This window comes from Mercenaria mercenaria, chromosome 16, assembly GCF_021730395.1.
Source record: "Mercenaria mercenaria strain notata chromosome 16, MADL_Memer_1, whole genome shotgun sequence".
Taxonomy (NCBI): domain Eukaryota; kingdom Metazoa; phylum Mollusca; class Bivalvia; order Venerida; family Veneridae; genus Mercenaria; species Mercenaria mercenaria.
In genome coordinates, this window is record NC_069376.1 from 34,098,694 (window position 1) to 34,170,782 (window position 72,089).

General features: G+C 34.0%; 3 protein-coding genes across 8 annotated transcripts; 2 read left to right on the plus strand and 1 right to left on the minus strand.

Moving 5' to 3' along the window:
• The first annotated feature begins 2,608 nt into the window (after window positions 1-2,608).
• On the plus strand, window positions 2,609-24,495 carry LOC123540178 (extracellular serine/threonine protein kinase FAM20C-like). Of its 5 annotated transcripts, none has more exons than XM_045324985.2 (10): window positions 2,609-2,631; window positions 13,136-13,663; window positions 13,933-14,063; window positions 14,519-14,597; window positions 15,494-15,586; window positions 17,874-17,986; window positions 18,429-18,591; window positions 20,868-20,995; window positions 21,543-21,624; window positions 22,518-24,495. In XM_045324985.2, exons 1-10 carry the CDS (start codon window positions 2,624-2,626, stop codon window positions 22,798-22,800), a joined length of 1,608 nt encoding a protein of 535 aa, XP_045180920.2. In that variant the 5' UTR covers window positions 2,609-2,623; the 3' UTR covers window positions 22,801-24,495. The 5 variants fall into 5 exon arrangements, with proteins under 5 accessions (XP_045180920.2, XP_045180921.2, XP_045180919.2 ...); XM_045324986.2 differs by lacking the exon at window positions 2,609-2,631 and adding an exon at window positions 4,424-4,711; XM_045324984.2 differs by lacking the exon at window positions 2,609-2,631 and adding an exon at window positions 6,298-6,426.
• Window positions 24,496-26,809: 2,314 nt separating this feature from the next.
• On the minus strand, window positions 26,810-43,277 carry LOC123540180 (extracellular serine/threonine protein CG31145-like). Its single transcript, XM_053525861.1, has 9 exons — window positions 42,598-43,277; window positions 42,175-42,305; window positions 37,902-37,980; window positions 37,380-37,472; window positions 34,736-34,848; window positions 32,384-32,546; window positions 32,044-32,171; window positions 30,472-30,553; window positions 26,810-28,517 (listed from the first exon to the last, which is right to left on the minus strand). Exons 1-9 carry the CDS (start codon window positions 43,104-43,106, stop codon window positions 28,235-28,237), a joined length of 1,581 nt encoding a protein of 526 aa, XP_053381836.1. The 5' UTR covers window positions 43,107-43,277; the 3' UTR covers window positions 26,810-28,234.
• Window positions 43,278-48,339: 5,062 nt separating this feature from the next.
• Window positions 48,340-65,282, plus strand: LOC123540002 (extracellular serine/threonine protein CG31145-like). 2 transcript variants are annotated; one of them, XM_053526674.1, is made up of 10 exons: window positions 48,340-48,389; window positions 53,290-53,820; window positions 54,094-54,224; window positions 54,686-54,764; window positions 55,076-55,168; window positions 59,142-59,254; window positions 59,698-59,860; window positions 62,182-62,309; window positions 62,826-62,907; window positions 63,760-65,282. In XM_053526674.1, exons 1-10 carry the CDS (start codon window positions 48,382-48,384, stop codon window positions 64,040-64,042), a joined length of 1,611 nt encoding a protein of 536 aa, XP_053382649.1. In that variant the 5' UTR covers window positions 48,340-48,381; the 3' UTR covers window positions 64,043-65,282. The 2 variants fall into 2 exon arrangements, with proteins under 2 accessions (XP_053382649.1, XP_053382650.1); XM_053526675.1 differs by having other exon boundaries at window positions 48,383-48,495.
• Window positions 65,283-72,089: the final 6,807 nt, after the last annotated feature.

The following is a 72,089-nucleotide window of genomic DNA, read 5'->3' on the forward strand; positions in this document are numbered from 1 at the left end:
CTACTACTACTACTACTTCTTCTACTACTACTTCTACAACTGCTACTACTGATACTACTATACCTGCTTCCACTAATACGTCTTGTACATCTACCTCTCCTGCTCCTGTTGTTGCTGTCACTTATTCCTCTGCTGCTGCTGCTGCTGCTGCTGCTGCTACTGTAACTGCCACTACCACTGCCACTACTACTTCTACTGCTACTACTACTACTACTTTCTATTGTTGCCGCTACCGTACTTTACTGCCACTGCTTAAGTATTGCAACTTCTTTTAATACTAAGTTCTATGCTAGCAGTTTCTTGTATAGTTTTCTTCTGAAGAATTACTTCATACCGAAGTTTGCAGGGATTATTGACACTGGTGTGTTTTGTGAACGAATTGTGAATTGTTATTTTCCTGAAAAAAATTTATACACCAAGATACAGCGTCTAGAAATAGAATCCCTTTTCCCGTTGCGAAATGCTCTGATTTCTGTGTCAAGTGATGGTATCCGGGGCTAATGGTCAAACGGAAGGACGGACGGACGGACATGGGCAAATCTATATGCCCCCCTCCCCCGAGTGGGGGCATAAAATGCAGCAATTAGGCCTTAGATACATGAGTTATCACTAAATTTGACCAAATGACCGGGGTCGTTTTTTTTATGGGAGTCAACATTCTTCGTGAGGTTCAGTTTACTTCACGTGGGGGAGTCATAGTACTATGATCTGGAGGTCATAATACTATGACCGGGGTGTCACTTTTCCCATAGAATAATGACCGGGGGGTCATTATTCAATGGGAGTAGAAATACTTCATTACACCGGATCGACTTGGGCATAGGCGATAAAGTGCCTTACCAAAAGACAATCAAAAGTGGCTCCAGCAGGTATAGAATCTAAGATATTTTAATATGAATGCAGGCAACATAACCAATGGGCCCACAGCACTTCCAGGCTTCGACAAACACCATTCAAGTATATTTATAGGATCCTTTAAATAATAAATACGTCATTTCAATACCTCATACTGAAGGACAATTTTGAAGGTTTTCTAGAGAAAGACTCCTAGTACAACTGAAAAAGTTTTCGCGGTAAATTGTCAAAATTGAGGCGGGAAAAGTATCGAGTAAACTGGGAAGTTTTAACATTAAATTATAATGGTTTAAACCTTTATGTTTCTACTTTTACACGCAAAGCTACTAGAAACAAAAAAAATAGATATTTGACCGCAGCATAATCTTAACTCTAAATTTCATCAGAATAGGTATCTGCTGACTCTGGATTTTGAAATTATTTTGTAGACGTATTCTTTGATGTATCCTCTTGTTTACCTTTTCTAAGTTGCAGAAATACAGATCTACACAACAGTTCTTACAGACACAATCAAAGTCTTTGTATGTCATGGTTTTAAACATTTTTTCAAACTTAATTATCTTTTTAGGATTGTAGTTAAAACAAATAAAATGTCACGAAAGAAGGAAAAAGTATGGTCGCGAAAATACATGACATTCGACTATAACATTATTGGAATTTATTATCAACATGGTTTTGGTACTTTATTCATCCATGTTAATGTATCTGTGTGTTTAAAGGGTTTGTACTGTCAGAAACATACAATATACCAGCAAAATAATTATCGTTTTATTCCGAGGTGCAATTATTACTATAAATAGTGACGATTTTGTTTTTCTGAGAATTCGTTTTCCAGGATTTTGGATTTCCTTTACAATATTTTAAGTTATAGATTACCCTACCCTATAATATACATATTTACCATGATCTGGAATGTGGTCACTAGAGTGCAAATATATATTAACAATTTAAGGTTGATTAACTATCCGGATTTGTTCGGCGATCCGTATGTTCATTATACCAAACCCCATGGCGACATATTGAATCAATGTAGAAAACAATACTATTAGATGTGCTTGACTCGCAAAGGAAAGTTAAAATCAGACTGGCAGGCATATATCATCTAGCAGGTACACGTTTTATTTATAATGTCCTGAAACTTTGCAGTGTGACTAGGATCAGGAGTAAGGGCCTGTGCGTTTAAATTCTCCAAGTGAGGTTTATCTACTGACCGTTCCAAGGTATTACCAGCTATTTTACTTTAAATGTTTTGTTCTTGTGTCTGTTTATTTTATTTTGTTCATGTATTTTTGTGCAAATGTCTTTCGTCTACTCAATTATTCATATACTTCTGTTGGTTTTGGCATAAATGGTTGGGTTCGTAAAAGAAGTGTTGTGGTTTTGTTACATACCTATTCCTACCCGATCTTTGTGCTTGGTTGTAAGATGTCATTTTTTCACTTTCAATGTTCAGTTTGTGTAAGCAAAAACGGAAAGAAACTTATAAGTTAGATTTTACATTATTAGATTTACGAGTGAAGATTTGGAGACATGTGATGTGATTGTCAGTGGATATAGACAGTCAAAAAGCTACTGAAGGGCGACACATGGTGCCTTAGTAATATAAGAAATTAAACTGATTACACGTGTATAGGGCTAGAAGGTTTCTTTCAAATTGTTAACAAAACAGTTAACCGTGTTTTTTTTTAATAATTATATGGCGTGCTCTGTAAATTACAGGTTCCAGGTACATTGCGAATGCTCAAAGCTAAAGAAGCACAACAAAAGAATGTTCTGGTGAGTTGTGGTTGTATACAAACTGTTCTGCTTTAATAAACATAAATGACAATAACAGAAAGTCACATCTAACTTCTGTCATGTAGGGATACTCTGGAAACCAGAAAATAGAATCATAATATCCCATTGACACATTTATTATGCAAAAGGCTACTCTAATAAAATCTGTTGCAAAAAAACCTTTGTAAGCATAGAGCGCAGTCAGCCAAGCAAATTGAAAAGATAATTTGTTTTATTATATACCTATATAAATTTTGTAAAATATCGGCTTGCATTTCACAATTAAATATGAACAGAGAAACAAAAATTCCGTATTGTACCTTTTAAATTCCGTATTGTACCCTCCGTATTGTATGCTGCCGGACTATTTTCATTAATATGCATGATCCAACACATTACTATAAATAGCGCACATAAAAACTTCACTAAGTTCCATTTAATATCGATAAACATTGAAGATTTCGTTCAAGAACAAAACAAGAATTAAAATGTTAAAGGTATATACTAAAAGGGTCATTATAACAGTAGCTAGATCTGGGACTTTGTATTCGGCTCTCGTGGATTTTGCAAGGTCGGATCACACTCGGCGCTTGCGCGCCTCGTGAGATCCGATCTGGCAAAATCCACTCGAGCCGAATACTGCATCCCAGATCAAGCTACTGTTACAATAACCCTATTATATTGACTTGTTTTTGAGAGGTAATGAGCACTTAGCACTGGCTACATACACTGGTACATTATATAGACTGTATGATCCTAAGGACCAAACCCTTAAAAAGATGGACAAGAATCCAGCAGGAAATAGCCCCTTTCCCAGATTCCTTTGAGTGGAAAAATCCTATGAAACTTAAGCACCAAAACATTTACTCATGGAAAATATTGGACTAACCTTGTTGCCATTTGACTTCATTTCTTTTTCAAATCCAGTATGTTTTTTTTTTCATATTCCTAACGATGTGGAGTTATACAACGGGTATACATTTGACACTTGCGTTTTTAATTTCTATGAACAGGGCATAATAAACCATGTCATTAAGATGAAATGAAAGCATTAAGAAAAGGCAAATACTGCCTAGTCGGGCAGAAATGAAATAACAATTGTCAATTCAAAATAAGAACCTCGGGCTCACTTCACTCATTCAAATGGAAGATTTGTTGTGTTTGTTTGTTTGTTTTCGGTTTAACGCCATTTTTCAACAGTATTTAAGTCATGTAACGGCGGGCAGTTAACCTAACCGGTGTTCCTGGATTCTGTACCAGTACAAACCTGTCCTCCGCAAGTAGCTGCCAACTTCCCCACATGAATTACCAGAGGTGGAGGAACATTTGTTGTGATATCACTTATACGCTAAATGTAGACCACATACAAAAGAGAGAAAAATGCCTTTTGAATAATTGCAACCAGATGGAAATATCAGGTTATTATCAAAATCTTCAGTTTCAAAAATGCATTTAAGTATTTCATCCCTTTTTGTATAGACAGGATGTGTGAATTCGAGCTCGCTTTTCCGTTTGAATTATTTGCATTAATGACTTACTTCAGGTTTAAAAACTTTTTATTCTTATGACGAATGTTTAAAAAAAAAAAGAATTATTAATAGTGTAAAACTACACGATAGTATAATGTTTCTTTTTCCAAATTACCACCCTTATTCATATTACCACCCTTGGTAAACCAACGGTGTTTAAATATTTATATTGTAGTATTAAATTTTCATCGACTTTAGGTGTACCCAGTACACATGATTTACATTTGCTTTTCAAAGTTTGATTTTGTTATTATTTGTATATGATTTGCCTCGTTGGCTATATATCGCATATCGGCAAATAAATGTACTTGTAGGATAGCTATTGAAAAAGCACAGATGAATAACTTAAAGCTAACGTTGTCAGTCAGTTTATATTTAAACGGGTTATTTAATGTGAGAAATACATTTTATACATGAGTGTGATACAATATTAGTGAATATTTTTATAGAGTTGTATGATAAGCTCGAACTCAAGGTTCGACCATTCGTGCATGTGGGGATTAGTGATTTGTTACACAGTCTGCCGGCTATGGTTTAGGTTTAAAAACAAGGTCAGTGTATTTTTAGACGTTAAATAAGACGTTCATTTGGTCTTTTTTTTATAATTATTATTTTGTTTCTGTAATCAGTTTGATTAGATGTTAATATAAAGATATTAAATGAACCTCTCTATAATAATAAGACATTCGCTCAATGTTGAGACGTTCTTATATTCTTTTCTCCTTTGAGTTATTTTGAATGAAAAATGCAAGTTTGCACTGGATATACTAAATGTTTTGAATCGGTATTTTTGTTCCATTTTTTTTTTCATGATTGCAGGTCTAGCATTTCCGAACTGTAAAAGGAATATAGTAGTCGCAACTTGACCGCGATGGTTGACCTTAGGCTGATTATTCATATCGATTATTTCATTATTGAAATCAAGGGTGCTTAGGGTAGCCGTGTATATTTATATGTAATTAATTTTTATAAAATCAGTATCAAAGTATGTATATTTACATTTGATCAGTTAAAACCTTCCAATACACTTATTCATATTCACACAAATTTATATTTCCTCTTTCTCGTGCAGCTCGTGTTTTCGTACACTCCTTTTCAATAATAGGTTGTGCCTCATTATGTATTATAATGCAAAGGTCAACCATCGGGGTCAAGTTTCGTCCATTATACCTATGTAATTAAGATAAACTATAACTACAAAAATGTGTATAACATGAATTAAAAAGTTCATATTCTGTATAATTCATTTTTCTGTGCATAATGCTCTTCTACTGTACACTTACTTCCAAAAGAAAATGTGCACTTAGTTTTCTGTTATTTTTTCTTGGTTATTTTCATGAAAACTTATAATATTTGGTACCAAAATTTAAATCAGTTCGTAAACAAATTGGTGTGCATTTTAGATTTTGAGTTAAACCTGAGAGTTAGTGTATGAAGAAAATGAAACGAAAACGTCGGGAAATTTTTTGAAATATTTAAACTTAAAAAGTGCACACTTTCTTTTGGAACTGAGTATATAAGGAGTTTTCGAATTTTTTCTTTGCTTCTAAATGGTTCTACTTCCGCAACGATTCTGGATGCTTTCTTGGTTTCTCCGTTACTGCATTCATGTCAGCACGTTAAATACCGGTTATTGTTCAATATTCTCTAGACTTGCTCTTTTTTCTCTGACTGATTGATACCTGTCACATACTTGAATTTGAACAGTCATTTTGAATGAGAACCATTATAGGACAGGAAACCATATGCGAAATCATCTATGACAAAGTTGTATATTGGGACTGGACTCCAAATTATGCCCGCCAAAGCATTTTGAGTTTTACGTGTTGCTGGCAAAAACAGACCTGTGCCAGTTCTAGTACTATAATGGTCTACCATTTAAGAGGAAATATAAACTTTAGTTTCTAAACTCAAGATGTAAGTTACATCTGTTGCGTTAAAACATAGGCCATTTTGTATCAAAATTCAACAGTAAGACATGTATCTTTTGTATCAAACTATATTTACACTTGATTTTAAACATGTTGCGACGTCAATGAACAGCTTGGAATTGATCTTGTAAATTAGTCACAACAAAAGCTGTATTTTCTAATACAACATTCTGATACATGTTTAGGGCTTTCAATATGTTTAATATGCTTAACAGGCAATTAACGATCTATTAAAGGAAAGTGAGTTATATATTTTGTAACACATGCAAACATTATAGAAACATTATAAAAGTGGGTACATGACGAAGGATATGCCCTCACGTGATTATGAAATTGTAAGTAAGAAAATACTGTATTTTTTTTAACCTAGCATTAATTCGGTTGGTCAAAATATGATCTGAAGTTAATTAAAACTACAACTGTAGAAGTATATTGTATAATAACCATATTAAAAGCCTCTTTGACACTTGTTTGAATAAGATAATTAACAGTCACTTCTATCATTAACCTTTAGTCTGCTAGCGGCAAGTGATTCTGCCTTTGCGACCAGTGCAGACCATGATCAGCCTGCACATCGCTATTCAGTCAGTAAATTTTCAGTGAACACCCCTTCGAATAATAAATGGTATTGCCCAAATGAAATGATGGACCAGTCCATTTCAGAAATTTAGCAGGGTAAGGGTTGAGTTAATACACTTGAAAATGCCGCTAACCATTAGGAGAAAAAAACAACAAAGCAAACTGCATGATATCCAGATGAATATCATGTATCATTAAAAGCTTCACAATATGCAAATGAGAACGTTTTTCACTCTCTATCGCTTTCAACATCTCACCTTAAATAGTAGTTTTATGCTAACGGCTCACAAAATGAAGTTACATCTCTAACTGATAAACTTCATGTTAAGGTGTGGGTAAATTGCAAACCTTCGTTAGAAAAACAGTAACAAATTTAGGGCATCCAAATTGCTTATAAGTAAGGGCTTATGTAAGATTGTAAGACGGGAGTTTCAGGAAATTAGAAAAATATATATTTTATTCTAACATGACTCGGTTTGATTTCTAGTTAAACAAAAAAGGAAATTAAGCTCTGTATATTCTGCGATAAACAACGGTCGACGCGCGGACCGGTAAGAGAGCATTATGACGTCAGTTATGACGTCAAATTGCAGCATGACGTCCGTTACATTACTCTCGGGCGAATGAAGACAGCATGTTATAAATTTCAATGAGCTGTCAGAATGAAACAATCAAGGCCTTACTGGATTCGCTATTACCACGGTTCATCGTCAGATGCTTCATATTAACCATCGGCTAACGCCTCGTGGTCAATTCTTACGCATCTAAACTCTGAACCGTGGTAAATTAGACGATAAACCACTCGAAGGCCTTGATTATTTGTTAATTCAAGTGTAATTGTTTTCGTACGTGTTTTCCTCAGGAATACAAGATACTTCATATGATAAATTATTATTGTTTTTTTTTAATTTTACACATAAATTTGACATCTAAAATATCATTGTTTTCCTTAGTAAGCACAGATATTGTACATATGAAATATTAAATAAGCACAGATATTTCACATATAAAATATAATTGTTTTCTGTAGGGGACACAAATTGTTTCATATCAAAAACATTATTTATGTCTATCTGGGAAGAGCTGACCCTTTAACAGGACAGACTCAGTTGTAAGGAAAAATATAACTTTTGCTTGCGGGTTTTTATTTTGATTTCGTTTGTACCTTTTCATAATTGTTCCGATATCGAAGGTAATTTTAAGCGTTTTATCAACTGATAAATTTATATGCATTTTTTTTTTTTGCGTTATTGGTAACGTTCAGGCAGGAGTTCGTAACTCTGCTATACATCGACTTAATCAAGATAGCATAATATATAATTTATAGGATTAATAGATGGAAGCAGTCTTACACGCTACAGCTTCCTTTAATTAATGTTAGGAAAATGACAGAATCTGCGGAATCGTGAGTGTAATACTTCTTTTTATCTTTTTGAAACACGCCTTTTTATTACGAAAAGTTCGCTAGTATTTTCCGATTGGCCTTTTTAAAAACTTTATTATGACATTCAGAACGAAAACATTATGGTGGCTAATTGTCGGATGTTTTTATTTGCGTGCTGTGTAAACATATGTTCTGTACTTTTCCGTTTTGTGGAAAAGAAGTTGTTAGTTTGTATGTTTTTATCTTTACCACATTTGCTGGTCAAAGAGGTTGTTCTACGAAGACTTAATTTTAAAAATTGGGGCCTATGATACAAATTCGAGTCCTTAAGTGTTATGTAAATATATTTATCGTCTGTTTAATCACCAAATATTTATTCTTTTGTTTGTGTTTGACTTGTCTTGTTTTTTGTTATTGTGTTCAGGGTGATACTGTCACGGTTTTGATCAAATGGCAACTGTTCTAAGATTCATCCGGCCGCTTGTGGCGTTTTCAAATGTGTGCGGGAATCTTGTGTAGAACCACAGACTTTCCGGAAGCCAGATGCATGGCCTTCTTACATGAAGAATGTTACACCCAATGCCAGATTTCAAATTGACATCGGTGAAGGGCAGATGATTCATAGCCAGCGGCCTTAACCACCCGGCCACAGAGGTCCCCTTTAACCAATAGTAGAATTGCAAACATCCTGTTAACACTGAGTGAAAAAATACCCAACAAACGTAAACTTCGAAATAAGTTTAACAGATAACAAACTTGAGATATTATTTGTTTTTATTATTTATCTTCCCACATTCATAGTTTCTGCGGCGCCGCATAGCAGTAACAAATAAACTTACTTTGTAGCCTACAGAGAATAAATTTATATGCTCATTCAAAAATAATATTTACTCTGCTCTCATGTTCATTCCTCCCACGTATCTGTAATTAATTATTTAAAAAAAAGTCATGAATGCGCATAAAGATCTCCTGTTTATCCAAGTTTATATATCCACGTTTTAACTTCGGCCCAATTTTCTGCACGTTTTCTTTTTATTTGTTATTTTTTTGTCGATATGACAAGTGGTATTATTCGCCCTAAGTTCTTGAATGTAATGTATAATCAAATAATTCGCGAGGCTAAAAGTTCGCATTATTTAAAATTGGAATAGGTTTAAGAGGATAAATATTTGCGATATACTATCTTGTAAAAGATTTATAAAGCCGTTTATATAAGATAAAAAAGATAAAATCTCTTTTGCGACTTGTTATTTTCGTAAACACTGACAGCGAACAAAAGGAAAGAAAATAAATCCTTCTGCGAAAATATCTGATTTTACGGAAGTCAATGTAGATTAAGTAGAATTGATTTATATCTTAAGATTTCATATATCACTGAAGAACGTTCCATCTGATAGCCTTTTGCCATTTTTGCTTGTATAATGTGTGGGAATATTAACAATAAACAGTTAACAAGATGTAGTGATTTTAGTTGTTGAACAGACCATGGCAATGCAATCTTTGAGGACATGATGTTACATTGTATACTATACAACTGCATATTGATTTAGTGGTAACAGATTTCGCTCCAATTATGTATGAATGGTGAATTGTCTGTAATCTGAATGCGTTTTTTTTATTTACCTAGTTGAATCAGTCTATGAAATGTAAAACGGCACAAAAGGTATTTAATTAGATTATGCAAATATGGTAGGGACAACATGTGTTTTGCCCAAGATTTAGAATCAATTGGGACCTATCTCTGATTATGTAAGCAGATACTAAAACATTACACCCACGTCCGTCTTTAATGAAAAAGGTTTAAAATGTTATTGTCCCTAATATAATTTGAAACACGCACACACGCACACACACACATTCAAGCGAAAAAACTGGTTTCGACAATTGATAACTATAAAATATTCTGCAGGTTTTTCACCATGTCGAAATACATTTATTTAACATAATTATTATTAACTACTGTCAAAAAAGAAATTTCTTTCATTGATAAGAATTTCCACTTTTTGTCTAGACGTATGTGCAATGATATATTTTAAGTTAAAGCCATTTCAGGAAAATCAGGCATTCCCTTTGATATTATAAAAATTACTTATGTGTTACCGAAATAAAAAAAAAGTCTTCTTTGATGATACACTGCGGTTATATGATATATCAAGCTATTCACAGACAGTATTTAACTTTTACTCTGCTAAATTTCTAAAATGGACTGGTCCATCATTCAGTTTCGGCAGTACCACTTATTATTATTAAAAGGGGTGCTCACTGAAAATTTTACTGCCTGAATAGTGAACAGTGCAGAGGCTGATCTTGGTCTGCACTGGTCGCAAAGGCAAAATCACTTGCCAACAGCAGCAGGCTAAAGGTTAACTGCATTTCGTATGTTTTAAAAGTGGTCTATATTAACATATCTTTAAAATGAATGTAGAGTGCCAAAGGGTCCGGCTGGCACAAATGCTTCGTTGAAAATGGGAAAGTGAACCCGAAGATTTTGTTGGGAATAAAAAAGTCTACCTTTGTTTCCATCATTTTTTTTCACGTTGTTGTTTCTCTCTAACAAGGTGATTAGAACTCCCTATTGAAAGAAATATATAAAATGTAGCAAGAGGTTTGGAATGTAATTTAATTCTAAAAGAATAGGCCAACAACAACTTTAAACAAATGTTAACCCACCAACTTCTATTTAACAATCATTTTGACAGTTTTCTTCAGTCATAAGGGTAATGTTTAATAACAATCCCTATTAGCTATGCTTTTTAACTTTTGAGTACATTTAATATGTTCACAGGAGAAAAATGCAGCCACATCATTATCTTATTTAAAGTTGTATTCAAGCGCATGAAAGAACATGACTGTAATGAACTCGTATTCATGCGCATGTAAATACGAAACATTGAATTTATACCTTTATCGAATTAAGCAATGTGCAAACAAGCAAAACTTTTTATAAACCTATCCTGTTTGAGGGTTTAATTCATAATCATTACAGTACTTAACTTAATTTACATTGTATGTAATGTCTGGAAGAGGAACTGTAACAGTTCAATTCCTAATATGTGAAATAAAATTTCTGTTCTGTTCTGTTCTTAATTGTGAAAATTTCAAATAAAATTTTGTATTTTAGTAGATTTTAATGGTTTAGAAATACCATTCAACTAAGGTTTTACGAGCTAGTCCTTTTAGACGAGAAATATATAAATGGTTATTCATACGCCCAGATTTTTGTAAGGTATCAAAATATTTAAATAATTAAATCTACAGTGTATTGAAAGTCATGAATGGATACTACCTTAATTGACGTTTTGGTGTTACCTGCATAAGACATTTAAACACTGGTACATATCTCTAATACCTTTATCATTATATATGTTTGCTGTTTTCTCTTAACTTTGTAGTTTTAATCCTGAGACTTCTGGAAAATTTGAGAATTTGAAATTTACGGTTTGTAGGGTTCTGAGCTTTTTACTTGTATCCTTCTATTCTCATCTTTCTTATTTGTTGATTAAAACATTGACTATTCGTACTTGTATCCTTCTATTCTCATCTTTCTTATTTGTTGATTAAAACATTGACTATTCGTATATTGGCATGCAATAGAATGTACATATTTTGAATACAGGCAGTATATTTTTATCGTTTTTCATCTAGTTATTAAAAGGAGATAGAATTGTTGATGCACATTTTCATGTTTGTATCAATGTTACTCTGACAGACTGTAGGTCATATAGCTTTTGATAGTGGAGAATGACACCAGAAGCCCATCCAGGCATTATTTCAGGCGTCGATTGACACCTGTATTGAACCACCGACAATCTGTAAGCCAGCTGGTTAGCTCTCAAATAAGGATTAGTTCTACAATCAAGCAAGGTTTCGAACTCACGTTTGTTAGGCGAAAGTGATCCGAAGTCAGCAACCATTCAATCACGGAAGCCTCTATGCATATTTATTATGAATAAATTATAATTTTAGACAATTGTAGAATATGTATTCTGTTAAACCTAAAGATCATGGATAAAACACGACTGTTTTAAAAGTCGAGGAATTCCGACATCGGATACGGAAAATAAGAAACCAAACGGAAATTTCGAATTGTCCTTCATGATGGATGCATTTTCTCAAAACTGAAATCCCTTTTTATAAGTATTGAGAATGTCTCTTAAAAGACAAAACGAAAACGCTAGCAAATATATTCAGTAAATTATTATGTTTCTAAGATCTTTTGAAGACTATTTCAATTTAAGACTTCAAAACTTTACATTTTATAACATTTATTACAATTGATTATCCTGTTTCTTTATATTAGGTAGAAAGGAGTCATTATAATTATTTAGTTTTTCAATAACGTTGCATTTACAATCACAATAAAGGTTACCAGTGTCCCGAGCATCCACTTGAATATTGGAGTAATTCATTTGCTTAAGAAAACTTACTGTTAAGTGTCAAAATATGTTTATATTGTCAAAAGTTTAATCAAACTAAAAGAAAAATATTTTCAGTAACTATTTATTTTACATTTTAAAAGCTGACTCGCTAGCCATTCAATTAGTGTTTAATTGCATGACGTCAGAAATATTTTTTCTTCAGGATTTGATTAGCACAATTTAGTGTTAAAATATAGACTAGTCAGTATTTAAGCTACGGACCGGCAATGTAAGTAAGGAGACATGCAATAATGCTTATATTATAACATATTTACATATATTTTATTCCCATTAAATGTAGCGCCATCTGGTCAGTTTTTATTTGGGACCTTAATGACCGAATGGTTTAAGTGGCGGACTTCAAACCAATTTTCTGTCACCCCTGTGGGCTTGAAAACCTTGTTTTGATGTGGAATTATTTCATGTGTGGTCCAAACCATCCAGCTGGCTTACAGAAGGTCAGCGGTTCTACCCATGTGCCAGCTCGTGTGTGAAATAATACCCAGAAGTGGCGTGCCTGGGGGCTTCCTCCATCATAAAAGGCGGGAAAGTCAACATATGACCTACTCCTATAATTGTGTCGGCATGACATTGAATCCATAAAAATGGTATATTTTCCTGTTTTACACTTTGTACAATGAATTTTTATATATTTGTATTTAGTAAAGAAGAAATGCCGATAAGTATGAAGCGGGTACAAAGGATAGGACGGACAATTGTCCTTGTTGCACTCCCAATGGTTGTGATATTCACATTGATAAATATGTATCTTCTAACTTTCGTTCATCGAGGAAGTTCTGAAACAACATTTATTCTGAACGAAAGAGTTTATAATAAAAATAGTGATTCTAGTTCAAAGAAATTACCAGAACTTCGCAAAAAGGACAGCAGGGATGACAATGCAATGAATCTGAGACAGTTTGATGACGCAGAGAAAGAACTAAATAAAAAGTCTGGAGACGGTGATGAAGTATCCCCCGAAGTTAAAGACGTAAAATCTGCAAAAGACGCCTTAGTTGTAATGAAAGACGAAGCAGTTGATAGAATGGTTGAGAAGTTAAAGATGGCAAACAACTATTCGTTCTTTCCCAGTTATTTTTGGAACAGTAGTCTACATGATCTTACAAGACGGTTAGGCGCCACTGCCAAACATAAAGCAAGGACTCTACCCGGATATGCTCAAATTAAACGGTAGATACTTTAAAATGCAAAAGTGTAATATAATGTACGACAAAATTTTCTAATATCAATATATTGTAATGAATTATCACTTTTAATGTTTGTTGAAAAGTTTGCAACACCGTCTTATATGAATGAAAGCTATTTATTTATTGTCAATAATGTCAACTAATACAAGCATTAGCTTATCTGATTGTATTTTTCTTTAGACCGCTCCTAGACATAGGACATTTAAGAAAGGTAAATTGCAAATAGATTACTATGCGTTTATGTGTTCACAGTTTTAGTGGTAAAATGCCAGCATGGAAGTTATTTCACAGAAACATTCGTCAGTTTTCTTTGTACGACCCAGACGATCCAAACTTGTATGGAATGCTTATAGACATGGCAACACTACCTATGATAGAAGGAGGTATGGAAATGTAGTTAACGGATTTATTTCAAATAATTCAAGTAATATTCAATGGTCAATTTTGCTGTTTTGGTCGACGTGAACTTCTGCCAAATCATAGAAGCTTCAATAAACAGTGGCGCCATATTTTGATAGACATTGTGACCTATTTAAGGACAGGTGCCTACCGATATTTGTGTTTTAACAGAAAAAGTGACCCCATCCAGTTGACTGTACGGAAGGCCGATAGTTCAATCCTGGTACCAGCCCGTAGCTATAAATGCTACCCAGATAGGAAAATAGGTTTTCTATAATTGATATAAGCTGTAAATACATAATTTGACCTAATATTTGTCGTCTGGGAGAGGAAAAATCAGGTAAAGGGATGCAAATAGGATAAATCTTGGTTTTAGAAAAAAGCTGTTTTAGCAGAGAAGTTTGCTAAAGTGATTTTTCTTTCAAACACATATTTTCAGAGGAAAATGATGGCGGTACTCAGCTAAAAATCAATGTAAGATTTAGCAATGAGGGCAGAGCAGTTATCAAGTTTATGAGGTTTGTAAACTGATATATTCCATTTTTCTTGCAGAGTTTTATGAACGTCTGAATAAAAAATCATTTTATTATTTTTATGCCCCCGAAGGGAGGCATATAGTTTTTGAACCGTCTGTCGGTCTGTCAGTCGGTCTGTCAGTCTGTCCGCAATTTTCGTGTCCGGTCCATATCTTTGTCATCGATGGATGGATTTTCAAATAACTTGGCATGAATGTGTACCACAGTAAGACGACGTGTCGCGCGCAAGATCCAGGTCCGTAGCTCAAAGGTCAAGGTCACACTTAGACGTTAAAGGATAGTGCATTGATGGGCGTGTCCGGTCCATATCTTTGTCATCCATGGATGGATTTTCAAATAACTTGGCATGAATGTGTACCACAGTAAGACGACGTGTCGCGCGCAAGACCCAGGTCCGTAGCTCAAAGGTCAAGTTCACACTTAGGTCATTTTTCATGATGGGCATGTCCGGTCCATATCTTTGTCATTCATGCATGGATTTTAAAATAACTACGCATGAATGTGTGGCACAGTAAGACGACGTGTCGCGCGCAAGACCCAGCTCCGTAGGTCAAAGGTCCTAAACTCTAACATCGGCCATAACTATTCATTCAAAGTGCCATCAGGGGCATGTGTCATCCTATGGAGACTGCTCTTGTTGTTTATAAGTATCATTTTGATGACTTATTCATAGTGAGGGAATTTTGGCATATAAAAAATTAAGGTTTGGTTCTTATCATACACATTTTTGATATTTCTGATATTATTGAAAAAGCTTCCCTATTGTGTATCCATTCTCCGTGAATGAAACTTAACATTATTTATCGTTGCAGTAGGTTTGGCAGATTGTGTTCAATTATTTAATGCTATTAATGAACAGAACACGTTTATCATTTCAGATACCCCAGAGAGGTAGAAGCAGATGAGAATCGATATATTTTTGATGATCTAGAAAGGCACATTGCTGAAATAGCTGCATTTCAACTTGACAAGTACGTTATTTATTTGCTTCTTTTTTTATCTTAGTATTGTCATTTATTTATCATATTTTCTTATCATATATATACTTGTAATAATTACAAATATTTATCATTTGTATTGCTTTTTTCATTAACAATTCCATTTTTATTTGAAAATTGATATGTAAATGATCAGCAACTATTCACCCGCCATAATTCTACATGACGTCAACGTCAGAACGCGCTGGCAGCCATCGTGATTATGGCGCGTCAGTCATATTGCGCTATTATTGATCCGTTAATAACTGTTTAAACGGCTTTTTTGATATTTGTTACTGTTTGGTTATAGTAAGACATATAATAATGTATAATAACATATATTAATTAATTAATTTATAATTCGTTCCGTAACTTACTATTTATCATTCTAAGGGTCACTGTCTGTGTGTAGAAAGATTCACAAAACGTAGTCGACTTTATTGTAGTTCTGCACATTCGGATCGTTCAATTTTCTACACTGGAAAATCTTATTAACCTGATTTCTCAAACCTTCAGTATTTACTTGGAAAATTCGGTATATAAAATGATAAGATCGTGGGCTAGATTGTTTGCTAGACTGATTGTCCAAGGGAAAATTACAGTTTTGATCAGAATTTTTTCTACTATGTTTATTCTAATTCTAACTTCCTACATTTATAAATAAACATGTGGTTTATAATGTTGTAAAGTGAACTGTGTAAGTCCATAAGCTTGTTGTTTTAGATATTTGTACAAGGTTAAAGAAATACACACATTTCAAGCAGCAGATTTTAAGAGAACAATTATGTAAACCTTATGTCGAGCAGGATATGCGTACTTGCGCAGTATAGGTCACGTCCGACTGTACCTTTCAACCATGAATTTTCACCTTGTTACCTAAAGGCTATGCTACTTCTGTAACACGCTGTTCGAAAATATTCCGAACACTGAATTCAAATCACTTGCCACTCACCTATGTTGACTCGAACTTGGCTTCCGTCGTAGACTTCTTTATGTTAGGAAGCCATGCTGCTGGCTTACGGAAGGTGGTAGTTCTACACAGGTGCTTGTCTGTGATGAAATAATGCCAGGAGTGGCACCTTGGGCCTTCTTCCACTCTACGAAAAGCTTGAATGTCGCCATATGACCTATACTTCCCCCACCCGAAAAAAAAGAACAGAAAAAAATATCCACAACACCATCTTGACCAAACTGTAAGATGCCCAGAACACGACAGCTCATATTATCACTAGGGCCTGATATTCATATTATCCTGAAACTAAAGGAGATTTTTTGGCTACCCGAGAAATGAGCATTTTTGTCCACATATACAAGGCTCTGCATGAATATTCTCTAGCATCTAAAGTTAGTGACATGATAGTATTGTACAGGTCAAATACGAACCAAAAATCAAAAAACATTAATTTCTCCAAAGATACGGCAGCCGGAGCTTTGAATACATTGCTCCTAAACTCTCTACGTATCAAAATTAGACACGCCAATACACTAACTAGTTAAGAAAAACATTTCTTGTCACACCACTTTGCAAATGAACCTAGTAATTTATTGTTTTTACACACTTGAATTAGAAACTTTTTAAGGTTCATATTGAAAATTTGTAATGAATTATTTATCATGATTTCAACACAGTCGCGTTACGCATTTGCATGTTTAGGTGTATATTAATATCTCAATGTATTAATAAATAAATAACATTCATTATAGTAGCTCGCTCACAGTTAATGGATAATTGAAGTAATTTAAAATCTTTGTTGAAAGTGTTATTAGGAAAATTATTCTCCCGTGATTTCCTGACATTTTACACTATTGCGCTTGAAATATTTCGAAGAGAGACATAAGAACGTTTTGAAAAGATGAAAAATGACCATTTGCATGTTTGACAAGTAATAACTGTAAGATTTTAGTTTTTATGTTATTTTCAATGCAAGTGATTCATTCTACATGTGTTGCTTTTTCAAACCACAACCAAAATTACATAAATTGAGTGTTATTAAATGTCTGAAGTTCTACTTCCTACTACAATCTAGATACGTACTTGTTTTGCTTTATATCACTTTTTTGATATGTATCTTTAGTATCGTTGATCTTAATAGTAATGATAATAATAATAATAATAATAATAATAATTTAGAAATGACGATAATAATTTTCGATGGAATTTGTTTATGGTTTTAAGTTATTGTTCATTCGTTTCTTCGTATCCCGTTGTTAAACTTGTATTTTTTTCTGTTGCTCAAAAATGCAATACCATGTACTATTACCTATTTGTGTTTTGTTTTAGAACACTTGGGTTTTATCGAGTACCTCCAACGATTGGAAGACGGGTAAACATTACGTCTGAGCTAGAACCAATCATGCCAAAGTCCATTAAAGATACTCTTTTTAAATCACCAGGTATTGACGTTAATGTCACCTCTAAGACTACAGTTACGCAAAAGTGTACTTCGTGGACAGCTCCTATATCGCCTTTTACTAACGAGGCTATTACTACTTTTGTATTTAATGGTTTTAGCAAGACGTTTTCTTAAATGAAATGACTAACACTTTGTTTTTGGACTGTTTGTAGATTTTTAGATTTAGTTGGGGAGGTAAACATGTGAGTGTGGATTCTGATACTTATTAATTTCGCAACACATCGTCCTAGAGCATCTTTGTGTGTTTATGTCAACGTAAGTCACATTACGGTATTACAGTCACTCCTGTCATTTTATTTTCATATATTTAAAACTTTTTTTTAAATTATTGTGGACACTATCACGTTAAGTTGTTTATAAGAAGTAGCAAATTTTAATATTTCGAATAAACAGCTTTAGAATTGTATACTTTACATTTTAAGCCGGAAATTTGTGTTTCTATGGTGAATGCGATTACTACTGTGACAGTGCGCATGCATTCTGCGGACATCCCGATACCATTGAAATTTCTGTACAGAGTTACCTACCGTCCAGAAACATTGCTAAAAGGAAGTCTTGGTATCAGCCATGGAGGCGTTCATACAGGTGTGACCTTTTTCATCAATAAATTGATTATAGTATTTCCATTAAAAATTGCAATAGGTAAAAACTTTGCAAACTGAATAAAGCATCCAAAGATGGAAAAGGCCTCGATATTATCTGTGCTGTACTTAAAAGGGACACAGACATTATTGATTTATGAACATTTCCCCAAGTCATAGAAAATTCAAATCTTTGAATATAAGATTTTAAAAGCTATTTTGAGGTTAGCAAAATTTCAGAAACAAATATAGTTTCATGAAAAATTCTTTCAATATCAAACTCCAAATATAGCTACTCACTTATCAACCAATACCTAGACAAAAGAAAGTCTGCAATTATCTGTAATAATTCAATCGACAACTGAAAATTTTATATGTAAATAACGTTTTACGTGTTTATCTTTTTCTCTAAAGAATACATTCATACATAGTAATTGTAAATTACACTTCAACTTTGTGAATCATCGGATAGTTTGATCATCATATATGTAAACACATGAACATATCTTAAGATCATCCCATAACCATCTTTACGCAATGAAGGACCTTCATTAATGTTGGTAAAACTTGTGGTCCGACCCATTTGCTTTAAAAAATACATGTTCCTGTTTCCATATTTATTCTATTGTGTACTATTTATGTTACATGTTTTAAAAAGCAATAAAATATGATTAAATTAATTTACGCAATGAAAACAACCTGTCTATGGCGTGTAATTGTTGAGTGAACACCGTTTGGCAATCCTAATCCTATCCATGTTAATTTATTGTAATGGAAAAGTCGTCTTTCTATGTTGAACATGCATTCAACAGGCCTCAAATTGTTTTCTTCGATTTTCTCACGGTTCTCAGTATTTGTCTCATACTTTGGCACATTTATATAGGTAACAGAGATTGTTCTCTTTCAATCAGTAGCTTTGTCACCCATATCTAACCTCGTGAAATACTTTGTTTCTGAGTTTGTTTTTTCCTGGTCCTCGGGACATTTCATGACCTTATCTTAGGGCATCCGTGGCCGTGTGGTTAAGGTCACTTGACCCTCACCGATGTGGCGATGAATAATTAATATGAGGAAGTTCTAAGCTGATTTTCTGAAAATCGTAGGTTCTACCCAGGTGCCTGCCCCTGATGAAATAATGCGAGGAGGGGCAACTGAGGTCTTCCTCCATCATCAAAGGTGGATAGTCGCACTATGACCTAAAATGTGTCGATGCGACGTTAAAATCCAACCATAAAAAATCTGATGTCCTCATAATTTCTTTTCAAATCACCGACCAGTGACAAATGTAAGCCTTTCCTCAAATCTGCCTGCAGTAATTATGTAAGCTATTTCAATATGAAGTAATAAGTGCATTGTTTGTAGGAGATGAAAAGGACATTGTCGCCTTAGCCTACAATTTAGTTTTGTTGTCTCCATTTTTTCCAAATATTTTTCCAAGATCAAGATGTGGCTCAATATTTTTTTTTTCAGATAATAATCCTTTAATTTTGTTTTGTCACTTAAGTACATATATCTTAAATAAGTAGAGCCTAGTGTTTCATTTCCACTGCCTTCATTTTTCTGAGTCATATTCATTTTCAAAATATATATTTCTCGTACAACATTTAGGCCTAACTATAGTAAATGAACAAACATTGGAGCCATCTCGCGTATTGGCGGACAGGTTTCTGAACACTAATTTTCACTTGGTATAACCACAGAGGTCTAAATTAAAGCTGCTTTCTCTTTAAATTTCATTGTGGATGTATTTTTAACATTTTGGTAGGAAAGGAGGTTGTATTTGGTGAAATGAAACTCAATTTTAATATGAGCAGTACTTCCAGGTCACAGCAGTGTGATTTTGATGTGATTTTACAGTAAGCAAATATGACAAGAGAAATCTCTCTTAGAAGATACATGACCCCTACTTTTCTCTTCTTTTTTATCAATTTTATCATAACTTTTTAAAATGAGGTAAGGATTTGTTCGTTCTTTGAAATGGGTCTAGCCATGTTTGGTAGCTCTTTTAAGAAAGTCAGTTTAATATTGAATATTGAAGGGATACTATTTACTGGTGTGTGACCTTTAAACACGATATTTACTTCTGAAGGGAAAACAAAAATATTGTCTTTTTTCTATGTACTTATTTTCTCTTTCGTACTAGTATATCTTGATAGTGAAAACAATGTTTTGTGCAACACTGCTTGGAAGTGGCAAGCAAAGTCTGCTTTCTGATAAAAAAGAAAAGCCTAACTGTACTTGTATTGATCCCAATTTACATTGAGATAGTTCCCCTTGCAGCAAATACCGCAAGGCATATTGGGAGAAGAATGATGATCTGTGTGACACTATACGAAACGAATCACCATACAACAACGGCAAACTTCTTTTGGATATGATAGATGCACATACATTTGACTTTTTATCAGGTACACGATGATAAATTTATAAGAACAGAAATACTGTGTTAAGCGGTATTCATAAACAAATAGGGAATATTGACAAAATAAACACAAATAAACACAGGCAACGCATTGAAATGCAACTAAGGGAGCGGCGGTCTAGTGGTTATGGTATCGGTCGCTAAACACGCGGGTCGTGGGTTCGAGCCCCACTGGGGTAACAACCACGTCCTTTAATATGGCACCAGTACTGGCCTAATCAGGAAACGGACTTGAGAAGTGGTTCAAGTAAGCTTTTAAGCTTGCCTCACATTCGAGCTAAGAATAAAAGTATAAACTAAACTAATTCGTATTTTCGTGAGATGAGTATATTTCTAATGTCTCCTTAAAAGATTCTTGGCCAAATCCGTAGAAACGAAAGTCAAAAAAAGATATAAGAATATTCAGGCAATAAAGAAATATCATTTAAAATAATTGCGATCAGTTTTGTAATTAGGTATGTCATGAACGATATGGAAAATGTTTATTTTACTGACATTGCATATCAGGTATTTCAAAGTACAATGATTTTTAGGTAACAAGGACAGACATAGTTTTGCGACGTTCAAAGATTTTGGCAACTACACGTTTCCAATTATGTACGACAATGGAAGAGGGTATGTAACAGTGCTTTTACTTAATGAAACTCACCATTGTTAATTGATGTTGACGACACTTAAAGGTTCTACAAAGTGTATATCACGAATAGGAAGTGGACATAGATGATCATGTTGATGATGCGTTTGTACCTTAGATTTCAAAAAGTTTTGAAAATTAATTGCAGATGTGAGAAATATTTCGAAAAATTAGCTCGGTGGGATGTTTGTTTGTATGTAAGTTTATTTATAGTCGCCACCGCTGACTCATAAGGGTGACTCCTCTATAAGACTATTAGTAATGACAACTGGAGGATAGTGCAAGATACAGAAACTCCAAATCGGGAAGCCTCTATGTTTTTTATCGTGCCAGGTGTAAAGCAACCTATACATTGGACTCTTATCACAATGTTATTAATCTTGAGTTGGAGGAGCGGGAGCTCGAACCTATGACATTTGGTTTCATAGTCAGACAGTGTTACCACTGGACCAATACGTTCACTCTAAAACGACTCCATTTTCATAGGCAGACTCGATATTTTTGGGGTTGATAATAAGGGACAAAAATATATTGATTAGAATTATTGAGTACGGTTAGGTAAGGTAGACATATAATTTTGTCTGCTAACGTCGAGAAAACTCTTAAATATGAACAAACAGGAAAATAAAGCAAATCGAATATTTGATAAAACTTTTACATTTTTACATCTAATATTAAAGAGAAATTCGGAATAATCTGGCAAAAAGTACTTGTTGATGTTTGTAAACGGAAACATATTCCGAACGGTGACTGCGAAAGAGTCTAAGTGCTTCTTTATCTATATGTACTTTCATCTCTTTCGCATTCACCCCTCATTTTCTCCACAATGAACTGAATGAGGACCATGCATAATATTGACATTGTTTATTTACAGGTTCGGGCGACAGACGTATGACGCCATGTCCATTTTAGCACCTTTACGTCAGTGTTGTTTGATACGGAAATCGACGTTGCTGAAATACGTTAAATTATACGTTGGTCCTGAAAGACTTAGTGTTCTAATGGAAAAAGCTTTAGGGTCGGATCCTATAGCACCAGTGTTAATTAAACCACATTTGAATGCTTTAGACAGGCGGTTGTTGAAAATTTTACAGGCAGTTGCTGAGTGTATAGAAAAATTCCCAGTGAATAAAGTAGTGGTGTCTGATAGATTCTGAAAATATTTATTTATTATTGGTGATTGGTTTATATAAAAACATACACAATTGAAGGATGAGCATTTTGTTGTCCAAATGATGTGATAACGCTTGTAAGGGGCCACAACCAAACGGAAAAGGAGGGTCGTTTTATTCCTTATTTATATGCCTGTTTGCGAAAGAAAAAGCAACAACACTGCTAGATAACAATAAATGTAAAAGAATTACATCCTGTTACAGTTTTGAAAACTTGAAGTGCCTTTGATAGTTTCAATCAGTTTGAGTTGATAAAAGTTTAGCAAGAAACGTATGCTGTTTAGAATCCAAGAAATTGTGGGATTATTGTCCTTTGTATCTTATCATACTTGGAATAGGAAACTGAAGGAAATGATGTAAATGATAAAAAAAGACAAAAAAGTATGGAATTTTGTATATGGATACGGTTAATCATTACAATAATATTATATTAATGTTGATAACGAGAACAGTAATGACAACGAAGGCAAGAATGATAAAAGAAAAGATGTGATGCATGTATTACTATCACTTTAACGATAGCACGTCACTGAAGACAAAAAACAAAACAAAAAAAACATAAAGATAAATCAATGAAGTGCATTGTCAGATATGTAACCTTTATACTGGAGCACATGCGCATTAAATGTTTAGTATGAATGGTTCAGGTACATTTGTTCAGAGTCTAATTTGAACAGAGTGAATTAATTAATTTAAGAAGATAAAAGGTAATTAAGAAAACAAAACCTCCAATCCCCTCTATACGTAACCATTTGATTATGGTAAACGATGAACACTTATATATTGCTTATATATTAATTGCTTATATATAAAGTACCCGCTGAAATTCGAGGACGAATTTCAAAATGGTGGGGAAATATGTCACGGTATAGAACTTGAATATTAAAACGGGGAGAATATGTTTAGGCGGCCGGGTAGCTCAGTCGGTAGAGCATCGGAAAGGTATTCCGTGGCCCCGGGTTCGAGTCCCGGTCTGGCCGCACATTTTTCTCACCCTGTGACATTTGGCGCCCAACATGGGACCGTGACGGCATTACACTGGTTAGTCTCCGACGCCTGTAATTGCTTATATATAAAGTAACCGCTGAAATTCGAGGACGAATTTCAAAATGGTGGGGAAATATGTCACGGTATAGAACTTGAATATTAAAACGGGGAGAATATGTGTAGGCGGCCGGGTAGCTCAGTCGGTAGAGCATCGGAACGGTATTCCGTGGCCCCGGGTTCGAGTCCCGGTCTGACTGCACATTTTTCTCACCCTGTGACATATGTATGTAACATATGCCGATATCTTAACAGTATTAATGTACGTTTTCCTGTGCAAGAATTGTTATTACGGTGATAGTGTAATTCATACGTACACATGCACATACAAGTCAAACCGCCGCAACATTAAGCTCAACTTCTTAGTTTGTTGTCCTGTGACAGATGACAAGATTTACACCGGACGGAAAACACGCTTCAAGACAAGTTTGCTGATACTGAGTTGGCCCTGCATTCTACATTTTTGTTGTGCAATATATTTTGTTAAATATAAATAAAGTTTTAACATATGTTTTTGCTCTTTGGCAGACTTTACTTTCAGCATTTGCTTTTAATGTACTTAAGCATTTGCTTTTAATGTACCTGCAGCATTTGCATTTTTATCATTTACAAGGAATAAAGAGTTTTAGATTTGTAGTATAGTTTTCCTTCTTGAGCTCGAGTATACAAAGTATAAAGAGATCCTATTTACTCACCTTGACGTCGGCGTGTTTTATAACCTTCTTTTACAATCTTCTTTCATTTATACAACGGATATACATTGTACTTCTAATACCCCACATCATATATGATAAGAGTTTGGAAAAGCTGTCATCCGGTATCTAAGGAATTAATTCTCTTTCTGATGAGTATTACATATTAAAGAATCTGTAACTATCCAAACACAGTTGGAATTTGCCTTTGTATAAAGTTTAAAGATAAAACATCATCTTAATTGTGGAGACACTTCCTGTCAATTTCCTTCATTATGTCTCTAGTTACACAGCTTTCACTATGAGGAAGTTGCCATATGAAGTCCGAAAGACATTAATTGTTTAACATTAAAACTTACTGAAATCCATAAAAGGACACAGATCTAGGTAAATATTTTGCAACTTTTCTCTGCTATCTGGAGGAGAATGAGCGTCTAGGGTTATGTGGATCAAAAAGACAAAAAGTAACAGAAACCGGGGGCGAAGCTGGTGATTTTGACGTTGTAGGCCTGCTTAGAGGAACAGCATAGGCTCAGTTCGCTAGGGTGTCTTGGGGCATGCTCCCAATTAAATCTTTCTCGAAAGTGGATGTTTTAATGTTGCAATCTAGTTCATTCTCGAGAAGAGTTTTTATTAACAAGACAGAAGTCGTTATCAAATGTGGCAGGCATTGACAACGACGTATTCAGTATACTTTGTGTTTGGCTCATCTGGTAAAGTTGCATAACAACTAATATTTTCTAGGTAATCAAACGGGAACCTAAATATTTATATCTAATTAACATTATGCTACAACTTCTGAATCTGAATAAGGTGGTCCTGTAGCAGGCCCTGGTCCAAAAGTATAGCGCATAGGTACATCAAGGTGATGGTAGGTAAGGGAGGGCTCTGATAAAGTTTAGATTCCTTCAAGCAGAATGGTGGATTTTAGGCTATTTTGGCTGTTATATATTCAGCTAAAGTATGTGTGATTTATATGCAAATCTGGTGTGAAAGTACACCTTTTCTGCGAGATGTCGTGAAAATATAGTACTATTTGTGTTTTATCTTTATATCTGTCACAAGAAGATTTCAACGCGCGAAGGTGATTAGGAGCCCATCAAAAGATGCCTGAAGAAAAACAACGTTTAACTTAAACATATTCAAGTCAGGGTCAGTAAGCATGAAACACGTGATGGCACATGTGGCAGTTATATGTAATGGAGAGAGGGTTCGGGAAATTTGAAATTCTGCAAGTTTAATACGATGTATTTTAATCCAATTAAAATGTTATATTGAATTAGCAAGACTGCCAGTGATTTTGTTATTTGTGTGCACAGCAATCTCATCAGATTAGGAGAATTCGAAAATAGAACCCACAACCATGACATGTAAGTAAAGCTTCTTATGAAGTATGGCTAAATTCCAATTAGTGGTTGCTGATACCCCGGAAAAGAATTGTACTATAATATGCTATTTTGAATACTCAAAGGGCAATAACTGGGTGCAAAATCGTCCGACCAGAACACGAAGATAATATGCGCATTTCCTCTTGATTGTGAAGCTTCCTCTGAAGTTTCATTAAATGCCAACCAGTGGTTTCTAAGACATTCTACAGACAGGAACTGTACTATTGTTTACAATTGTTGAATAATCAAAGTGCAATAACTCTACGAAAAATCATTCGACTGAAACACGAAGATAATAAGTGCATTTCCTTTTACAATATATATTTTGAATAATCAAAGGGCAATAACTGGGTGCAAAATCGTCCGACCGGAACACGAAGATAATATGCGCATTTCCTCTTGATAGTAAAGCGTCCTATAAAGTTTCACTATTTCAACCACTGGTTGCTGAGAAATACTCCGGACAAGAATTGTACTATAGTATACTACTATTGAATAAGTAAAGGGCAATACTTCTGTGAAAAACCATCTGACTAGAACATGAAGATGCGCATCTCCTTTTGATAGCAAAGCTTCCTATAAAGTTTCGCTTATTTACAACCAGTGGTTGCTGAAAATACGCTAAACAAGAATTGCGGGACGGACGGACGTAAGGACGGACGAAGCTACGACTATATGCTTCACGGTAACCTTGATGTGGTTTGGTTACTAAACGGACGCTGATGCGAGTATGTATTCATACGCAACAAGGCATACGGACACTAAACAGCTAGCATAGTTTATATTAATTCATCTTAATGAAAAAATTAATGCAGGCAAGTACATACTATATGAAAGGACCAAATACGCGAGTTTTAAATTTTATTTAATTCTCATCAAACAAATTGCACGATGACAATAATTAACGAAGCGGCATGTATATGTTAGCTATGCATTCTCTTTAAAATTGCACATAGTTCGCAGGAAATAGCACATTGAAATGAGAGCTTCTGAATGAGCTATTTGATTTGTATTTGCTTGTTTAGGAATGAAATACATTAACATAATAATGATGCTTTCAAAGAAAACATGTATGTTACTTTTGGTAAAATATTGTCACATAGTCGCTAAATATTAACTAGCAGTCAAAGTGGCACATACTGGATCGGTTGAACATTCAGCATTTGTTTACGTTAATTTTCTTGAATAGATTAGTTTTAATCAACAAAGACTTTGAACTAATGCACTTTAGAAATTGAAAACGCACGCACTTACGAACGTATACCTCTCTGAGGCATGTGCACAAAACATGTATTTTGTTTCGACGAGTAATTATTCTGTCAAGTTTGTTTACAAGAGTTACTCTTTGCAGTGAATATCACTTTCTATGGCTCTCCATGCGACCAGTTACCGAGCAATGAGAGGAGAGGAATTTACATTTTAAGACGTGCTATCGCTATGTATAATAATAATACTGCAGGTACTATCATTCATTTCCTGGCACCATATCCGTCGTCTTTTTCACCCGTCTAATAATTACATCTTTTATTATAATTATGATACAACAGGTTTTTAAATCAGTTAACGTAATGTCGCCTATCCTGTTCATATACATCGTTAACGTAATGTCGCCTATCCTGTTCATATACATCGTTAACGTAATATCGCCTATCCTGTTCATATACATCGTTAACGTAATGTCGCCTATCCTGTTCATATACATAGTTAACGTAATATCGCCTATCCTGTTCATATACATCGTTAACGTAATGTCGCCTATCCTGTTCATATACATCGTTAACGTAATGTCGCCTATCCTGCTCATATACATCGTTAACGTAATGTCGCCTATCCTGTCCATATACATCGTTAACTTTTTGCGTTTCGATCAATTGTTCAAATCTATTGATATTATGTATGTAATTTGTTTTTCCAGTCCTAAACATGATTGGTACATTTTGAAGTGTAATCATATTATATTTCTAAATTCTAAATACATGTAATGACATCTATAATTAAATCATTGTTAAAATTCCAGTCATTCTTATTGACGGGATTTTTTTTTCAGAGAAATTCATTACCAAATTACTAAAGTGCACTTAATTTCTTAACAACTTAAGACACTTTCAGATACACAATATTTTAGCCTTTCAAGTCAACGTTAATATAACTAAATTTGCTACATTGTTCATATAAATGGATTCTTCATTGCAGCATTTGCCCATCAACAACTGTGGTAACCATATTAATATACATTCTTAAAAACACATACAACCGTTCTTTTTTTCAAGCAAATTACTATTTTCAGCAATATTTTCAGAATCTATCAGACACCACTACTTTATTCACTGGGTATTTTTCTATACACTCAGCAACTGCTTGTAAAATTTTCAACAGCCGCCTGTCTAAAGCATTTAAATGTGGTTTAATTAACACTGGCGCTAAAGGATCCGCCTCTAAAGCTTTTTCCATTAGAACACTAAGTCTTTCAGGACCAACGTATAATTTAACGTATTTCAGCAACGTCGATTTCCGTATCAAACAACACTGTCGTAAAGGTGCTAAAATGGACATGGCATCATATGTCTGTCGCCCGAATCTGTAAATAAAACATTCAAACTGACATGTACATCTACAGAAATCTTCATATTACGATTATTAATTTGTATCTATAAATTTCATATGATTTACTCACATAAGCTTCAAAAATGTTCGTACCCACTTATTCAGGTTTTTACAAGATTTTCTATTTAAAGGCTATTAATAAAAAGAATTTTTCAACATAAGATTCATCATACTATAAGATAAAGCATGAGTCTGTTACTTATCATATAATTATGCCAGGATTTTTTTAACTTGACCCTGGATCGCTAACCTGAGTAATGTGAGCTACATGTTTCAAATGTCAAACTGATGCTAAAATATTACGAAAGTAGGACAGTAGGTCACATTCATGGTCACTGAAAGTCAGTTTTAAGATCGGTGTGCAAAACGGTACATGTCATCTAAATTTCAAGGCTGTATTTTAAAAAATAAGAAAGTAGGTCAAGCTCATAGTCAGGTGACCCCTAATTACTTGGGGTCATCAGGTAATTATAATTGAATGTTTCTCATTGCAGAGTTGGTGCAGCCGTTCTGCGCCTGCGCGGAATTATTATCCATTGGAGCGCACGGCAAAATTACTCATTTTTTTGCATGTCCGCACGCATTTAGAGTATCAAATGCATAATATACTGACTAGAGGTTAGGGTTAGTATCACCATGGTTACAAAATATATACTTTTAAGATATTTTCGTTCAAATTTAGTTAATCCGGTATATACCGGAGTCTGTAATATATCACAGGTGCACCAACTCTGTATTTAGTCACAGCCATTATAATTAAACAGTCTAGGAAATATGATCAAAATTTTTTGAAGTATATTTTCCTATATAACTCACACAACAAGTGACCCCTGGGGGCAGGGCCTCTTTTCACCCTAGGGGCATAATTTGAAAAATCTTATTAGAGATCTACTAAGCAATGCTATATTCCATATATCAAAGGCCTAGGCCTTGAACTTTCAGGCGAGAACATTTTTAAAAAAAAATCCTATAAAAGTATATGTAAACTTTGCGACCCCCAGGGCATGTCCTCCTTTCACCCCAGGGGCATAATATGAACAATCTTGGTAGAGGACCACAAGGCAATACTACTTACCAAATATCCAAGGCCTAGGTCTTACGATTTCAGACAAGAGGATTTTTTTAAAAAATTCCTATATAAGTCTATGTAAAACTTGGGAACCCCTCGGTGTGGCCTCTTTTCAACTCAGGGGCATAATTTGAATAATCTTGGTACAGGACCACTAGGTAATGCAACATACTAAATATCAAAAGCCTATGCCTTGCAGTTTCAGACAAGAAGATTTTAAAAGTTTTTTCATATGTAAGTCTATGTAAAACTTGGGATCTCTTTTCACCCCAGAGTAATAATTTGAACAATCTTGGCAGAGGATCACAGAGCAATGCTACATACTATATCCCAAAAGCCTTGGTCTTGTGGTTTCAGACAAGAAGATTTTTAAAGTTTTCTCCTATATAAGTCTATGTAAAACTTGGGGCCCCTTTTCACCCCAGGCGCATATTTTAACAATCTTCATAGAAGATCATTAAATGATGTCACATGCCAAATATTGATGCTTCACGCCTTGCGGTTTTGAACAAAAAGATTTGTAAAATATTTCGTTTCGGTTACCATGGCAACCAGAATTCCGTGTGGAATTCAATGCTTTGAAAAAAATTTGGAAGGAGACAATCCAAGGAACATTCAGGCCAAATTCCATCAACTTCAGAGATGTCGTTTAAAGGAAAGTGTGGACGGACGGACGACGGACCGACGCCGGACGGTAGGCGATCACAATAGCTCACCCGAGCACCTTGTGCTCAGGTGAGCTAAAAAGAAAAGAAAATACCCTCAACTTCCTTGGTAGAGCACATTGGTATAATTATAAAATCACTTATCATAGATATTCACAAAATACAGCTTGCATTCCATAAACTCCGTTACATACCCTCTTCCGTTGTCGAACAAAATTGGAAATGTGAAGTTGCCAAAATCTATGAACGTCTCAAAACTATGTCTGTCCTTGTTACCTAATGTAATATGCAGTGATTTATCAAAGAAAATATGAAAATGAACGAATTCGATGTCATTGATAACTGATACAACAACAGATAACTTTAACCAATCTTCATGATCTTTCCGAACTAAAAACCTGGAATATTTGCATGAAAAATTACATATAAATGTAAAACGCAGGGATTATTATTTAGTAGGAAATGTCATGTAAACCTTAAGCATGTGTACATGTTTAATATATGCACAAAATACACATATACAAAGTAATTCATGACGACAAGGATGAAACGAGCTAATAAAGGAACACACTGGGATACAGCCATGAAATGGTCACTGGATAATAAAAATACATAATATAAAGTAGTTCATAAAACAAGGACGAAACGAACTAATAATGGTACGTACATGTAGTGGGCAACAGCCATGAAACGGTCGTGGGATGAAAAAAATAAATAAAAATTCATATATAAAGAAGTTCATGAAGACAAGGGCGAAACGAGTTAATAAAGAGACATAGTGGGGCACAGCCATGAAACGGCTGTGGGATGAACTATATAACCAAAAATACATATATAAATAGTTCATGAAGACAAGGACGAAACAAGCTAATAAAGGTACATAGTGGGGCACAGCCTTGAAACGGGCTTTGGATAAAATATATACGCGAAAGTACATATATAAAGTAGTTCATGAAGACAAGGCCAAAACGAGCTAATAAAGGTACATAGTGGGGCACAGCCATGAAACGGTCGTAGGATGAAATATATAACCAGTTACTAAATTGGCAAGTACTATTTTATCCAACGACCGTTTCATAGCGGTGCCCCACTTTGTTCCTTTATCAGCTCGTTTCGTAATACTCTTCTTGGACTAGTTGTTATATATTTTTAAGAGTGTACAGACCCACATTTTCTATTATCACACTGGACACTAAGGTAAAATCCTTTTGTCACGCCTAACAAAAAAGCACGACATTTAAAAACCAGAAATGCTCTAGTAAATGTTTTCTAACAAAAAAACCACGAATGAACAATAAAGGAATATGATTAAATCCTTTGAAGGAGACATAATAACTAGAGAACACACAATTCGGTGTCAGCAGAAAAATATCATAGCAGCTCCATGTGAGCTTTAAAGACTACCTGTATGGTATAAGACATCTATTCTGCTTGGTAGAATAAGAGCCAACATATGATATGTCCGACAATAGCAGTATAATAACAATTTTTAACTAAATGTTTTACAGTTATACCATCGGAAAATTACCATGATCAAGAATTTCACAAAGTTTGTAAATAACAGCCCAATAATTATCAGGTTTTAAATAGATTGGTGCATCGAGTTCTTAAAATTACTTTAAAATTTTAAAACCAAGTTACTCTCATTTTAGTGACTCTCATTTTAAAGCTTAAAACCGAAGAAATTTCAGTAGTTACTTATCTAACTTTGCACATCGCTAGAGACACAAAATGTCTTTATGATGAATTGAATAATGATCACATACCTGTTAAAAAGTCAAATGTATGTGCATCTATGATATCCAAAAGAAGTTTGCCGTTGTTGTATGGATATTCGTTGCGAATAGAGTCACAGAGATCTTCATGTTTCTCCCAGTATGCCTTATGGGATAGACTGTAAGGGAAGATAGATCACTCTTGTACATATATTTTCCTAAGGGTGTTAAGGTAGATAAAGTTCAAAAGCACAATAGAGATGTTTGTATATAATTGGAGTATTGCAAAACAAAAGCGTAAGAGATAGTAACTCTATGAGTGAAAATGGTTCTGCTTACACTTTAGAAAAGTAAAATTACACATCTGTTGTATCAAGAAAATCTACCAAACCTGTAAGAACGGCACCATGGTTGATACCAATCTCTTCGATCAGCAATATTTGTTGACGGGAGGTAACTCTGCACTGAAATTTCTATCATATCTGGATGTCCGCAGAACGCATGCGCACTGTCACAGTAGTAGTCACATTCACCGTAGAAACACAGATTTCCCGCTGGTAACGTACAAAATGTATAAGCTGTTTATTCAAAGTTATTACATGTACTTGCGTCTAAAAAAATCATATCATATTTGTATTAAAGGCACTGTCCTCCAGATCGTTCGAAAACGAACAGTTTTTAGATATCAAGGAATTAATGTTTGCTTTGAAACACTATTTGTTACTGAAACACATGAGTTTTATGTGCTTTTACTACTTTTTAAGATGAAAATCGAAAAGCGTTTGTAACGCTATACTCGATGTAAATTACAATTATCTATATTTAAGGCGCACTGAAACCTAATTCCTTACTATAAGTATTGGGAACGACAGCGGAAAACTTGTTTATTGTCGCGGCGGTCCGGGTTCGATTCCCGAAACGGTCATTTTTTTTCTTGATTTAGCATTTCAAAATAGTTTAGAAACAAAAACTCATATTTTAATGTTCAAAATATGACCAAACAATTTGAAAGAGAGATATTTGCTGGAGGTGCGTGCCTTTAAGTGGAATACAACATTCATCATTTGAATCTCATATGGATAAAAGCATTTCCGTCATTCTAATCATCGAGTGGGATGACTACAACAAGTATTACCTTTTACTGCCTGTACAGAAACAAATAAAATGTTCTGGAGAGCGTGTGTACAAATCAATTCAGTTACAACAACTGTGAAACGGATATATCAGCAAACTGTTTATATTTTCAATACAATTACCATAACAAAATAAAAATGTGCGGATCATAAACATGTTTTTCAATACAATTACAATACTAATTTAAATGTTTACAAACATCATAAACTTGTTTTTCAGTATAATATTTACTGCTATTATATAAACGTACATGTCATAATATGCACGTATCAACATTTATAAAACTTGTATACAATAACCACAATTATGAAATACGAACAGAAACTCTAAAACAACATTGCTCAGAAATATACAAATGTGTCGTAATACCAGCAGTCAAAAATATAAATATTAACAAATAAACTAAGGTAGTGCTGATAGTAAAGCGTAATTTCTAACATGGCCCGATTTGATTTCCAGTTAATTAAACAAAGAAGGAAATCAAGCTCTATATATTCTGCGATATTATGTCAATTATGACGTCATGTTATCGCATGACGTTCGATACATTATGAAGTCCATCATAATATTTATTCTAACACGATCCGCAGCAATTGCTATATAAACATATAGCGAAATCGCCTATACATGAATCTACTTTAAAATATGGTTGGCTGTTACATTTCACCCCCTATGATTGTAACATAAGAGATTCTACTTCAGTTCCATTACATACGAATTATTTCAGGGCCAAACGGTTGAAAACAGCATTTCAGAAACATAAATATAATAAAAAGTCATACTGACTTATGTGTAGGTCCGTAAAACACGTTCTGATCTCTACGAGCGAATTAGCCTTACTATGATTCAGCAGTGACGTCATAAATGTATGACATAAAGTATGACGTCATAATGATGTGACGTCATATAAAAGTTAAGCTCGTCACTCGTAACACATGGTCAACTCGCCTAATTTGATGATTCTGTTCATAATTAGTTTGCGAGCTGTTAGATTACTAATTTATAAATTCTTCTCAAAATTCTGATAAAAAAGAAACAAATATCTATACGTTCCATTGGCTGTGCAACACTTTCTATCCATAGGGGGTAAATTGTAACAGCATATGACCCGAATGACATATTACGCTGGAAATGTATTACTGTAAAATGTGAATTATTTGCGTTGTTAGAATCGAAATGATAAATATGTTCCAATAATTTTATCAATTAATAAAACATGGGCAGTCGTTTGGATGCGAATAATTAAATCACTCGTGCTACGCACTCGTGATTTAATTATTACGCATCCAAACTCCTGCCCATATTTTATTAACTGATAAAATATAGGAACAGATTTATTATTTCTTAATTAAAATATGTCTATGGGCATGTCAGATTGAAAACAATCAAGGCCTTCTTGTGATTTATCGTCTAATTTACTACGGTTCATCGTTCAGATGCTTCTGTATTTGACCACTCGGTGGTTCAATTCCTACGCATCTGAACTCTGAACCGTGGTAAATTGGACGATATACCACTCGAAGGACTTGATTTTTGTTAAATAAAAGCCGAAATAAAAGTCGTTATACTACGTACACTTTAACTTATAAAATGAGTATATAATTGGTACCTGGTGATTTGAAGAGCGTAACTCGTACTGACTTTGGCATGATTGGCTCTAGTTCTGATGTAATGTTTACCAGTCTTCCGATGGTTGGAGGTACTCGATAAAACCCAAGTATACTGAATCAAATAACAGCCAAGTAAACCTTTTAATACGTTTGTTGAACTAAGACTGATAAAATAACAAAATGTTTATGCAGCTGAAACCCGGTATCTCAAAATATAGGGGACCAAGCGTTTTTCTTTGAGATTACTCTTAAAGATAGTATTTTATGCACGTGTTTTCGGGACGAGCTTTGAACATATTTGCGAGATAGCTGGAATTGCGAGATAGCCGGAATTTGTGAGATAGCTGGAGTTGATAGCCGGAATTGTGAGATAGCCGGAATTGTGAGATAGCCGGAAATTGTGACATAGCCGAAATTGTGAGATAGCCGGAATTTGTGAGATAGCCGGAATTGTGAGATAGATGGAATTTGTGAGATAGCCGGAATTGTGAGATAGATGGAATTTGTGAGATAGCCGGAATTGTGAGATAGCCGGAATTGTGAGATAGATGGAATTTGTGAGATAGCCGGAATTGTGACATAGATGGAATTTGTGAGATAGCCGGAATTTGTGAGATAAGCGAGCTCGAGATATCTAGTTTCAACTATACTTATAACAAAGACATCATATCTGAAATCATTCGTCTTCCACATCTGATTCATGTGGGGAAGTACTGGTATAGAATCCAGGAACACTGGTTAGGTTAACTTCCTGCAGTTACATAACTGAAATACTGTTGAAAAAATGGCGTAAAACCCAAAACAAACAAACAAACAAAAAAAAAACAACAAAAAAAAAACGACAAAGATTCAGTAGAAAGGGTTACTTTCCAAGAACCTAGACCTTGTCAAATCGGAATACAGTTGGTTATAACAGTGTGGATACGTGTATGATAGATATGGACAAATAAAACAAAGTAAACAAATAGACAAAGTAGAAAATATATCAAACAATAAATCGAACACGGTGGGATTACAGCTTTTGACGATAAGTGACAAAACATTACTTGGGTGTTTAACTGAAAGGGGATGGGAGGCATAACAATGTGCAACCTAACTTTGAGCCCCTTAGTTCCTACGAGGCTCCAAAGACTTAAAGTAACAGCACAGTGTAAAAAATCGTTATCACCTGACAATTCATTAATATACGCAATGGAAACATCTTTATTAATTCATATTGATACATTGCAAATTTTTTAAAAATAAACGAACCAGTGCAAACAAATAGTGATGGGGCGACAATTAGCGACACTCGGATAATCGTCGACGTGGCATTCATGATCGCAATCGCCGACTTCACTTTTCTCTGAACGCTTAATTACTTGGCACACCAAACGGATAATTTATTTGTTTCTGACCTCTTTCTGTCTGGTATTTACGGTTCTTTGGAGGCAATTACGCCAAGAGAAACTATTCTTGTTCAAAAATGGCTTCCAACATGTTTGTTGAAAATTTCTCGAGTTAACTCTAGCTCATCTATGATCACCCAAACGCCAAAGCTGCTTCCAGATGTTGGAAGGTATTTGGCTTTTACAAAATTAAGCCGGGGAAACCATCATACTAAACTCTGGACATTACTTCGGTAGTATACAAAGCAAGTCGTAAGACTTACGCAAACAAACGTATTTTCAATTTTGAACTTTGTGCGATTGAAAAAAATGCAAGTAGTTAATTAAGCATTAATAAATCGTTATATTTTTTCTTGCTAAATTCCAAATACTTTTTAATTTAATAACAAAATATCACTGGATTAATAGTGTTTGTCTGAACGCTGGTAAACTAAAGAAGTATACCAGATTTGAAGCTGACTGTCTTTCATTACTTTTTACGCTGTTAATTTACTTGTGTTAATGAAGGATCTTTGCATATGAAATACAATGGAAATAAGATATCTAATCTTGGCGTGATTCTGTTTTTAAATACTTCACATATAAAAAAGATATAAAACATGCACCTTATATGTTTATAACCAAGTTAAATGTGAACCTATATAGATATGCAACTAAAATAACCAGTTATCCGATTATGTCCAATTTATCGCAAAGGCTGGCTTGTCCGATTATGCCGATTAATTGGTTGGCAAATCTAACCGGTTTGCCCATCACTACAAACAAATTTTGCACTCCAATAAAATCTATAAAAAGATCTATTGGAAGCAAAGAATGCAACCAAGAAGAATAATATCAGACTCGGTTTGATGAAGTCTGTACATAATAGGTAGTGAAATGTGCAACACCTCTCATGCCCCCTAGCACCGGCTTAAGCGGAACTTTATTACACATATGTTGAATGCACTCAGTGATCCCAAAGGACCAGAAAGTATAACAACGTTGAATCCAAGTATGGGGAGAATTTTACAGCCGCCACACGGCACTTAAAGATTGCCGTTGTGAAAGTTAATAAATTCTGTAAAAAGATCTTTTGGAAGCAAAAAATGCAACCAAGATGAATAATAGCAGGCCCGTTTCGATTGAGTCTGTTCATGAGAGGTAATGAAATGTGCAACACCTTTCACGCCCCCAAGCACCGGCTTAAGAGGAACTCTAACCGAATTACGTCCGAACTGACAAAAAATTAGTACTGTAACGTTAAATAATACCGTACTTGTCAAGCTGGAACGCAGCTATCTCTGCAACATGCCTTTCTAGATCATCAAAAATATAGCGGTTCTCGTCAGCCTCAATCTGTCTGGGATACCTGAAGTGACGAAAAATGTTTTTAAAAATGAAAAACTGTGAATTTCTTAAAAAATGTCAAACACGAAAAAAGTTCAACAGATATACTTTACTTTTCCAGTTTACTTTCATTTACATGAAATGAAGTGACGAAAAATGTTTTGAAATTGAAAGAAATGTGAATTTCTTAAAACGATCCGTCAAACATGAAACAAACTTAAACAGCTGTACTTTACTTATCCAATTTAGTTTCATTTAGGAAGCAACGAAACTTTTCAATCCTAGTAGGTAATGATAAAATGTAAACAGACAGTATTAACCGATTTATATGGATTTTCTTTTCTCAATGGATATAAATGTACATATTAATTAAAATACGTTTATTCTAGATCATCCAGTTTGTAATGTATTCATGAAAGTTTTATAAAAATGTATATATAAGTTTACAAACCTCATGAACTTAATTACTGCTCTTCCCTCATTACTAAATCTAACAGTTAATTTAAGCTGAGTGCCATAGATATTGTCGACTGAAAAATATATTTACTTTTTTAGCTAACTTCACAGAAAAAAAAATCAATGTTAGAATTTGACATATTTACACCCCTTTAATTATTCTTTCAGTCACTGAATAAAGTCTACGTACTGAACAAAACAACTAACCAACTATTTGTTATTTTGCCAAAATATTTAGAAATATTGAATGTACCTTTTGAAATTCAGCGTATCCTCGGAACAATTTAGTTTACTGGTTGAAAGCATGTCTATAAAGACCACCCTTTGAAAATAGAAATTGTGGTCTTTTTTGACAAATGGTCCCTCATCACATGTATCATTAACAACGTTTTGATTAACTTGGAGGAGAAAAAAGTGGCCTTTATAATCAGGTTTTATATTAGTGGCCTTTATTTGGACGGGATCTTTATCACAGATCTGATGTACATATTCTTGAGATGGTGCTACATAAGCTCCATTGATATCCTCCACCATGTTTTAGGATGCTCCTGAGTATCATTATGTTTGTTAGGGCTGTAGCTTTGTTTTATTTTCAGATAAAAATTATGGCATGTTATGAGGTGCCCTCAACAATCCCTTGAAAATGACATAATAACCGTTGGTATGATTGCATATGTAATTGCATTTTGCATCAATATTTGTTAAACCACAAAAAAGTAAAGTCCGATGCAAACTAAGAATGTCCAGCGAGTCCCACCTGATTTGCATAAGAATATTTCATCTTTATCATTTATGCATAAAACACAAGGGACATCATAACATTACCTTGTTGTATTCGGCTCGGGCTTGGATCCCCCGAGGTCGTTTCCTTTAATATAATATACGTTTGGATAATCTGCTTACCTGCTTCTATCATGGGTAGTGTAGTCATTTCATTTACTATAGAACACAATTTCGGATAACCAGTATACCCGCTTCTATCATAAGTAATATGATTATTTCATTTAACATAGTTAAAACGTTCTATGATAAGAAGTGTGGTAATTTCCTTTAACATAGTATACACGTTTGGATAATATGTTTACCTGCTTCTATCATAGGCAGTGTGGTAATTCCTTTAACATAGTATACACGTTTGGATAATCTGTTTACCTGCTTCTATCATAGGTTAGGTAGTGTTGTCATTTCATTTAACATAGTATACACGTTTGGATACTAGTAATCTGTTTACCTGCTTCTATAATAGGTTGGGTAGTGTGGGCATTTCATTTAACATAGTATACACGTTTGGATAATCTGTTTACCTGCTTCTGTCATAGGTAGTGTGGTCATTTCATTTAACATAGTCTACACGTTTGGATAATCTGTTTACCTGCTTCTATCATAGGCAGTGTGGTCATTTCATTTAACATAGTATACACGTTTGGATATAGTAATCTGTTTACCTGCTTCTATCATAGGTAGTGTGGTCATTTCATTTAACATAGTATACACGTTTGGATACTAGTAATCTGTTTACCTGCTTCTATCATAGGTAGTGTGGTCATTTCATTTAACATAGTTTACACGTTTGGATACTAGTAATCTGTTTCCCTGCTTCTATCATAGGCAGTGTCGTCATTTCATTTAACATAGTACGTTTGTATACACGTTTGGATAATCTGTTTACCTGCTTCTGTCATAGGCAGCGTGGTCATTTCATTTAACATAATATACACGTTTGGATACTAGTAATCTGTTTACCTGCTTCTATCATAGGTAGTGTGGTCATTTCATTTAACATAGTATACACGTTTGGATAATCTGTTTACCTGCTTCTATCATAGGCAGTGTGGTCATTTCATTTAACATAGTATACACGTTTGGATACTAGTAATCTGTTTACCTGCTTCTATAATAGGTTGGGTAGTGTGGTCATTTCATTTAACATAGTATACACGTTTGGATAATCTGTTTACCTGCTTCTGTCATAGGCAGTGTGGTCATTTCATTTAACATAGTATACATGTTAGGATAATCTGTTTACCTGCTTCTATCATAGGCAGTGTGGTCATTTCATTTAACATAGTATACACGTTAGGATAATCTGTTTACCTGCTTCTATCATAGGCAGTGTGGTCATTTCATTTAACATAGTATACACGTTAGGATAATCTGTTTACCTGCTTCTATCATAGGCAGTGTGGTCATTCCATTTAACATAGTATACACGTTAGGATAATCTGTTTACCTGCTTCTATCATTGGTAGTGTGGTCATTTCATTTAACATAGTATACACGTTTGGATACTAGTAATCTGTTTACCTGCTTCTATAATAGGTTGGGTAGTGTGGTCATTTTATTTAACATAGTATACACGTTTGGATAATCTGTTTACCTGCTTCTATCATTGGTAGTGTGGTCATTTCATTTAACATAGTATACTCGTTAGGATAATCTGTTTACCTGCTTCTATCATAAGCAGTGTGGTCATTTCATTTAACATAGTTTACACGTTAGGATAATCTGTTTACCTGCTTTTATCATAGGCAGTGTGGTCATTTCATTTAACATAGTATACTCGTTAGGATAATCTGTTTACCTGCTTCTATCATAGGCAGTGTGGTCATTTCATTTAACATAGTATACACGTTAGGATAATATGTTTACCTGCTTCTGTCATAGGTAGTGTGGTCATTTCATTTAACATAGTCTACACGTTTGGATAATCTGTTTACCTGCTTCTATCATAGGCAGTGTGGTCATTTCATTTAACATAGTATACACGTTTGGATATAGTAATCTGTTTACCTGCTTCTATCATAGGTAGTGTGGTCATTTCATTTAACATAGTATACACGTTTGGATACTAGTAATCTGTTTACCTGCTTCTATCATTGGTAGTGTGGTCATTTCATTTAACATAGTATACACGTTTGGATACTAGTAATCTGTTAACCTGCTTCTATAATAGGTTGGGTAGTGTGGTCATTTCATTTAACATAGTATACACGTTTGGATAATCTGTTTACCTGCTTCTATCATTGGTAGTGTGGTCATTTCATTTAACATAGTATACACGTTTGGATAATCTGTTTACCTGCTTCTATCATAGGCAGTGTGGTCATATCATTTAACATAGTTTACACGTTAGGATAATCTGTTTACCTGCTTCTATCATAGGCAGTGTGGTCATTTCATTTAACATAGTATACACGTTAGGATAATCTGTTTACCTGCTTCTATCATAGGCAGTGTGGTCATTTCATTTAACATAGTATACACGTTAGGATAATCTGTTTACCTGCTTCTATCATTAGTAGTGTGGTCATTTCATTTAACATAGTATACACGTTTGGATACTAGTAATCTGTTTACCTGCTTCTATAATAGGTTGGGTAGTGTGGTCATTTCATTTAACTTAGTATACACGTTAGGATAATCTGTTTACCTGCTTCTATCATAGGCAGTGTGGTCATTTCATTTAACATAGTATGCACGTTAGGATAATCTGTTTACCTGCTTCTATCATAGGCAGTGTGGTCATTTCATTTAACATAGTATACACGTTAGGATAATCTGTTTACCTGCTTCTATCATAGGCAGTGTGGTCATTTCATTTAACATAGTATACACGTTAGGATAATCTGTTTACCTGCTTCTATCATTGGTAGTGTGGTCATTTCATTTAACATAGTATACACGTTTGGATACTAGTAATCTGTTTACCTGCTTCTATAATAGGTTGGGTAGTGTGGTCATTTCATTTAACTTAGTATACACGTTAGGATAATCTGTTTACCTGCTTCTATCATTGGTAGTGTGGTCATTTCATTTAACATAGTATACACGTTAGAATAATCTGTTTACCTGCTTCTATCATAGGCAGTGTGGTCATTTCATTTAACATAGTTTACACGTTTGGATAATCTGTTTACCTGCTTCTATCATAGGCAGTGTGGTCATTTCATTTAACATAGTATACACGTTAGGATAATCTGTTTACCTGCTTCTATCATAGGCAGTGTGGTCATTTCATTTAACATAGTATACACGTTAGGATAATCTGTTTACCTGCTTCTATCATAGGCAGTGTGGTCATTTCATTTAACATAGTATACACGTTAGGATAATCTGTTTACCTGCTTCTATCATTGGTAGTGTGGTCATTTCATTTAACATAGTATACACGTTTGGATACTAGTAATCTGTTTACCTGCTTCTAAAATAGGTTGGGTAGTGTGGTCATTTCATTTAACATAGTATACACGTTTGGATAATCTGTTTACCTGCTTCTATCATAGGCAGTGTGGTCATTTCATTTAACATAGTATACATGTTTGGATCATCTGGATCGTACAGAGAGAACCGACGGATGTTTCTGTGAAATAACTTCCAGGCTGGTACTTTCCCACTAGAACTGTAAACATATAAATGCAGGACTATATCTTTGCTAACATTATATTTCAGTAAATTATAATTTTTCAATTCTCGGACTTGTCCTTAATGTATGAGCGGAAAAAACAGCAGTATCTGAATATTTGTGTTAATAGACGTAAAGACTTAACTGTATCATTCTATTCCACTGATAAAATATGATGTGTTGCAAAGGTTGAATATAATAAACTTAAACTATCAAGCTAGTGATAGTAATTAGAGATAAATTATAAGAATTATATTAAACACGCAGTTTTTAGCTTTTAAACACCTACTGTTTCATGCGGGCATATTTGGGCAATGTCTTTGCTTGTCGTCTTGCATTAACACCCAGTCGTCTCGTAAGATCATGTAGACTGATATTCCAAAAATAATTGGGAAAGAAGAAATAGTCGTTTGCCATCTTTAATTTCTCAACCATTCTATCAACTGATTTATCCTTCATCATAACTAATGCGTCGTCATTTACAGTTCTTATAAGCTTATCTTCAGGAGATACTTTATACTTGTTTTCTGACCTTTCATTCAGCCCTTTCTTTAAGTTGTCAAGCTGGCTCATCTTTATTGAATTATCATTCCTGCTGTATTTATCATGATTATTTTGCAATTGCCTTGAACTGGAGTCACTTTTTTTGTTATAAATTCTTTGGTTTAAAACAAACGTCGTTTCATAACTTCCTTGACCGAAAAACTTGAGAAGATACATATTTGTCAATGTGTGTATTACAACGAATGGTATTACAGCAAGACACATTATCCGCACTTTCGTTTGAATCCTCTTCATATTCGACGGTTTCTCTCCCTTAATAAATATTAAACTAATATTTGAACTTCGTCTTCCAATGTAACTTTTAAAACCGTAACTGTACACATGCAAGATTACACAAACTAAATTGCTAGTATATCGCCAGAAACTACACACAATGAAATAATCCTAAGAAAAAATAAACTTGCAGTAAATTGCCATAATGAAGTTTTGAATATTTCTCAATACAGCTTCATTATGTACAAGTAGCAGATGGTGGCAACATATTTCCAATTGAACAATAAGCAATAGTAGTTGTCAAAAGAAGATCGATCTCTACGATAATTAGTTTTTCAGATAATGAAATAAGATGTGTAGTAACTGAAAATGTTGTTATTTTACTGTAAATCATAATTATAAAACTTATTACAAAATGTATATATTTATTTTGAGAAACTGTGTAGGTTGGTCATGTGTTGTTACCTTTAATTGATTCTGCCAAAACTGCAACTGCAAACCATATCTTGTTAGGACGATATAAACACGAAACATGGTATTGATGCGTTACGTGTGGTCATTCTAGGAACTGCTGTTTGGATAGTTAACAAAATCTATAATTTTTAACCACTACATCATGTGGACTGCCTCATTTCAGAGATGAAAAGTTTTTAAAAGATCTAGCATATTTTATGACAATATTATAATCCATACGTAAAAAGCATTCAGCATACTCACAATGTCTTGTGCAAAATAACATTTATGTTTACATTTTATTCCGCTCTACCAGGTTAACACGAAATAAAAAATAGAATGATATACGAGGGCACATGGAACATCATTTACCGTGTTAAATCCTTATATCCAAGTTGACGTCATCTACATGCAGTAGTTTTACCTTAAGGGGAAAGCATAGCCGACGTTTACATTTAATATTTCATAATTCTATACATCGTAACTTTTCTTTTCCTTTTTTGACTTTTAATCCACATAGCCCTTGATGCTTATTCTCTTGCAGATAGCAAAGAATGGTTGCAAGAGTTGAAAACAATGGACCAAGATGTGTATTAAAATATTGCCTAGATTTTTATGGATTTTAATATGTTTTTATGTGAATCAATTAATGTCATCAGGACTTCATTTGACAATAACACAAGATTTAGCTTACCAAAAGGTTCCTTCTAGCGCATATAAAATATTCTTTTTTAAGGGATGTAATTGTTTTAGCATAATGTTACAAATGTTTAATAATGCAATGAGAAAGATATGGTCTGTCATTTTTGGTGCAAACTTAACTATAATTCAAGTATTAACAGTTTTATCATAACCCAAAGTTGTTTTTTTATATAAGCAAGTGCAGTACGTATTATGCATTTGTATTGCAGTCTGTATTTCACTTCCGGATATTTTCATCACGCGACTACACCAGCGAGTACCTACACAAAGACATTTCATACATGCATTTACGATTCTAAAAACAAATCAGGAAGAGTAAAAAAACGTACGCAAAAGAAAACACTTGCAAATCTGAAACGTTAGAAGCGAAATAAATCACGTGAACAGGGACAATTTCATTACGTAATTTTATTTTTGGCTGGAGTCTATTTTTAGATGATGCATATTCATTTCATTAATCTCGATTCTATACTATGATATATTCAATCGAGGAGTTACATGATTTAAACTTTATTATTGTGTCTTGTTGTTCTGTTATTTTACGAAGTTGTATTGCACTAAAGACTGAAATAAAGATTGATTATGCGTAAACACATATTGGGCTAGAGGCTATTTGTAATGAATATGCATGAGTCCAAGATGGCGGCGTCCTACGGGAAATCGGATTGCTTTGACGATACCCTTGTATCCATTACATGCTCAGTCAAGTGTGACATGTTCACCATAAGTGTTCCTTCCCTTGAGAAGGAACAATAAATAATGAAAGCTGTGTTACTAGAAAAATAATGAAGGATTTGCTTTTTGTTTCCACAATTCAGACCATATTGTATATTTTAACTTTATATATAGGCAATTGTCATTAGTGTTGGGATAGTTAATGCTAAAAATGAATTATTCAAAATAAATCTTTTATTCATTAATTCTTACCAAAGGGAGACTAAATTACGTGTATATTGGATGACAGCTTTAACAACCCTCATCATGTATTTAGGGTATTAGAAGTATCAGTTTCATGGATGAAAGAAGATTGCATTTCGGGAAAGGGTTTCTAAAAAATGCTTATTCTACTCGATCCCTAGCTTTTGTAAAAATGTATTGTAATTACATGCTATTTGATTAATAAAATATTTTTTAAACCAAAGAAAATTGCAGAAGAATTTTAGAAACACGGCGTTGTCCAGATGAATAAATAATTTCTCTTTATACTTTGTATACTCTATTTCAAGAAGAAAAACTGCACTACAAATCTAAAAGTCTTTATTTTTTTGTAAATTACCAAAATGTAAATACTGTAAGTACACATAATGCAAATGCTGTAAGTAAAGTTTGCCAAAAAGCAAACACATATGTCAAAGTATGTTAAAAGTGTTTTGCACAATATGAATGTAGCGTGCAAACATCATCTTCCGTGTTCCTAGAATAACACTGAGTTAAAAATGTCTACAAACGTGTAATCTATTCGGTGTAAACTTGGCAAACTCGAAAGGAAATGCATATACCAGATTAAGAAGTAGAGATTTGACTTGTATGTCTACTATATTTTTCCATTGCAGCTTCTTTTTGCTGTGTGCCTACTTTGCGATGCATGACTCTATAACCTTTTTTTTTGGTGTGTGTGTGGGGTGGTGGGGGGAGAGGTGTGCACTGTGCTTCCAGGAAATCTACCCTTACCTTTTATCTTTTGTATGTACATGTGCAAGTATGAATAATAATAATCCTTGTACATGAAAGCGCACATAAAATACTGATAAAATATTAGCATTAGTTATATGACTGCTAAGTGCTCAGCGGTGACCATAATACAATGAGATGGATTATATTATTTATCAATTATCATACATCTTCTCAAAATGGTTACTTCACTCAGTTAAAAGCATGCTCTGAAAAAAATGAATGTATACATACAAAAGATAGTGCACGATATAAATGTAGCATGCATAATCGACGTAACAGGACACTTCAGTACAACATTTCTATGTAAACTGGGGAGATAATTAGGAAAAACAGCTGAATGTTACAGCGGTTTGATTTTTTTATATTTAAGTATGAATGACGTTATATTAATCATTGCACAAGAAAAGGGACATAAAAGCTATTAACTATCATCATACGTTAAAGGACCACTTAGTGTTCAGCAGTAAAATTCAGTCAATCTGAACTGATTGAAAATAACCCAATCCAACGGCAGAAGTGCATCTATCTATCTATCTATCTATCTGCCGTTGACATCAAACCCCTTGTGGGAACGTAGACGTTTTTGCCCGTCAAAATCAATAAGAGAAAGAATATAGTGATAAATATTTAGAGTGGAAGAAACTAAAAGTAACTTTGGTGATATAAAATGGTTAAAACATGAGTTTGCAGGATAACTAGGGCGAGACATGTTCAAGGCTGCAAACTGTAGCAATGAACTGCTCTAGGGTAGGGAGGCGGGCGACACTGGGGGAAGTTGGTTCCAATGGTACACTGTTGTCGGAAAATAAGAAAAACTTGTAACAGTCAGTGGTTGCAGTAATTAACCTATAACTTGGGGAATGGCCATAGCGGACACAACGGGTTATTGGGGTCAGGTAATCTATGATTGGGATAGCAACCAGATCATGATGAATCTTATAGAAGAGTGATAACCTAGAATCTATATCCTTATCTATATCAGAAGTTTGCAGATAAACAAAACTGCCATATTTAACAAGAGTGCAAATACGATTTTTTACTTTCAATCAGATCGTATTTTATCATTTACAAAGAATAAAGACTTTATTACAGCTTTCCCTTTGAACTCGAGTAAAACTCCAAACAACGTATAAAGAGAACTTATTTACTCATCTGGACGTCGCTGTGTTTCTAAAATTGTTTTGGTTTCACCAGAAGCAAAAGGCTGTGCTACAAAATTAATGTAACGCACCTACTCTCTGCTTGCGTCCAAGTATTTCATTTATTAAATGAATCGTTGACATTTTTTATGTCTGAGAACCACAGTCTGAGCCAGGAATGCCTAACCATAAGTTAAGTTCATAAAAATGCTAGTGTTTAGATTTCCGTATATCACCGAAACAAATAGTTCAGATCAGGCCAATAACAGGTAAGATATGACAGTTTGGAACTTAAGAAAATGACTGACAATGGAGGTAGCCACTTTAGTGTTTATGACCCTGAAAAATATTGATTAAGCAAACGCTTATTCGGACAGAATTTTGAGTTTAAAATTTTCTGAAAAAATATTTTTTTCCAAGAAAAGAAGAAAAAAAAAAACAATTTCCTAATTTAGAAAATACAGTTAAAATTAGTATCATACATATTTCAGTTCGGAAGTTGTCAAAGGAACAAAACTTTCATTTTGATTGATTAATGAAATGCTTGTAACTTTTTCATTTTAAACCGATTTCATTTTACAACACCACACAAGCTCGAATAAAGGCTGGTGATACCCGAATAAGTAATTTATCTGGCACTTTTTGCTTATAATTTTCAGATTTTACCAAACAAATACAATGTCAAAATACTGTCAACTATTATCAAATGGAACATTTACTGGTCTTAATACTTCAACCTATTTGAAAAAAGTCGCAAAATACCTATAAGAAACATCCACATATTTGTTTCGGTAACCCGCTAACCATTGGAGATTCCTTAGACAAGTACTTCAGTGTTTTTGAAAGTGACACAAAACTTATATTTTCAATATGAACCTCTGCAATTTTAACCCGTTATGTTCAAAATATTTCAAAAGGTATATAACTCATCAAGACAGATTTGAGAGGACAAAAAATGAACGTGACAAGTATTTATTGTGGGATATACTTCTTTTGTTATTGTCCTATACTTCTACGTCAAACAATTCAATGAATACATGAAGTTTTTTTTCAAAAGTAACAAACTTTATTTACACGTGATGTTTTAAAAGATATAGCAACGTTGATGAACAGCTGTGAATTGATCTTGTAAATTAGTCACAACAAAAGCTGTATTTTCTGATACAACATTCTGATACATGTTGTAAGCTTTCAATATGTTTAATATGCATAACAGTCAATTAACATACTATTAAAGAAAATTGATTCATATATTTTGTAACATATGCAACCATTATAGAAATATTATAAAAGTGGGTACATGACGAAGGATATGCCAGCACGTGATTATGAAATTGTAAGTTGGAAAATACTGTTACTTTTTAAACCTAGTATTTACTGGACGTTCTTGTTTAATTGAGTCCAGATATGATCTGAAATTAATTAAAACTACAACCTTAGAGGTATGTTGTATAATAACATATAAGTAATTTAAAGCTCTCTTTGATAGTTGTTTGAATAAGATCTGTTGACAATTACTTCTGTCATTATGTTGTATCATTAGAGCTTCCTGATATGCAAATGAGAAAGCTTTTCACTCGCTATCGCTTTCAACATTTCACCTTAAATAGGAGTTTTATGCTGACAGCTCATATAATGGAGTTACATTTGTAATTGATAAACGTCGTGTTTAGATGGGGGTAAATTGTAAACTTCGTCAGTACTAACAAAGTTAGGGCATCCAAATTTCTTATAAGTAGGGGCTGATATAAGGTTGTAGGACAGAAGTTCAGGATAATAGAAAAAATAAATAGCTAATCCAGGTTTGATTGTTTCTAGTAAACACATATTTTAAATGCAAAATATACATGTTCACTTTAGACAAGACAATAGCATTGTTTCCTTTAGTTTACATCTAAAATATAATTATTTTCTTTAGCAAGCACAAATATTATAGATCTAATGTATTGTTTTCCTAAATCAGCACATATATTTCATATACAATCTCACTAAAGTTCTCGATCTTCCTAAAAGTTAGATCATCCAAATTCATCTTCTGTATAATCGGATTTCCAATATTGCAATAGCCACCAATCTGTTTTTATTTGAACCAGTCATGCGACTCGTTTCAACTAGCGTTTGGCTAAAAGGGACTGGACTCAGATTTTAGCTTAAATATTTTTTCTTTAGAATAAAGGTTTCGTCATATAATGAACATAAGAACATGAAATTTTGTTTCTTAACTATCTTTAAAAAAGAAAAAAATCACGCCCCAGTCGGGAATCGAACCCGTACCGCTGCGGCAATAGATATTTTCCTGTGTACTTGACCAATACACCACAGAAAAACACGTAATTGTCGATGGTTGAATATACAGCTTTATAACCTCCGATTTCCCTTACAAACGCTTTTCAGTTTTGAATGGAAAAATAGGAAAAACACCTAATTCTCGTGTGTTTATATGAGCTTACTTATTAGAATTATAGACCCATACTTGACATATCAAAAACTGGAATCCCAGGTTAAATATCATTTTTTCTAAACTTCTACTTTCACTTTCAAAATGTTGAAAGCAAGGCTCTGATTGGTGAAGCCTGTCCTCAGATCTAATGTGCGTAGCATTAATTGGAGATGACTTAAATCAGAATGTTTCACATACAGAGTATAATTGTTTTCTGTAGTGGACAAAAATTGTTTCATAACTAAAACATGACTTATGTCAACCTGGAAACAGTTGACTCTTTAACAGGACAAGTTCGCGCTTGTGTTTTTGATAGGTTTTTACTTTATTTATAACATGTAGAACAAACAGTATGGTGACTAATTTTCGGATATCTTTTTGCCAGGTGTGTAAATAAGTATTCAGTACTTTTAAGTTTGTGGAAAAAAATCAGTTTGTATGCTGTCTTCACCACGTTTGCAGGTCAAAGAAGTTATGATACCTTCAAATTTGAAAACTGAGACCTTAGGTATAAATTCTGTTCCTAAGTGTGATGTAAATATAACCTTACCTTCTGATTAACCAGCCAAATATAATTTTTATCTTTTGTCTTGCTTTTGTTGAGTAGTATCAACACAGTGTAGGACATATGGCATCATTATTAGCTTTTGATGGTAGAGGAAGACTCAGCATGCCCCTGGGGCATTTTCAAGCATGGGCGTGCATCTGTGCAGAATTATGAACTTTGACTTCCTTACATGAAAAATTCTACTCCCAAATCGAAGTTTCGAAGAGCAAGTGAACCGAAGTCAGCGGCCTTAACCACTCAGCCACAGACGTCCCCTTAGCAGATCGTATAACTGCAAACAGCCTGTTGACAGTGAGTAAAAATATACCCTATGCATGTTAACTTCGAAATATCCGTAAAAGATAGCAATGTCATCTTTGTTACATGATATTGTTTATACTTTATTGGTCAGTTATTTATATATTTTAATTATCCAGATCAAATATAAAACATTCATCGTTTCTGCGGCACCGCATAGCAGAAACAAATACATCTACTATGTAGCCTACATAGAATAAATTGATATGCGTAGTCAAAGAAAGTATTTGCTCCGCTCCTTACTTTGGACATGTTGTTTGCATTGAACTTATATATAAACGGTTTTTTGTTAGTTTTGACTATAACACAAGCAGTATTAGTCGTCGGTAACAGAAGTGGCTTATTTATTGTATGCATTGTAAAATCATATATTTTCGCGAGTCTAAAAGTTTGCATTATTTAGAATAAGAATTGGTTTTGGGGGATAAATATTTGCGATATATAACTTTCTTGAAACTTGTATATACACATGTAACCGTTTATATGGATAAAATCAATTTTGCGAGTATCTATTTTCGCGAACACTGACAGCGAACATCAGAAAAATAAATCCTTCCTCCAAGATGTCTGATTCTACAGAAGTCAATGTAGATTAGATAAAAATAATTTATATCAAAAGATTCCATATACCACTGAAGAACATTTCATCTGATAGCTTTAACGATTTTTCTTGTATATAGTGTGGGAATATAACAATACACAGTTAATTTAGTTGGAAAGACCATGGCAATGCAATTCTTTGTCAATGAGAACATTATGTGACATTGTATACTGTACAACTGTGAATTGATTTAGTGGAACAGGTTTCACTCCAATTATGTATGAAATGTGACTTTCCTTTATTTGAATGCGTTTATATTTACCCAGTTGAATCAGTCTATGACATGTTAAACGCTGAAAAGGACATTTAATTAGATTATGCAAACATTATAGGGACAACATGTGTTTTGCCCAAGATTTAAAATCAATTTGGGACATATTTCTGACTATTTAAGCAAATACTAAAGTATTATATATTACACCAACGTACATCATGAATGAAAAAGGTAAAAAATGTTATATGTCTGTTAAATACACAATATCAAGCTACTCACAGACAGGCTTTCATTGCATTTCGTGTGTTTTAGAAGCGGTCTATATTTACAGACATTTAATATGAATGTTGAGTGCCTGCAGGTCCGGGTGCAGCAAAAGCTTATGTGAATCCGAAGAAAGTGTTGGGAACTAAAAAAATCCCTTTTTTTGACCAGTTTTGGGATTATTTTACAGTTGTTGTTACTCTCTTTAGATCTAGGCATCCCATTAAACTTTAGAACTCCCTTAAAAAAAAATAGAAATAGTAGCCCTGGTTTTTAGAAAAAAAAAATAAGTTCTAAAAATATGCAAACTACTATAACAATGATATAGTTTCGTTACTTTCTGAGAAATTGTTTAAACTACTATTCATATATAATAACTATTTGATAGTTGTTTTAAGTCATAAGAGTAATTTGTAACGTAAATGTTGTTACTAGCTAGGGCTTTTACTTTCGAGTTCCTATGATATATTTACAGGTGAAGAAATGCCAATCAAAGCATTAACTTATTCTAAAGTTGTTGTCAGGTATATGAAGGGACATATATTAAATTCGTATCCATACGCATGTAAAGACATATACCAGACATGAGAAGTACATCTTCATAAAAAAACAATACACAAACAAGCACAATTTTGTGAAAGCCTATTTGTTTGACGGTGAAACTCATATTATTTACAGCTTTTAACTTTAATTTGAAAATTTTAAATAAAATTTTCCATTTTACTGGATTTTGATAGATTAGAAATACCATTCATCTAAGGTTTTATATACTGATCTTTTTAGGCGAGAAATATGTAAATAGTAATAGTTCATACGTTTAGATTTTTGTAACTAAATAATACTGAAACTTTGAAGGTCATAAATGAATAGGGCCTACTTATTTAATTAAAACATGTCATTTTGGTAATACATACCTAGGACATTAAAATATTATACCTGTATCATTTGCTGGTGATTTCTAGCAATGTAGATTAATTATGGAATTTTGAGTTAAATTAAGGAAAAGTAGGTATTTAAGGATTCTTAACGTTATTCTTGTGCTTTTATCATCATCTTTCTAATAATCAATTATGTGTATCTATATAGCTACCGATTGGAATAATAATTGTTCGTATTCATACATTTGTATATGTTACAGAATGCACATATTTTGAATGATATATTGTCTGGACAGTCAGTACATTCTTATCGTTTTTTATTCAATGAATAAAAAGAGATAGAGATGTTGATACGTATTTTTATGTTTGTTTTAAAGTTACACTGACAAAATGTAGGTCATAAGGCGACCTTTCATGTTTTTAATAGTGGAATATGACTCCGGTTGCACCTCCAGGCATTATTTTAGGCATCGATGGACATCTGTGTTGGACCACCGAAAATCTATAAGCCAGCTGCATGGTATTCATAAGCGGTTAAGATCACTGAATGTAAGTCACTTGTCGACTTGTTGAATTGCGTCTCATGAAAAACACCTCTAGCTGGAGTATGGAAAGTTGGTGGTTCAATATTGGTGCCAACTCCCCTCATATAAAATATAAAGCTTGTCATATGACACAGTACCTTCAAAACCCTTAACTACGCTCGGCACTGTCCAATTGCCTCTCACCGCTGTTGGTTTGGAACGTTTCTTGGAGTGTGGAATTCGGTCCTGTGAGGAAGTCATCCAACTGGCTTACGGTAAGTCGGTGGTTCTTCCCAGGTACCAGCGCATGTGTGAAATTATGCACAGAAGTGTACATGGGGTCTTCCTCTGCAATCAAAAGCATGACCTACATATATAATTGTGTCGTGACGTTATATTCATCAAAACAACATATTTTCCTACATTGATTATCTATACATTTGTATTTAGTAAAGAAGAAAAGCTGATATGTATGAAGAGGGTACAAAGAATAGGACGGACAATTGTCCTTGTTGCACTCCCAATGGTTGTGATATTCACCTTGATAAATATGTCTCTTCTACATTTCTTTCATCGAAGAAGTTCTGCAACAACATTTAATCTGAATGGAAGAGTTTATAATAAAAATAGTGACTCTAGTTCAAAGAGATTACCAGAAGTTCGCAAAACGTACAGCAAGGATGACAATGCAAAGAATCTGAGAATGTTTGATGACGCAGAGAAAGAACTAAATAAAAAGTCGTCTGGAGACGGTGATCAAGTATTTCCCGAAGATAAGGATGTAAAATCTGCAAAAGACGCCTTAGTTGTAATGAAAGATGAAGCAGTCGATAGAATGATTGAGAAGTTAAAGATGGCAAACAACTATTCGTTCTTTTCCAATTATTTTTGGAACAGCAGTCTACATGATATAACAAGACGGTTAGGCGCCACTGCCAAACATAAAGCAAGGATTCTACCCGGATATGCTCAAATTAATCGGTAGATACTTTAAAATGCAAAAAATATAAAATAATGTACGACAACACTTTCTTGTATCAATATATTGTAATGAATTATTACTTTTGATGTTTGTTGAAAAGTTTACAACACCACCTTATATGAATGAAAGTTATTTATTTATTGTCAATAATGTCAACTAATACAAGCATTAGCTTATCTGATTGCATTTTTCTTTAGACCGCTCCTAGACATAGGACTTTAAAAAAAAACGGAAAATGGCATATAGATTACTATGCATTTATATGTTCACAGTTCTAGTGGTAAAATGCCAGCATGGGAGTTATTTCACAGAAACATTCGTCAGTTTTCTTTGTACGACCCAGATGACCCAAACATGTATGGAATGCTTATAGACATGGCAACACTACCTATGATAGAAGGAGGTAAGGAAATGTAGTTAAATGGATTTATTTCAAATAATTCAAGTAATACCCAATGATCAATTTGCTGTTTTGGTCGACGTGAACTTTTACCAAATCATAGATGCTTCAATAAACAGTAGCGCCATATTTAGATAGAGTGTGACCTATTTAAGGACAGGTACATATCGATATTTGTGTTTTAACAGAAAAGGTTACCCCATCCAGTTGACTGTACGGAAGGCCGATAGTTCGATCCTGGTACCTAGTTTTAAGTAATACCCTGACAGGAAAATAGGTTTTATATAATTGATAAAAGCTATAAATACACAATTTGACATAATATGCGTCGTCTAAGAGAGCAAAAATCAGGTAAATGGATATAAATTGTGTAAATTTTGGTTTTAGAAAAAGCTATTTTAGCTGAGAGGTTTGCTAAAGTAATTCATATCAAGTGGTATTACGTTCAAACACATATTTTTCAGAGGAAAATGATGGCGGCACTCAGCTAAAAATCAATGTAAGATTTAGCAATGAGGGAAGAGCAGTTATCAAGTTTATGAGGTTAGTAAACTAATTTATGTCATTTTTCTTGGAGAGTTTTATGAACGGCTGAATAAAAATCATTTAATTTATTTTGTTTATATGTATCATTTCACAGTGATGGTACTTTGGCATTTACAAAATTTATTTTGTGTCTTTATTATACATATTTTTGATATTTCTTATACAGAAAAGTTTCCCTATTGTGTAATCATTCCCTGTGAAATAAACCTAAATGTAAAAGCAACATTATTTGTCGCTGCATTAAGTTTGACAGATCTTGTTGAATTATCTAATGCTGTTAATAAGTCAAACATAATTTATCATTTCAGATACCCCAGAGAGGTAGAAGCCGATGAGAATCGATATATTTTTGATGATCTAGAAAGGCACATAGCTGAAATAGCTGCATTTCAACTTGACAAGTACGTTATTCATTTGCTTCTTTTTTTATCTTGGTATTTTTATTTATCATTTTTTCCATAAACTTATAATTATTACAAATATTTATCATCTGTATTGCTGTTCTTATTATCAATGCCATATTTATTTGAAAATTGATATGTAAATGATAAGCACATATTCAACTGCCATAATGCTGCATGACGCCAACGTCAGAACGCGCTGACACTCCGATTTCCCACAGTAATAATGATTGCGCCATTTGCGCCATTATTGATCTGATCTGATATTAATTAATTTACGTATACAGTAAACCTCACTTATAAGGAACTCGGATATAAGGAACACTCGGTTATAAGGAACAGTTTTCAATTCCCCGATCTAATTCCTTCTTTATTCAATGTAAAAATCCTCGGTTATAGGGAACTCGGTTATAAGGAACACCCGGTTATAAGGAACACTTTTTCTAGTCCCAAAGTTCGAAATTCAATAGAAAACACTTCGGTTATGGCGAACAGACATAAATAATAAAATTATTGAAAACTGGAAATAAACAGGAGAATCGCTGATGACGTCAGAGTAACGTCGGCACTTTCTCACGCTTTTATGCACATGAATAAACACATATTATTTCATGTCTATAGTCTTTAGTTTGTTATTTCACGGATATGATAAAAAGAAATAAATAATATCATAATTAACTTACATTTACTAGAGATTATGTTTGAGAGCTACATGCATTAGGTATTTCATGTTAACAATAGTGAACGAAAATCAGTCGTGGACACGGTCATGTCATACTATCCTAAATAAATATGTTAATTACGCGTGATTAACAATGACAAACAGCCCAGTGTACCCAATTTTCAATTGTAAAAATTATAGCAGGTGCTAAAATGGACAATAGCAAAACTATAGATTTAATTTACATTTTAGTCCGTTTGTAGGGCGCCGTTGTCTAGTCGTAATGTACTGTATGTTATAAACACCCTACTTGATTTGAATTGGTAGGCTAATTTAACATTTTGTATTAATTATTTGAACATTTATTTTATATTAGTATTGACGCCTATTCACATAAAATGCTGTCGAGCAAGGTAAGGGCTGCAACATATCTTATAATCATAATGTAGTGCTCTCCTAAAAAAGAAGATAGAAATAGCCGACAAAAAATAAACACAAATCACGTCATTCTTACCGATTTTGGCTTAGTTTAGGTTTAAACGCCGTGTTTCAACACTATTTCAATCTCTGTAGGATAGGACCGGTACTAGACTCACAACTTTCTCACATAACGATTCATGGTCGACCCGGTGCCCTTTTCAAACGTCAGTCAAATAGTGTTCGCTGTACAAATTGTGTTCGTTATACAAACATCGGTTACAAGGAATTAGTTCGCTATACGGATATAGGGAACCTCGGTTATAAGGAACAATTTTTAGAGGTCCCAAGCTGTTCCTTATAAGCGAGGTTTACTGTAATTCGTTTCCGTAACTATTTATCATTCTAAGGGTCGCAGTCTGTGTGCAGAAAGTTTCACTCGACATTATTGTATTTCTGCACGTTCGGATCGATCAATTTCTACACTGTAGAACTTAAGAATATACTTGGAATATTCGGCATATAAAAAGAAAAGATCGTGGGCAAGATTTTTTGCTAGACTGATTTGAAATATTTGGACCTCACACATGTACGTTTTCATAATGGGAGTCCAAGGAAAAAATTACAATTATGATAAGAAATTTTTCAACTATGTTTATTCTAATTAAACTTCCCACAGTTATAAATAAACATTTGATCTATAATATTGTAAAATAAAATATGTATGTCAATAAGCTTGTTTTTTAGACTTTTGCTCAAGATTAAAGAGATACACACATTTCAACCTGATTGTAATAGGCAATTGTGTAAACCTTATGTCGAGCAGGATATGCGTACTTGCGCATTTATAGGTCACGTGAGACTATACCTTTTAAACATGAATTTTCCCTTTGTTACCTACAGGCTATACTACTTCTGTAATACGCCGTTCGAAAACAGTTCGAACACTGAATTCAAATCATTTGCCACTCACCGATGTTAGCTCGAACTCCGCTTCCGACGTAGACTTCTTTATGTGAGGAAGCCATGCTCCTGGCTTACAGAAGTTGGTGGTTCTAAGCAGGTGCCCGTCTCTGACGGACTAATGCCAGGAGGGGCACCTTGGGTCTTCTTCCACTCCTAAAAAAATCTTGAATGTCGCAATATGGCCTATAATCCCACAACCCGAAAGAAAAAGAACAGAAAAATATCCACAACTCCATCTTGACCAAACTGTAAGATGTCCAGAACACAACAGCTCATATTGTTTTTCACTAAAGCCTGATATTCATATTATCACTAAACTGAAGGAGATTTTTGGCTGCTCGAGAAATAAGCATACTTGTCCACACATACAATGACCTGCATGATTATTCTCTAGCATGTGTTAGTGACAAGATAGAATTGTACATGCCAAATAGGAAACGAAGATCAAAAGACATTAATTTCTCCAGAGATATGGCAGCCGGATCTTTGAATACATGCTCCTAAACTATCTACGTATTAATATTAGACATGCCAATACACTAACTAGTAAAAAAAACACTTCTTATTACACCACTTTGCAAACGAACCTAGTAATTTAATGTTGCACTTCAAACAGGAACTTTTTAAGCTTCATATTGAAAATTTGTAATGAATTATTTATCATGATTTCAACACAGTCGCGTTACGCAAATGCATGTTTAGTTGTATATTAATATCTCAATGTATTAATAAATAGATGGCATTCATTAAAGTAACTCGCTCACATTTAATGGATAATTGACGTAATCTGAAACCTTTATTAAAAATGCAGTCTTAAAAGTGATATTTAGAAAATTATTCTCACGTGATTTTCTCACATTTTACACCATTGCGCTTAAGATATTTCGAAAAAAGAGTTAAACATCCAAGAACATTTTGAAAAGATGAAAATGACCATTTACATGTTACTATAATAGACAAGTTATAATTATGAGATTTCAGTTTTTATGTAATTACCGATGCAAGCGATCCATTCTACATATGATGATTTTCCCATCCATAACCAAAATTATACGAGTATTATTAAATATTTTAAGTTCTACTTCCTACTACATGTACATCTATACGTATTTTTCTCATACAATGTTCAAAAAGTTTTCTTTTCTTCAGCGGTTTGACAAAATATAGTGTTATTTATCAAATATTCAAAGCCAGTGCTTGGTTTGTTGTCAGAGTTGCTAAGAGTTCAGATGAATAAGAATTCAACCATGGCGGCGATTTCCGAGTACTAGTATTAATGAACCGGGCGGCATACTACAGTTTGACGTCATAGTGCTTTCTTACAGATCAGAGCGTTGACCGTTACGGATCCTGTTATTTTCCTTCATTTTTCATTGAACAGTTCCGATTTTGTCTTAAAACAAAAATCAATGGCTTAAAAGTTCATTTTCATTGATTAGATTAAAATGGATAGAGTAGTAAATTGAGTAAAATGACATGGTGATTTTGATTGATTTCATCGAGCTTTCTGCATGCTTTGTACAATATGATTGTCTGAACTCATGTCATTGTTTAGGTCAAGTTTAAGATATTAGTACAAAAAACTAAAGTGTTGCGAAAGAAACTTTGCTTTATATCACTTTTTCGATATGTATCTTTAGTTAATTTGTTTTGTATCGTCGATTTTTTACATATGTAATCGTTTATATTTTTAAAGTGCATATGTATATGGACATTGAAACGTGCTCAATAATAATAATAATGATGATAATAATAATAATAATAATAATAATTTAGAAATGATGATAATAATTTTCGATGGAATTCGTTTATGGTTTTAAGTTTTTTTGTTGCAATCGTTTCTTTAATATATCCCGTTGTTAAACTTATTCTTTTCTTTGCTCAAAAATGCAATGCCTTGTACTATTACCTATTTGTGTTTTGTTTTAGAACACTTGGGTTTTATCGAGTGCCTCCAACGATTGGAAGACGAGTAAACATTAAGTCTGACCTAGAACCAATAATGCCAAAGTCAATAAAAGATACTCTTTTTAAATCACCAGGTATTTATATTAAAGCAACCTCTAAAACTGAAATTAAGCAAAAGCGTACTTCGTAGACAGCTCCTATTCTGGCATGTTTATATCGCTTTTTACTAAAAATGCTAACTATTTGCCACTACTTTTAAAAATGGTTATTGTTAGAAGTTTTCTTAATTGAAAAAAACTATCACTAGACACTTTGTTATTGGATTGTTTATAGATTTATAGATTTAATAAGGGACATAAACCGAAGAGTGTGGATTTTGATACTAACTAATTTTGCAACACAGCGTCCTAGTGCATCTTCGTTTGTTTATGTCAAAGTAAGTCACAGTTTGGTCATATATTTTAAACTTGATCATTTTTAATTTTTGAGGATACTATTACGTTAAGTTGTATATAGGAGATAACGAATTTCAATATTTCGGATAAACAGGTTTAGAATTGTATTTCTACATTTTAAGCTGGAAATTTGTGTTTCTATGGTGAATGCCGTTACTACTGTGACAGTGCGCATGCATTCTGCGGACATCCTGATATCATTGAAATTTCTGTACAAAGTTACCTACCGTCCAGAAACATTGCTAAAAGAAAGTCATGGTATCAGCCATGGAGGCGTTCATACAGGTGAATAAATCAATTATAGTATGTCATTTTACAGCAATTGCAATAGATGGGAAAGATGTTTTGATACAGGCTTTTAGCTTACTCCTCAATCTTATCACATTAATATGTTTATATGAAATGCATATTTGGAAATACATATTGTTTAAACCAATTGCAATAGAGAAAGACTTTGCAAACTGAATCAAACACACAAAGATTGAAAAGGCATCGATGTTATCTGTTACATATTTGTACTGCTGTACTTAAAAGGGACACAGGCCTTAGTAATTTATGAACATTGCCCCAAGTCATAGAAAATCCAAATCTTTGAATATAAGTTATAAACTAGAGCTGCTTTTGAGAAAAGCGCATGTTTCCCACAACTGTCTATCATCTAAATAGTAAGTCTTTATATACTGTTTACTCACTACAAATATACCCTTGAAGAGTGAAAAGGCTGATTTTAGGTAATTAAACGGTCATAATTTCGAAGTGTCTTGGCCGATTTGGCTAGTTATCGAACTTGGCCGAGGAATTACAGTCAAATACATTTTGTTAAAGTTTGGTGAAGATCGGATGAGAAATGTTCGACTTAGAGTGCGGACAAGAGTAAATAGGCCAATTCTCGGAAATTTAAGGGTCATAACTCCAAAGAGCCTGGGCCGATTTGACTGGTTATCGAACTTGGCCGAGGACTTATGGTCAGACACATTTTGTTCATGTTTGGTGAAGATCGGATGAGAAGTGTTCGACTTAGAGTGTGGACAAGATCTGTGATAGACAGATATACAGACACACAGACACGCATACTGGAGTAATTCAATATGTCTCCCACACCACTGTATGGTGGGAGACATAAAAAGCTATTTTGAGGCTAGCAAAATTTCAGAAACAAATATAGTTTCATGAAAAATTCTATCAATATCAAACTCCAAATATAGACTACTCACTTATTTAACAATAACTAAAGAGTCTGCACTTAACTGTAATAATTAAATCGACAACTGGAAATTTGATATGTAAATAATGTTTTACGTGTTGACGTTTTTTCTAAAGAATACAGTCATCCATAGCAATTGTAAATGACACTTCAACTTTGTGAATCATCGGCTAGTTTGATCATCATATATGTAAACATATGAACATGTCTTAAGATTATCCCATAACCATCTTTACGCAATGGAAACAACCTGTTTATGGAGTGTAATTGTTGAGTGAACACCGTTATGCAATCATAACCCTATCCCTGTTAATTCATTGTAATGGAAAAGTTGTCTATCTATGTTGAACATGCATTCAACAGGCCTCAAATTGTTTTATTTGATTTTCTCACGGTTCTAAGTATTTGTCTCATACGTTGACACATTTATATAGATAACAGAGATTGTTCTCTTTCAGTCAGTAGCTTTATCACCCATATCTATCCTCGTGAAATACTTTGTTTTTGATTTTTGTCCTGGTCCTCGGGGCATTTAATAATCTGATATTTGGGCCTCGGTGGCCATGTGGTCAAGGTCGCTGACTTTGAATCACTTGCCCCTCATCGATGTGGTTTGAGTGTCACTCGGGGCGATGAATAATTCATATGAGGAAGCCATCCAGCTGGCTTTCTGAAGATCGTAGGTTCTACCCAGATGTCTGCCCCTGATGAAATAATGCGAGTAGGGGCAACTGAGGTCTTCCTCAATCATCGAAGCTGGAAAGTCGCACTATGACCTATAAATGTGTTGGTGCGACGTTAATTTTACATAATTTTCTTTTCAATTCACTGACCAATGACAAATTCAAGCCTTTCCTCAAATCTGCCTGCAGTAAATATGTAAGCTATTTCAAAGTCTAGAAGTAATAAGTGCATCGTTTGTAGGAGATGAAAAGGGCATGGTCGCCTTAGCCTACAATTTAGTTTTACAATGTTGTCCCAAATATTTTTCCAAGATCAAGATGTGGCTCAATATTTTTCAGAAAATGATCCTTTAATTTTGTTATGTCAGATAAATAAATATGTCTTAAATAAGTAGAGCTAAGTCGAAGATTGTGTTTTATTTCCGCTTCCATCATTTTCTTGAGTCATATTCATTTTCAAAATGTAACTCTCTTACAACAGATAACTTTGATTGGCTTTTAAACATTTGAAGGGAACACAAAGATATTGTATTTTCTATGTACCTTAGTTTCTCTTTCGTTCTGGTACATCTTGATAGCGGAAAGAGCATTTTGTGTCACACTGCTTCGAAGTGGCAAGCAAAGTCTGCTTTCTGAACAGTCCATGAGTTATATATAAAAGCAAAGCCTAACTGTACTTGTATTAATCGCAATTTACATAGAGATATTTCCCTTTGCAGCGAATACCGCAAGGCATATTGGGAGAAGAATGATGATCTGTGTGACAGTATACGATACGAATCACCATACAACAACGGCAAACTTCTTTTGGATATGATAGATGCACATACATTTGACTTTTTATCAGGTACATGACGATATATTAATAAGAACAATAATAGTATGTAAGCGTGTATACATATAAAAAACATAGACAATGTAAAACAAATACGGAATACGGACAAAACAAACGCAGGCACCGCATTGAAATGCAACCGAGGGAGCGGTGGCCAAGTGGTTACGGTGTCGGTCGCTCAGTCAGTGGGTAGTGGGTTCAAGCCTCACTGGGATCACGACGTCCTTTAATATGACACCAGTACTGGTCTATTCAGTAAACGGTCTTGCGAGTGGTTCAAGTAAGCTTTAAACCTGCATCACAATCGAGCTAAAATAAATAGAATAAACTAAATATCTTAGTATTTTTAATGTCTACTTAAATGATTCTTGGGGGCAAAAAATGATATAAAAATATTCAAGCAAATAAAAAATTGTCACTTAAAATCATTGCAATCACTTCTGTAAATAGGAGTGCCATGAGCGATATGGAAAGATTTTATTTTACTGACATTGCATATCATGTATTTCAAAGTACAATGACTTTTAGGTAACAAGGACAGACATAGTTTTGTGACGTTCAAAGATTTTGGCAACTACACGTTTCCAATTATGTACGACAATGGAAGAGGGTATGTAATAGTGCTTTTGCTGAATGAAATTAAAATGTCCGTGTCACATCACTGTTAGTTGATGTTGACACTTAAAAATTCTACAAAGTGTATATCACGAATAGGAAGTGAACATAGATGATTATGTTGATGACGCGTTCGTTACCTTAAGTTTCGAAAAGTTTTGAAAATGATTTCTAGATGTGAGAAATATAAAAAAAAATAGCTTATTGGAATGTTTGTTTGTATGTAAGTGTATTCGTAGTCGCCACCGTTGACTCGTAAGGGCGACTCTTCCATAAGACTATTAGTAAAGCTAATTGGAGGATTGTGCAAGATACAGACTCTCCAAGTCAAGAAGCTTCTCTGGTTTTTTATCGTGCCAGGTGTAAAGCAACCTATACATTGGACTCTTATACAAATGTTGTTAATTTGAGTTGGAGGAGCGGGGGCTCGAACCTATGACACCTGGTTTTATAGTCAGACAGTGTTACCGCTGGACCAGTACGTCCAGTCTGAGCCGCCTCCATTTCCTATAGACAGACTCGTTATTTTTGGGGTTGATAAAACGGAGCAAAAATATATTGATTAGGACTATTGAGTACTGTTAGGTATACTTTTGTCTGCTAACGTCGAGAAAATATGAAGAAAAAAAAGAAAGAAAGCAAATCGAATATGGTGTAAGAATTTTACATCGAATATTGAAGAGAAATTGGAAACAATCTTTGAAAAAAAACTTGTTGGTGTTTGTAAACGGAAACATATTTTGAAGGGCGACTGCGAAAGAAAGTGATTCTTTCGCATTCACCCCTAAATTTGTCAACAATAAACTAAATTAGGATGATACATAATATTGACTTTGTTCATTTACAGGTTCGGGCGACAGACGTATGACGCCATGTCCATTTTAGCGCCTTTACGTCAATGTTGTTTGATACGGAAGTCGACATTGCTGAAATACGTTAAATTATACGTTGGTCCTGAAAGACTTAGTGTTCTAATCGAAAAAGCTTTAGAGTCGGATCCTATAGCGCCAGTGTTAATTAAACCACATTTGAATGCTTTAGACAGGCGGTTGTTGAAAATTTTACAGGCAGTTGCTGAGTGTATAGAAAAATACCCAGTGAATAAAGTAGTGGTGTTTGATAGATTCTGAAAATATTTATTTATCATTGGTGATTGGTTTATTTAAGGACATACACTTTTTGCTTGATAAAAATTGAAGGATGAGCATTTTGATATCCAAATGATGTGATAACACTTTTTTATATGCCTAAAAAACAACAACACTGCTAGATAAACTAAATGTAAAAAAATGCATCCTGTTACAGTTTTGAAAACTTGAAGTGCCTTTGATGGTTTCAATCAGTTTGAAGTGATAAAAGTTTAGCAAGAAACGTTTACTGTTTAGAATCCAAGAAATTGTGCGATAGATTATTATACTTGGAATTGGAAACTGAAGGAAATGACGTAAATTGATAGAAAAAGATCAAAATAAGAAAATTGGAATTTTGTTTATGGATACGACAGGCGAAATTCTGTTAATTATTACAAACATATTAGATTAATGTTGATGAAACGGAAACTAGAACAGTAATGACAACGAAGGCAAACGTGATAAAAGAAATGTTGTGGTGCATGCATTACTATAACTATAACGATAGCACATCACCGAAGACAAAAGAAGCAGAAAGAAACTTGTAAAGGCAAGTGTTTTACACAGGTGTGTTAGATAAAGAGAAATCAATGAAGCGCACTGTCAAATATGTAACCTTTACTGAAGCACATGCGTATTAAATGTTTAGTATGAATGGTCAAAGTACATTTGTTCACAATCTAATTTGAACGGAGAGAATTCATTAATTTAAGAAGATAAAATGTAATTAAGAAAACAAAACTCCAAGTCGCTTCTATATGTAACCATTTGATTATGGTAAACGCTGAACACTTATGTCTGTATATATGTATCATATGCTGATGTTCTAACAGTATTAATGCACGTTTTCCGGTGCAAAGATTGTTATCACGGTGATAGCATAATTCATACTAACACATGCATACACAAGTCAAACCGCCGCAACATCAAGTAGATTTGTTGTCCTGTCACAGATGACAAGTTTTACACCGAAAGGAATACACGCTTCCAGACATGTTATTGAATTAAGTTTTCTGCCACGGAACTGGCTCTGCATTCTACATTTTTGTCGTGCAATATATTTTGTAAATAGAGATGCAGTTTTAACATATGTTTTTTGCTCTTTGGCAGACTTTACTTACAACATTTGCTTTTAATGTACCTGCAGCATTTGCTTTTAATGTACCTGCAGCATTTGCTTTTAATGTACTTGCAGCATTTTCATTTTTATCATTTACAAAGAATAAAGAATTTTAGATTTGTAGTATAGTTTTCCTTCTTGAGCTCGAGTATACAAAGTATAAAGAGGTCATATTTACTCACCTAGACGTCGGCGTAGTTTTAGAATTCTTTTACAATCCTGTTTCATTTATGTAACGGGTATACTTCTAATACCCCACATCATATATGATAAGGGTTGGAAATGCTGTCATCCAGTATCTAAGGAAATGAGTCTCTTTCTAATGGGAATTACAGATTAAAGTATCTGCGACTTTAATGCATTTATTTTATGCATTAACTATCCCAACACAGTAGGAATTTGCCTTCGTGTAAAGTTTAAAGACACAACATCATCTAAATTGTGAAGACACTTCCTGGCAGTTTTCTTCATTATGTCTCTAGTTATACAACTTTCACTATTGAAGAAGTTGCCATATGAAGTCCAAAAGACATTAATTGTTTCACGTTAAAAGTTATTGTAATCCGCAAAAGAACACAGATCTAAGTAAACTTTTTTGTAAGCTGTGAAGAAATTTTCATACACATCTTGGTCGTTCATTTTCAACTCTTGCAATCTTTCTCTGCAATCTAGAGGAGAATGAACGTCTAGGATTATGTGGATCAAAAAAAGTCAAAACGTAACAGAAAGTTAAAGATAACGATGTATAGGATAATGAAAGAGAAAGATGAAATAGAAATTTCGGGTATGCTTTCCTCTGACGGAACTGCAAGAAGACTGCATGATAGATGGCGTCGACTTGGATACGTGTCTTTAAACTGTTTCAACTGGGCCCTTAATGGTGATTATCCTTTTACATGTACATTGCTTTCTGCAGAGACATTGCGATATGCAGATTTGTCTGTTAGGTTTTCTTTTTGTAATTATTTACATTAATATTTTAGTGGTTTGCATAGTACGCCCTTTGTTACCATTGTGCATGTATGGGTTCAACTAGCGGTACTATTTATACTTACAGTGTTCTGTAGTTTTGAAATAATGTTTGGAAAAAAGATTGAAGGTGTGTGAGGAACTAACCGTTATTTTACCAGTGGCGTTTATCCCGCTAACATTCCCAGAGCATTGTCTCGCGATATCATTCTACATTGTATGTATTCGTTTAGTCCTTTTGTTCATTTATTTTGTGTATTTGGTCATGTACACTTAAATGGGGGTCAATGTCATTTGCAAACTGAAATACATATGATGAGGATTTTCAACATTTGAAATAATATCAATAGATACAATATATAAGTGAAAGATTGTCGTTGGAATATTTACTGTTTGAAATGTTAGTTTTCTAGGTTAATAACTTTTTGCGGGGAGTGGAGGGGGGTGGGGGGAGGGGTGTTAACGTCGCACTGACACAGTTATAGGATAACCTAATGAAGCTTGATGGTATGTAGATTAAAATGGCATTAGCCCCTTAACTCAATTGCAGTGGTAGAGAAAGGAAAGTGTGTTACAAGAAATATTTTAAGTAAGCGACATCTACCTTGCATCATAAGACATAAACAACAGAAGAAATAAAACACAGAGAACCGTAAACAAGTAAATATCGGTAAAATTTACTGACTCGGCACACATACTTTACGAATGTCGAATTATCAAAGGGGAATATCTCATTGACAAATCAATCCAACAGGTAATGAAGAAAATATGCCCATCTCCACTTGAGAGTGAAGCATCCTATGATTTTTTGCTGAATTCCAGATTGTGGTTGCTGTGAAATACTCTTGACTATGGAGATGCTATAGTTAACCTTAAGCCTGCTGGCGACAAGTTACTTTGGCTTTTGCGACCAGTGGAATCCAAGACATCCGTGCAGTCTGCACATGAAACATTCAACGCCCCGACTGAGGCACGAACTCACATTGATGAGGGGCAAGTGATTTAAAGTCAGCGACCTTAACTACTCGGCCACGGAGGCCCCCTCTGTACAAGAAATGGTACTAAAGTATACTAATGTTGAATAATCAAAGAGCAATAAGTCAGTAAAAATCATCCGACCGAAACACGAAGGTAAAATCCGCATCTCATTTTGATTGTAAAGCTTCCTATGATGTATGGCTAAATTCCAGCCAGTGGTTACTGAGGAATCCTCCGGAAAAGAATTGTCTTATAATATGCTATTTTGAATAATCAAAGGACAATAACTGCATGCAAAATCATCCGAACGGAACACGAAGATAATATGCGCATTTCCTCTTGATTGTGCAGCTTCCTTTGAAGTTTCACTAAATTCCAACCAAAGATTGCTAAGATATTCCTCTGAAAGGAACTGTACTATTGTTTACTATTGTTGAATAATCAAAGGGCAATAACTAGGTGAAAAATCATCTGACCGGAACACGAAGATAATATGCGCATTTCCTCTTGATTGTGAAGCTTCCGATGAAGTTTAACTAAACTCCAACCAGTGATTGCTAAGATATTCTTCGGAAAGGAACTGTAATATTGTTGAATAATCAAAGGGCAATAACTGGGTGAAAAATCATCTGACCGGAACACGAAGATAATATTCGCATTCCTTTTTAATAGTGAAGTTCACTTAGAAGTATGGCTAAATTTCAACTAGTGGTTGCTGAGAAATACTCCGGACAAGCCTGAACTATAGTATACTACTGTTGAATAATCAAAGGGCAATAACGCTGTCAAGACCATTTGATTAGAACACGAAGATAATATGCGCATCTCCTTTTAACAGTGATGTTTTATTCCAACTAGTGGCTGCTAAAAAATACTCTGGACAAGAATTGCGGGACGGACGAGCGAAGCGAGTATATGCTTCCAGCATAAAAAAGGGGTAAGACTGAGGATATAATGAAGGAAGGTGTTTGCAACTGTTCAATAATGTCTTAAACAGGGGAAGATAAAACAGAAGAATTCATTGATATATTTAGTAATGTATAATTTAAATCTAATGTTCTATGAAGCTGGAGGCATAATCTATGATTAATTGCTGCACAAGTTGCATCCCTTAAAACATACGTATGACGTAGAGGACAAGAAGGAACAAATACGGAGTACGTCCACTTCATTCATTAAAATGATTAAAAAAAGAGTTAATAGGAGTAAACACTAAATTTCTTATTACAAGTATAATGATCAATGCCACAACTTAATTATTTGTCAATTCTGATTTATGTGGATTGATTTGGTTAAGCAGATAAGCAGTTGTAAGCATGTATTTTTCAGTTACGAAAACATATTTTCAGTAACGTATCGTAACGTAGGTTACAATGCCAGTGCTGTGCTACATGCATTTTTATATCAAGTAGTTCGAACATGATAAGATACTTGCATTATCTAAGTCTAAACATCATTATAAGGATTACATAAACAATCTATTGCTAAAAGATTATATCGTGAAGTTTAGTAAAGTATATAATAATGTTAACGTAGTTGTTCTTAAAAGTGTTGAACGATAAATTCTTAAATGATATGTATATGAAAATTCTATGTCTTATACATATCTAATATTATTTGACAATTAAACCTATTGAAATAATTGATATTTGTATTTTATAAAACAAATGGTAACGTAAATTACAAAATAAAATAATCAATTAAGAGAACAAAACTATGCGGGAACATTGACAACAGCATATTCTGAATACCACTGAACTCATTTGCTAATGATTTTGGTTCTATTAACCACGTAAATAACCACATTCCAGTTTTATCATTTATTAAATACTACTTGTTAATGTAACGTAAATAACATGTTGTAATTCATAGAGAACCCGCTTGCCAGATGGCAGAATTCAGAAATTTGATCTACAGACAGGGGGCTTAAAAAATAATGGGGTCTACAAAAGTCCCTGGGGGAGGGTTTCACCTCCAGCTCTAGGCCTATAGGTGTACCTTTTGATTAACCAACAAAATACTCTTTTCACCTTTGGTCTTACTTTTGTTGAGTAGTATCAACGCAGTTTAGGACGTCTTTTCTCGCTTTTGATGGTGGAGGAAGACTCAGCATGACCCTCAGGGCATTTTCAAGCATGGGAGTGCACCTGTGCAGAATTATGAACCTTTGTAAGTCTGTTGGATGACTTCCTTACATGAAAAGTTCTACACCCAAATCAAGGTTCCGAACTAACAGCGATGATGAGCAAGTGACCCTAAGTCAGCGGCCTTTACCACTCAGCCACAGATGTCCCCTTAGAAGATCGTAGAACTGCAAACATCCTGTTGGCAGCGAGTAAAAATATACCCTATGCATGTTAACCTTGAAATATCCGTAAAAGATAGCAATGTCAGCTTTACTACATGATATGTTTTTCAAATTTTATCGATCTTTTGTTTATATATTTCAATTATCCAGATCAATTATAACACAATCATCGTTTCTGCGACGTAGCATAACAGAAACAAATACATCTACTTTGCAGCATACACAGAGTAAATAAGCCGCGCCATGAGAAAACCAACATAGCGGGTTTGTGACTAGCATGGATCCAGACACGCTTCCACGCAGTCTGGTCATGATCCATGCTGTTCGCTAACGGTTTCTCTAATTGCAATAGGCTATGAAAGCGAACAGCATGGATCCTGACTAGACTGCGCGGAAGCGCAGGTTGGTCTGGATCCATGATGGCCGCAAATGCGCTACTATCTAATTATTTAACAAAATCATGAATGCACATAAACGTCTCCTGTATATGCAGGTTGATATATTAATGTTTTACTTTGGCCTAGTTTTCTGTATTGAATTTATATATAAACGGTTTTTAGTTAGTTTTGTCGATAACACGAGCGGCATTATTCGTCGGTAACACGAGTGGCGAAATTTTTGTATGTGTTGTAAAAATCATATACTTTCGCGAGTCTAAAAGTTTGCATTATTTAGAATCCTTCCTCTAAAATGTCTGATTCTACAGAAGTCAATGTAGATAAGGCAAAATTGATTTATATAAAAATATTTCATATATTATTGAAGAACGTTTCATCTGATAGCCTTTTGCCATTTTTTCTTGTATAAATTGTGGGAATATTAACAATTAACAGTTAATTTAATTGAAAAGAAAATGGCAATGCAATTCTTTGAGAACATTATGTGACATTGTATACTGTATAACTGCGTATTGATATTAGTGGAACAGGTTTCACTCCAGTTATGTATGAACTGTGAATTTTCCATTATTTGAATGCGTTTTTATTTACCCAGTTGAATCAGTCTATGAAATGTAAAACGACACAAAGGACATTTAATTAGATTATGCAAACATGATAGGGACAACATGTGTTTTGCCAAAGATTTAAAATCAATTTGGGACATATTTCTGATTATTTAAGCAAATACTAAAGTATTATATATTACACCAACGTACATCATGAATGAAAAAGGTGAAAAATGTTAAATGTTTGTTAAATACACAATATCAAGCTACTCTCAGACAGGCTTTCATTGTATTTCGTGTATTTTAGAAGCGGTCTATATTTACAGATATTTAACATGAATGTTGAGTGCCAGCGGGTCCGGGTGCAGCAAAAGCTTATGTGAATCCGAAGAAATTGTAAGGAAATAAAAACTACCTTTTTTTACCAGTTTAGGGATTATTTCATCGTTGTTGTAACTCTTTTTAGATTTAGGCATCTCATTAAACTTTAGAACTTCCTTTTGAAAAAAATTAGAAAAAGTAGCACTGGCTTTTAGAAAAGAAATTAAGTTCTAAAACAGTATGCAAACAACTATAACTATGACATAGTTTTGTTACTTTCTGGGAAATTGTTTAAACTACTAATTAATATATAACGACCATTTGATAGTTGTTTTTAAGTAATAAGCGTAATTTTTAACCTAAACGTTGTTACTAGCTACGGTTTTTTCCTACGATATATTTACAGGTGAAAAAATGCCAATCAAAGCATTATCTTAATTTTAAAGTTGTTGACAGATGTATGAAGGGACATGTATTAAATTCGTATCCATACGCATGTAAAGACATATACCAGACATGGAAAGTACATCTTTATCAAAGTAACCAATGCACAAACAAGCACAATTTTGTGAATGCCTATTTGTTTGACGGTGAAACTCATAGTATTTACAGCTTTTAACTTAAATTTTCAATTTGAGTGGATTTTGATGGATTAGAAATACCATTCATCTAAGGTTTTATGAACTGGTCCTTTTAGGCGAGAAATGTGTAAATTGTAATGGTTCATATGCCTAGATGTATGTAACTAAATAATATTGAAATTTTGAAGTTCACAAATGAATACTTATTTAATTAAAACAAGGCATTTTGGTAATACCTGCCTAGGACATTAAAATAGTATAACTGTATCATTTGCTGGTGATTTCTAGCAATGTAGTTAAATTTTTGGAGTTTTGATTTAAATTAAGGAAAATTAGGCTATTTAAGAATACGGTATGAAGTATTCTTAACGTTATTCTTGTGTTCTTATCATCTCATCTTTCTAATAATCAATTAGGTGTATCTACCGATTGGAATGATAATTGTTCGTATTCATATATTTGTATATGTTACAGAATTTTGAATGACATATTGTCTGGACAGTCAGTACATTCTTATCGTTTTTTTATTCAATAAATAAAAAGAGACAGAGCTGTTGATACACATTTTTATGTTTAATTTAATGTTACACTGACACAATGTAGGTCAAAAGGCGACCTTTCATGTTTTTAATAGTTGAAGATGACTCCGGTTGCTCTTCCAGGTATTATTTCAGGCATCGATGGACACCTGTGTTGGACCACCGAAAATCTCTTAGCCATCTGCATCGTATTCATAAGCGGTTAAGATATGAGTCACTTGTCGACTTGTTGAATTGTGTCTTATGGAAAAAAAACACCTCCAGCTGGAGTATGGAACGTTAGTG

What these genes read in the sequence shown, in the direction of transcription:
- LOC123540178 (XM_045324983.2), top strand. Translation starts at nt 8,056, where the DNA reads ATGACAGAATCTGCGGAATC. An exon ending in ACTACCTATGATAGAAGGAG is followed by an intron (nt 14,064 to 14,518) that starts GTATGGAAATGT and finishes ACATATTTTCAG; the next exon opens with AGGAAAATGATGGCGGTACT. An exon ending in GCTGCATTTCAACTTGACAA is followed by an intron (nt 15,587 to 17,873) that starts GTACGTTATTTA and finishes GTTTTGTTTTAG; the next exon opens with AACACTTGGGTTTTATCGAG.
- LOC123540180 (XM_053525861.1), bottom strand. Translation starts at nt 43,106, where the DNA reads ATGAAGAGGATTCAAACGAAAGTGCGGATAATGTGTCTTGCTGTAATA. An exon ending in GCTGCGTTCCAGCTTGACAA is followed by an intron (nt 34,849 to 37,379) that starts GTACGGTATTAT and finishes TATTTGATTCAG; the next exon opens with TATACTTGGGTTTTATCGAG. An exon ending in TTGTTCGACAACGGAAGAGG is followed by an intron (nt 28,518 to 30,471) that starts GTATGTAACGGA and finishes TTTTATTTACAG; the next exon opens with ATTCGGGCGACAGACATATG.
- LOC123540002 (XM_053526674.1), top strand. An exon ending in GGATATGCTCAAATTAATCG is followed by an intron (nt 53,821 to 54,093) that starts GTAGATACTTTA and finishes ATATGTTCACAG; the next exon opens with TTCTAGTGGTAAAATGCCAG. An exon ending in TACATTTGACTTTTTATCAG is followed by an intron (nt 62,310 to 62,825) that starts GTACATGACGAT and finishes AATGACTTTTAG; the next exon opens with GTAACAAGGACAGACATAGT.